Source organism: Anser anser, assembly GCF_964211835.1.
Source record: "Anser anser genome assembly, contig: HAP1_SCAFFOLD_125, whole genome shotgun sequence".
In the NCBI taxonomy this organism is placed as follows: Eukaryota; Metazoa; Chordata; class Aves; order Anseriformes; family Anatidae; genus Anser; species Anser anser.
Window position 1 is genome coordinate 168,397 of NW_028153497.1, and position 51,230 is coordinate 219,626.

At 46.9% G+C, this 51,230-nt stretch overlaps 2 protein-coding genes and 1 long non-coding RNA gene across 5 annotated transcripts; all 3 read right to left on the minus strand.

Moving 5' to 3' along the window:
- Positions 1–1,024: 1,024 nt before the first annotated feature.
- Positions 1,025–4,074, minus strand: LOC310892068 (zinc finger CCCH domain-containing protein 11A-like). The gene is made up of 5 exons (XM_083854239.1): positions 3,563–4,074; positions 3,216–3,335; positions 2,310–2,433; positions 1,662–1,865; positions 1,025–1,144 (listed from the first exon to the last, which is right to left on the minus strand). The coding sequence occupies exons 1-4, from the start codon at positions 3,614–3,616 to the stop codon at positions 1,762–1,764; spliced, it is 402 nt and encodes a 133-aa protein (XP_083710365.1). The 5' UTR covers positions 3,617–4,074; the 3' UTR covers positions 1,025–1,144; positions 1,662–1,761.
- A 12,099-nt stretch (positions 4,075–16,173) lies between these two features.
- On the minus strand, positions 16,174–36,856 carry LOC310892065. 3 transcript variants are annotated; one of them, XR_014577852.1, is made up of 7 exons: positions 36,725–36,839; positions 36,333–36,610; positions 34,154–36,066; positions 28,157–30,182; positions 24,506–24,626; positions 20,328–23,133; positions 16,174–16,188 (listed from the first exon to the last, which is right to left on the minus strand). It is a non-coding gene; the product is annotated as an uncharacterized lncRNA (long non-coding RNA). The 3 variants fall into 3 exon arrangements; XR_014577853.1 differs by lacking the exon at positions 24,506–24,626 and having other exon boundaries at positions 36,725–36,838; XR_014577854.1 differs by lacking the exons at positions 16,174–16,188; positions 24,506–24,626 and having other exon boundaries at positions 21,649–23,133; positions 36,725–36,856.
- A 9,119-nt stretch (positions 36,857–45,975) lies between these two features.
- LOC310892066 (zinc finger CCCH domain-containing protein 11A-like) lies at positions 45,976–48,737 on the minus strand. The gene is made up of 5 exons (XM_083854237.1): positions 48,578–48,737; positions 48,231–48,350; positions 47,325–47,448; positions 46,677–46,880; positions 45,976–46,150 (listed from the first exon to the last, which is right to left on the minus strand). Exons 1-4 carry the CDS (start codon positions 48,629–48,631, stop codon positions 46,777–46,779), a joined length of 402 nt encoding a protein of 133 aa, XP_083710363.1. The 5' UTR covers positions 48,632–48,737; the 3' UTR covers positions 45,976–46,150; positions 46,677–46,776.
- Between the last annotated feature and the right edge of the window lie 2,493 nt (positions 48,738–51,230).

A 51,230-nucleotide genomic window follows, 5' to 3' on the forward strand; every position in this document is an offset into this window, starting at 1 on the left:
GAAGATCTTGAAGGACCTTCTGCTCAGAGCAAGCAAAACATAAGGAAGTTTACCAAACAGAAAAAACTATCACGAAGAACAAAAAACTTTAATTATTCATTACTGTCAAACATACAGTGACCAGAGCATGCAAATAAGAGAGGTGACTAGTTTGCCTCTGGTTGCCCTTGGAATTCCCATCTAGAATACCAGCTGGCTGAGAATCAGGTTGCTCGATGCCCCCAGCTAAACATGGAAGTCTATCCCTCAAGCAGCTCCCAGCCACCATCACCTGCCATTCTGAAGCCAATCAAATTTCACTTCTTTGGCAAAATAGTTGGATTCACCAAAGCATAGCCAGCTACCCGGTATTACTGGAAGAGTTTTTTTTTGAAAGAAAAATCATCACACAGGATGAAGGTGAACAGGGTAAGGAAGCAGGGAATATTAACTCACCACCGTGTCTCTTAGTTTTTTCCTTCATTTTCTGCAATTTGATTTCTTCAAGTGTTTTTATTCCAAAATTCAGACCGTCCTCTGAAAACAGAAAACAGTTAATGAGACTAAGGCTTAGAGGCACTCACTGAGGACCACAGATCCTCAGGCTTCTTAGTGCTCAGGAACTTTCAGAAGTATTTAGAATAAAGCCTGTCAACACTCCTCACAAGTGAAACAACCATAGAATCAATGGCATTTTGCCCCTCCTTTCACCCTTCAGGGTAAAAACTGTAGTTTTAATTTTAATCCATTTACGTGATATTAGATCCCTCTATCGTTAGATATGGCTTTCAACAGTGGTTGCCAGGCTGCACGTGCAGCCATTTAAACTCCATGCTGTGACCCTGTTTTGTTCTCCAAAAGGAAAGAAAAGGAGTTCAACTTTCTGACCCAATGGGCACATGATGGTATCAGGGAGAAATGAGATCATGGAAATAACCGAGTCCATTCAGCACCCCTACATTCTGTTGTGTTTTTACGCCACATTGCTTTTGAGTTAATTGTCAAGTTCTCCTTCCGATTTATCCTACTACAGGTGCTGGAATACCTTGTTTAGCAGTAGTAGCACTGGCTTTCCGAGTGGAAATCATCCGTAATCCATTTTGGCCTTCCTCAGCTGGTTGCTGGACGGGAGTTTTAGTTTCTTCTCCTTCCGCAGAAAGCTGGTCTGAAGGGGAAAAATCTATTCAGTTATGCATAGGCCAGATTGTTCGTGATTATGTAGCTCATGCAATGACACTTCAGTCCATGGTTCCTATAAAAAAGTTGTTTTTTTTTTTTTTTTTTAATACAGCTACACTGACACGATGAACTCGTAAGTAGACTACCCTAGGACAAAACATCTAGGACTCTAGATTCTCTCTGCAGCTTTAACTACTACACAACATATTACTCTTCAGACAAAAAAAAAGGAATTTCCTTCCTAGTTTCACATAGAGCTTTACACAACAGACCAGCTAAAGCCAAGAGTGGTTCTAAGCTTTCCTCCAACATTTCAGGTTCTGTCCACTGACTGCCAGACAAAGCCACCAGTGACCTGAGCGGACTGCCTGCCCTATCGCTAGTCAGACCTCAGGTCATCTGTGATTTATACATTCATTTACAGCACAAATTCCTTCCAAGAACCAAAGACTTACACAATCATTTACAGCACAAATTCCTTCCAAGAACCAAACCATGCTCACCATCATCATCTTCATCATCATCTGCAGCATTGATTACAACTGGAGGGTGTGTAGGGCTTGGGACATTTTCCGAGTTTTCCACTTTCATCACCCGCCTTAGCTATGGAGAGGGATTGGACTGGACAGAAAGTTTGTTTTGCTGCAGTGACATCTGAGCCACTTTCAAATCATCGTCCGCGGACTCAGGCGGACTTGGCAGTGTAGCTAGAGGAAGAGGAGGATCATCAGTAATATGGCAGTTTAAAACTTTGACCACAATGCACGAAGATGGTAGCTAAGGCAGATAACCTGCACAGGCAATGAATGCAGCATCTCCTTTTGCCCATCCCGCCACTGTTTACACCGTGAACAATGACTTGCCTTCAAACAACAACACATCTCCCTACCACCCAGCAGAAGACGAAACAACAGAAAGCAAACTGCAAGGCAAATATCACACAAAGCAGAGAGAAGCTGAGCATGAAAGCAGAAAACAAATACCAGCAGTACAGCAGCAGTACACTCGGTTTAGCTGACCACCTAGGACTGCAGACCTTTTCCTGCACTCACAAATGGACGGTTACCTGATGTCTCCTACACTATTGGCACCCACTAAGTAATATGCAAAATTAATTCTTCAATACTTAAAGAAAAAGGACCTAAACTCACTCTTGCTTGGTGGTAAGAAGACGCCATCGATGTAACGTCCCTTTGCGTGATGAAAAGCACAGTTGGCTTTCTGACAGCCTACTGGCTGCTTCTCCCAGTAGCAGGGAATCTCAGCGCGCTTTTTCTGAAGACAGAAAGAAAGACAAGCTCGTGATAACATGCACCTAAGGTTTGCAAAGAGATGCACAGTTCCAGGTCACGACAGCGATAGGGCTGTCACAATACAGTGCTGAAACATCATTCCAAAGGTCAGTTTATCACGGAAGTATAGTATTTCCGGGCATATTCACAAAGTTTGCAGAAGCTGTAACCACTATGCACGTTTAGCCTTGTCATCATTCAGTTTGAGAAGACAGGCACTCTCAGACATCAGTTTAGGGTGGGTTAAACTAATACACCTAGGATTATACTAGGATTATTCAGAGGGAAAAAGAACATCTTAAATTGCCTACGTTAACTCTATCCAGAACTACTTCTCGGAGACTTCGTTCTTCTGCACCTTTAACTTTCCCCACTGCTTCCTAGCCCAGGCAGCTAGAACAGCATTATCTGAAGGACTCCGGGACACAAGAGACCTGATAGATCATTATCAAGCCTGCTCTCAGGAGGCTAGTACAGCCTGTTTATTACCCCCCTGCTCCAGCAGGTTTTAGCAGTCTAGTTAGCGGTTATTCTGCATCTGTTGAGAAAATACTGTCGGCGTCTAATAAAAGAAAATCTTGCTAAGACATACCTAAGGCATTGATTTTATTTCCCTCTCCTTCCTCCCACCCCCTCCCCTGCTAACAGAAACCAGTGTAATTCCAAAGCAAAGGACTCTATCCTGCAAAAGCACAATCAGCACACCTACAGCACTGAAAAATGCTTTTGTTGATTTATTTTGAGAACACATCTTTAGGCACTCACATCGATTTCCATGTGTCTGAATCGGCAGACATTCCTGAAACAACGACCCTCCTGCCACAGCGTGCAGACTGTCTCGTTCCCCAGAGCAGCTTCACAGTGGCGGAAGGAACAGTTGTCTCCCTGTAACCAAAAGGAAACCAACAAGGAAAATATAGAACAGCCTCAAAAACGTCCATGCTACTGCTTCAGGTTGCTACAATTGAATTCAGAATCTATCTGGTTATCACGTTAACCAAAGACCAGTGTGCCTCCTCCTCCTACTCTACCCCTTCCTGAAAAAAATGAAAAAAAAAAAAAAAAACAACAAAAAAACAAAGCAAAGCAAAGCAAAAGAAACCCAGCCATACCTTGGTACAGGTAGAATAGAAATAGAAGTAGCAATCGTCTCCTTGTTTAGACATGCCGACAAGTTCTGATAACAAGCTCGGGTTCTCTCCACAGGGACTTCCTCTGCTCTTGGAGAGAGCTGTCTTCACCCTTGCTTGGGCTGAAAGTCTTCCACTGGCTTGTGATCAGTGAAATCTTCTTTTTAAAAGTAACCCTAAACAAAGTACCAACAAGTGAAAAATAATGAGTAACAAGCATTTTTCCAGCTTTCTTCTGTTCATCAAATTAGTCTCTCGAGGAGAGCAATGCCTTGAAATCAGCTGTTACGGGAACTAACACAATATTAAACTAAAGTTCTGTAAAGCTGCCAGGAGCTTTGTCAGCAAGTGTTCTCTTCCACGTCCTCAATAATATGCCTTGGAGCACATCCGGAAGCCTGAAAATGGAGTCACTTCTTCAAAAACCACCTGATCATACATGCAAGGCAATGATCAACTATGGCTACGAGTAACTTCTACAGAACGCAGTATGACGCATTAAATAGCACGTTCCAGTCACTGTGGGTCTTCGAGTTCACCTACCTGGACAACCTCAGCAAAGTTATCGATCTTCAAAGACTTCCAGTTAACTTCTCCTGGAGGCCGAACCAACACTGAATCCGTGAATTAATGATAAAGGGGTAGGAAGAATTTGCCTCCTCACTTTGCCAAGGGAGCCTCTCATCCACAATTCAAACATAGGATGTGCTTTTAAACAGCTTATAACTAATGGAGGAAGCAAGTCCATCTGAACACTCTCTCAGACTGGAGACAGCCAGGGTTAGTTAGCTCTTCAAAAAATAAAAACCAAAAAAAAAAAAAAACCACAAAACAAAACAAAAACAAAAAAACCCAGTGCATTTAGAGATGAACTCGTGATTCAAAGTGGCTGCAAAAATGAGGCTCCATCTTCCACAGCCAGAAAATTTGACTTTTTTTTTTTTTTTTAATTCAAAATTCAGTATGTTCCAATCTCTGGTCTTCAAGATTTCTTCACCTATTAAGAAAACACTAAAACCTTTCCCCGTCTTTATTACCTGTACAGCAAAAAACACACCAGTGCACAGAAATACACAAATGTGCATACGCATACACACATATGTGTTTAGACACACACACGAGGAGTGAGTGATAGAAAGTTAGCGAGAGCGACAGTGGAAATCAGAAGTTTTGCCTTTTTGACACAGAGAGCGCGTAAAAACTCTCTCATTTTGAGGGAACTAGAAAAAAAAGGAGGATCTACCAAATATTTTGATGAGTATGCCTTCGAGGCCAATGCTTTATACCATGAGTGATCTGGGGGCCAGCACACAAATATGCATACATATGTATCACACAGTATCACAGATTTCTAGGTTGGAAGAGACCTCAAGATCATCGAGTCCAACCTCCGACCTAACACTAAGTACTCCACTAAACCATATCGCTAAGCTCTACATCTAAACGTCTTTTAAAGACCTCCAGGGATGCTGACTCCACCACCTCCCTGGGCAGCCCGTTCCAATGCTTAATAACCCTTTCGGTAAAGAAGTACTTCCTAACATCCAACCTAAAACTCCCCTGTCGCAACTTTCGCCCATTCCCCCTCGTCCTGTCACCAGGCACGTAGGAGAACAGACCAACCCCCACCTCTTTACAGCCTCCTTTAAGGTAACTGTAGAGAGCGATAAGGTCGCCCCTGAGCCTCCTCTTCTCCAGGCTGAACAAGCCCAGCTCCCTCAGCCGCTCCTCGTAAGACTTGTTCTCCAGACCCCTCACCAGCTTGGTCGCCCTTCTCTGGACTCGCTCGAGCACGTCCATGTCCTTCCTGTAGCGAGGGGCCCAAAACTGAACACAGTACTCAAGGTGCGGCCTCACCAGAGCCGAGTACAGGGGCACAATCACTTCCCTAGACCTGCTGGCCACACTGCTTCTTATACAGGCCAGGATGCTGTTGGCCTTCTTGGCCACCTGGGCACACTGCTGGCTCATATTCAGCCGACTGTCAACCAACACTCCCAGGTCCCTCTCGGCCAGGCAGCTTTCCAGCCACTCATCTCCCAGCCTGTAGCTCTGCTTGGGGTTGTTGCGACCCAGGTGCAGGACCCGGCACTTGGCCTTGTTGAACTTCATACAGTTGACCTCAGCCCATCGCTCCAGCCTATCCAGATCAAATATGTACATGCATACAGGATAAACATATCTATACACACAAGCGTGCACAGTATATGTCGTATGGTATCCATATGGAGAACAACTCGTAGCCCTGATCAGACACGTAGAGTTGCAATCAATTAACAGCAGGAAGGCAGCAGATCAAGGATACAGCAAGCTTTGAGAGGCAGGGCAATGCTCACTTTGCCAGTGGCATGGCTGCATGATACCAAGAATTTTGAATTAGTTTGATTTTTTGGAAGCAATTTGTTTTCTTTCTGCGCTGTAGCAAATACCACAGGTTTGCCATCACGTGCTGTTCCCTAATCCATATATCCATCATCATCCATTGCTGCAAGATCATGAAAGGTTAGAAAAGATGACTTAGGTCCAATTTAACAGCCAATGATTTTTCAATGACCAGAGCTGCAACAGATTTTATTTAGCCACAAGCAGGTTTTTTTTTCTGATGTGAAGTCAGATATTTTGATTTTTTTTTTAAGACACTAAATGTCATAAAACCTGCAACCAGACCAGATAAAGTTCAAATTAGAGTGATTCTGAAGCCTTTCATTAAAATGCTACACATTTCTGTGCAAATTATTTCTGACTCTTCTGGACAAAAGCGGATGAAATAGTTCTTACAAATTAATAATAAAAGGTTGGAACCTTTTACTCACACAAACACTAGTGAATTTTCCAGGAAGTATTATTTTGGCAGGGAATTTTCCCAAATCTAAAGTAAAGAGGGGAAAAGTTGGGTTCCCGTATTAGTTGTTGGTTTTGACTGCTTGACAAAGGGAATAAAAACAGTAGTTAAGTGCAAGGTTTCCTTCTCTTCTTTAGTATTGAGAGGAATCGTCACTTCTGACCTTTAGCACCTTCAGAAACACACTTAGTGCCATGCAGATTCCTCTGCATCTACTTCTAAAAATTACTGGTGCTCCTTAGCATGGAAGTTGGACTTGAAATCTTTTCCAGACTGAGCTCTTTTGAATGCCCAAGGAGCTCATCATTTTGCTTGTTGCCTTCCATTTTCCTGAACAGACCCAGAACGCTGTTCAGGATATGAATGGATCTGGTCTAAGGAATGGGAAGAAAGCAAAAACCAAGGATACCTCACAGCCCTAAATGCCATAAAAAGCAGTCACATTTTAAAAAAGATCTCCAAGGCTTTTTTTTTTTTTTTTAAACTGACATCTGCCAATATGGCGATCCAAGTGCTGAACAGAAACCAACTGAACTAGCCCCTGAAAGCCTGAATAAAAATGAGTAACTCTGGTGCACTCAGCAGGTCTGTAATAGAAGTTGGCAAGATTTTTAGATTTCTTTTTTCTCCAGGGTGCTAGTAAAGTTTTTGCGTTACGAGATTTTGAACTCTTTTTGTACAAAAGAATTACAGATGCACTACAGTCACGGTAGCTGGGGGTCTGGAAATACATGCCAACAAGTGTCATAAACTTTGCCTTTGCTGAAGGAAGATAACTAGTCCAAAGAAAACCTGCCTAGTTTGTTTTACAGGCTTGTCTTTCTCAGTATGGAACAAACTGACCTCCCTGGTCTAACTTTCCAGTTGGCTATTCTGCCTTTGTCCTGGAGAGAAGAGCAAGAAGGGAACAAAATATTTTTGCACTCCAAAAAATGCATTAGGGAAGGATTATCACACCTACCTAAGGGTAATTTCTTGTTTGTTTATAAAGCACAAAGTCTTTCTCTTGGACAGTCTCTGTTGCTGGCCTGTTTTGTGCCTTCCATTTATAATAAAGGTATTAAAGATGCTTACCCCGTTTTGGTGGTTTTTTATTTTAAGAACAGTGTAAGCGGACAGTCGGATGACAAGCAAGAAAGAACAGCATAAATCCTTGTTGTGACCCTGCTTTTTAATCACCCAGCATCAGCCTTGCTGCAAAACAGTCTCCGCTGATTTACCTGCTTGTTAAAGCACCCCACAGGCTGCAAGTGTTGTGTGCTAGGTGTCAAATTATATTTAACGGTGCATAGGTAAACCATTCATCTTCCCATGGTCAAAGCACAGAACAGCCTCCTGCTAACACAGCTCATCCTTGCTGTAACTGCTTTTAAACCTATTTGTTGGTAAGAAAAGAGCTCAGTACACCACCTTCACAGGGCAAAAATTCACATGGAAGAGCAGAAAAACCCAGAAGTGCTTCCTGAACTTCACGTTACCAACAGCACCATCGGATTTAGATCCTTGCCTGGCATCCAGGATGCACGGCCTGCAAGCACTGCTGCAATGTGGAAGTGCCAAGGCAGGTTTTTGGCCTGCCCTAAAACACTTTTTTTTTTTTTCTTTTACAAACAATACAAAGAGTGTGCCAGGTATGCTGTAATGCCCGTGTGCCAGGTCAATAGAGGATATCCAAACAACAGAGGCGCTTCTCCTAATTTCTGGCGTGAAAACACTTTCACAGCATTCTTTTCACGAAGAAACCCCTCTCTATCTTCTCCAATGCTCCAGGACCTGCTGCAGCTGCAGCGGCTGCGCTGGTACCAGCCGCATCTTTGACAAATCTTTTCAACGGTTCTGCTTTACCTCGGCACAGTTGAGGTCACTCCTCTTCCTCTTCCAGCTGAGGAAGCAGCTTGCGGGCTCTGCCACACGGTCGGTGCAGAAGCGAAAGCTGGGAACACAGCAGTCAAACCCTCACTGCTAACGAAGCCACCAGGGCAGAGGGCTGACACAGACCCACCAGAGGCGAACCGTACCCGCTCTCCCTCCCGGCTGCGAGGCTCGCCACAGCAGCCCCGACCCGAAGCGCTCACAATGCTTTGCTTGGTGATGTCACCGATGAGTCAGAGTCCCCAGATGAGCATCTGCCTTGCCACTCTTTAATGTTGGTGTTGTTTTTTGGTTGGTTGTTTGCTTGCTTTTGAAACTTATGTAGGTTATGGTAAACCTTCAGGTAAACCACAGATCAATGGGGAAGAAGTCCCACACGAGGGATGGCGCATTCTTTAACGTGCTGCATTCGACAAAGAAGCTCTCTCCATTTTGCGCAGTGGCAACAGGCACGACTGCAACACACGCACGTGTAGGCAGCACCTGCAGGTCCCAAACCGTTAACCAATTTTTAGATAGCACCAACTGTTTATGTAGTTGCTTTCCCTTCATCCATAACCCCTTTTTTCCTTTCTTTATATCGGGTGGCTCTCCTCCATTGTTCTGTCATTTTACTCCCCAGTGTCTGAGCAGGCACTGGGAATCGTTTCCAGAGGAAGGGTACTGCTGAAGCTACAACATTTACTCTCAGGGAAAAGAGAGTATGTGAAAGAATACATACTTCCTTTCTTTTTCCTTTTTTTTTTTTTTAAATCTCTGAAATCAATGCTGCGGCCTGGCAGCAAATAACTATGGGAGTAAAGATGATTCCTCATCCTCACTGTAACGTTGTAGTTAATGTCATAAAGAAGCAATTTCCCCAGGCAGTGGCCATTTGAGATGGGAAGGGGCAGTAAGAGGAAGTTTTCCTTAGCCTAGCTCTTCCCCCAGAACACCTCGCCATCCAGCAACAAATTCAATTCACCTGCTCCGCCTGATCAGTCAAACGCGCGCCCGACTCCAGCACACGTCACAGCGGTGGTTCTGACGTGGTTTGAGAATCACCTATCCGCAGAATATCTCGGGTTTGTACACTCAAATAACGCAGTCTTTTCCAAATAAGGCCCAGAGCTCACACTCCGAGTGCAGCCTAACAGCACCAGAGGGCCGGTAGGCTAAACATTCCCATCCTGGCAACAGGACTGACCCGGGCAACAGTAAGCATCCCTTCTGCACTTTCGCCGTGAACATCAACATAAGGAAACAGAGACCTCCTCGATCCAAGTTTGAAGAAACAAACACAAAGGTCACCCAAGCGGGTTGTTTTCAGCAAACTAACGGAGAAATTAAGGTGACAACCGCGTGCATCCAGAGTTAGTCAGATCCCGAAGGCAGTTCCTTTGGGAAACGCAGGAGCAGCGCGCCAGATGACGGCTACCTTACAGCGCACCCCTCAGAGGCACTGCTACGAAAGGAAGGCAGAAGGTTGGAACTCAAAATAACTCGCAAGGCGCCCGTTAAGGGGGAAGCTTTAATTTCCTGAGCAGAACCTCCCCCCTGAAGGCAGCCCAGGGACTCTTTGCTTCCCTAGGGAGACGGCAGGGACGGGGCAGGGCGGTGGGACGGGGGGACACAGGGCCAGATGGACGGCCAGACGGCCGGATGGATGGACAGACGGCCAGACGGACGGCCAAACGGCCCAAAAGGCCTGAGCAAGGGCTGAGGAGCGGGAGGGAAGGGCAGGGCGAGGGGAAGGGCGGCCCTGGGCCTGACAGGGCACCTTGGGCCTAACCCCGGGCAGCAGCTCCCCATCTCACAGGGCCCGCGGGGGGCTGCCTGTAACAGGAGATGCGGGCAGGTAAATTTTACAAGCACTGCATCACAAATACCCTGCAACACCTGAACTATTCACTGGGACAGCCTCCTTCCTCACCTCCTGAAAGCTCCAGCTGGCAAACCAAGGACAAAATGAAAGGCAGATGTGGAGGACCTCGTAAGATACTGTTTTGTTCCCTACGTGCCCACTGCTGGTGACACGTAATGCCTCCTGTTCCCAAACGACATCGGCACGTTACATCTTTACTACATGCTGAAAGGAACTCAGCAACTTGAACACAACTTAGAATTACCCATCCCGGCAGCAGGCTGTCCAGCTGAAGCTGCTTTAGCCAATCAAGTGTGTCATGCCGCCCCTCAAAGGTTTCTTCCTGGGAACGTCTGCTGTGACACTCCTGACGTATTACTTCTCGGAATGGCAGAACTGCGCTGGGTAGGCCCCACAGCAAGACTCGTATTTCTGTCCTTCCCTTTCAGGAAAGGATCTCCCACCTTGAATTTATTAATTTTCATGATGATGATACACAAAAAACTGAATGCTGATTAACAGATTTCTAGCACAGCCTGTGCATCAAAATTCATTTCTCTCCATTTAGGTAATCTTAGTTTCTGAGTTACAGTTACAGTCAAAATTTTTCTTCTTCGATTTTTTTCTTTTTCTTTTTTTTTTTTTTTTTTTGTGATCAGAAAAACGAGGGGACTGGCTGTCCCAAGTCAGCCGGGGAACTTCTCTTTGGTCGATGCATCAAGCAACTCAGCTCTCTTGGGGAAACTTAAATAGAAAAGACAGATCTCCAAATGGATAAAAAAAATAAATCAAATGATAAAAACCCAACCGACACATCTGATACCCCAGCTTATTGAACAGCACAAGGGTTTAATCTACAGGCTCTGTCCAAAGCAGCAAGAAGTGACAGATTTAATCCAAACCAGTTGCCCGCTCTCACTCTCTGATCTGGAGACGTTATTGGACAAGCATGCATAGCAGTAACACTTGTAAACACTGGGTTACTGCACCACAGCCCCAAATCCCTCACGGGCCCACTAAGATACTTTTACTGACTGATCCACAATAAACACTCCCAAAAAGATTCTCAACAAGCTAAACCCTGTTTAGAAAGAATCTGAGGAACCTGTCACTGCAGCAACAAAGGGCTGCAATTGTATGCAAAATCTCCAACACCCTCCTTAGCACCCTGCTAGCTCAAGGACTGTGTGGGGCTTCCGTGCCCTGAACGAGTCCACCCTGGCCACATAACGCAGATGTAATGGTCAAGAAAGCACATAGCGTTATCGAAACTTATCAGATCCACAGCAAAAAGAAAAGCCCACGCTTCTATATTTCTCCTCCTTCTCCATTCACAGAAGGAAGAGACTGAAAACAGGCAGATTTGTGGTTTACATTTACAGTTAATGTGAAAAATGGCTATTTGTGAAATACATCACGTATTGTTTCAAGCTACAAACAACTCGCTCCCACAAAGGAAAGACTTTTGACCTCAGCATGCAACCCCAGTTACAAATAACTTCCTATCTACCAGCGGGCCGCGTTCCCCTGGCACTCAGTCACTCCGCAGCACGGCAGCCACCTTTGTTCTAAGGATGGCAAATTCTACTTAGAAACGCTCTGTAGAAGAGTGATGTTGTCCCCTTTTAACACGATCCGGCCTGCAGCACAGAGAAGGGAAAGAGGGGATTAGAGAGAGCCCAGAACCTGAGAATAATCTCGTGTTTTCAGAAAGTGTTTCGTGTGGTTGAGCAGGGTTTTGCCCATCATGCAGAGTGCAGGCCGCCTGGTATTACACGTTTCAAAGACCAGAACTGGTCTCAGGCAGGGACAGATTCTCCTTCATTCAGCAAAATCAGCAGCTCAAAAATCATCAGGGACAGAGATGTAGCCAGGAATTGCTCACTGAACTTCAACAGCAAGGCTCGTCACACGGTTGGTACGTCTCAGTGCTGCTACCTAGAAGGCTCACCCGGGCAGGTTTCAGACCGCGCGTCACTCGGGTTGCACAGACACACGACACACCCAGCTGTTTCCTTGATTTTGTCTTGGAGTGAATCTCCTCTGCGTCGTCCAGCGCCAAATTCACGTACTCGTCAAAGCCCTACAAATCGGCAACAGTGGCAATTAGTTCAGCAACAACACGAACCATCGTCAGCTGTGCTGACCCAGGCTGGACAACGAAGACTAATTGTTAGAGAAGCACGATTTCTTTTTTCCCTTGGGCTAGTTTTTCTTGACAAGAAAAAATAGGATTGTGAATGAGGGAAAACAAACTAACGATGTAACGTGGGGTCGTGCTGACACTCACGATGATGCAGCCTTCTATCCGCACGTTCACTTGCTCAGCCACACCTGGATCCTCGAGCTCTGCAGAACGAAGGAGGAGAGCAAATTGGAACACAAACACCGCGAGCAGTTTTGTTCTCTCTCGTGTGTTCAGAAATACCCGCTAACCATAGCCGCTAGAGCTCCCAAACACTCCAAGGAGCAACTCTCAGGGGCAGTTTCAATTAACAGTCTGACATTTTAGAGTCTTATATGACTGGGTGAATACTACACGTTTGCTGAAGGACACGTTTCCAGTCACAAGGGAACACTCCTGCACGCCCGGCTGCACGATCCCACTCCCGTTAACACGAGGGGGAAACGCCGGGCTGCGCAGCAGCTCCTTGTACCCACCAGCACGCCGCACAGCTCTCCATTCCCCACAAACCTGCCCCGAGCAACGGGTGGGAGCCGAAAACTCAGCGAGGGAGATCCCCGGACCCTCCCCGCTCCCCCCACCCCCCCCAAATCCCCATCCCCATCCCCTCCCCGTCCTCTCCCCGCGCTACTCACGCTCTGCAGGTAGCGGAAGATGAGGTTCTGGGGCACTGCGTGAAGGGCTCAGCACGGGGACAAGAGCTCCAGGCCCGGGACAAGGCCTCAAGACAAGGCCTCAAACCCTGCAACGAGGCCCCAGGGCCCCGGGACAAGGCCTCAAGGCCCGGGCCGAGACCCCTGAGGCCCGGGCCGCCCCCCACCCGCTCCCCCGTCGCTCCCCAGCCGCAGGAAGGCTACGATGGGCTGCACCATCACCGTCTGCACCTTCTGGTCCTGCCCGCGGTACGCCATGGCTGCCGCCGCCTCGCTGCTCCCGCCGCCCCTGCTGGGCCGCCTCCGGAAGCCCCTGAGGCCGGGCGGGAGCGCGCAAGGTACGCTGGGATGCTGGAGGAGCGTGGGGGGCTGCTCTAGCAGGCCAGGAGGACCGCGTCTCTATGGTCGCAGGCAGGAGTCCCTGCGCCAGCTTTATTGGTGAGCAGCGAGGCTGGGGGGGGGAGGGGGGCAAGACAGCCTTAAATAAAATACAAATATAAAAAGTGTTATAAATGGCTGTTATAAATCCAAATAGGATTACAATCAAAGTTTACAATTTATTAAACGAATAGAGGCAAGCAAGCAGCGCTGGGTGCGCCGGGAGTCTCTGCTCCCCCAGGACGCACACCTGTTACTTAAGGCGGCTGGTTTTGATGCTCCCAGGCTAATACATATTCATTACTACTTCGAGAAGAGGCAGGGTTATTAGAATTGGTTTCCGGAATCCGAAACCCCTCCCAGGGGCGCCTGCGTATCAGTCTCTGGTGGTCTCTCGGGGCTTGCTCGGGCTGAATGCTGGTTGTCTTCCTCCCAGGCTTTTGTCCTTCAATTGTCCTTCAGCTCCCCCTTCCTCCTCGTTTGGGAGCCTCTGCGCCGGATTTCAGAAACTCTAGCAACATCCCCTGCAGTAGTCAGCACTTTTCCCTAAAAACCCCTTTGTTCTCTTATCACCTAGACCCGGGCCTCGATGTTAACCCTTCAAATCCCTTAGTGACACGAATTGCTGGACCATTCCTTACAAAAGGAAGGATAAAATATGTAGAGGAGCAATGGCACACGCGAAAGCCCAGCGCCGCGGGCAGAGGCAGCGAAGGTTGACGGCAGAACAGTGCTCGGTTTGAACACGGAGAGGGAAAGCGAGGGGAAGGTGGCCGAAGCCGGCCGCAGTCTCTGAGCTCTCCTCCTCCTGATTGTTTTCTCTCAAAGCCATTTCTGTCTGTGTGCGGGCACCCGGAGCCGGCAGAAGTCCCCGTGAAGTCCTTCGGCAGGACGGAGGGCTGCGTGGGCTCCAGTGAGAGAGGGAGTTAGGAGAATCTTATCAAGTAGAGATAGAGCGCTGACAGCGTTAAACTAGGATGCTACTTAGCGTCTTTGCTAACTATGGTGCATTGTGCCAATTAACTAAAGCAAGAAGCCTTGGGCCCCTTACCAAGGTCAGTCAACTAATAAGAGAGTGAGCCTATCTTAAGAAACTGGGAGAAACTGGTCCTGCAGGTGGACAAGAGCCAAGGAGCAACTGAGTCTGTGCAAAGACAAGAGGTCAACTAGCGGTGACGAGGAAGAGTCATCAATCTTCATGCCCACGACCTCCCGTGCTGCCCAGCGCTGAATAAACATACCTACTTTACAATCTCACTGATTGTGGAGTCCCTTTTCCGCAAGTCACTAGCAGCGGTTTCTTCCGCAGAGGTTTTCCCAGAGCCGCTTCAAAGCTTCCCTCGCGGAGCTGGGGCGTCGCAGGGGGTCGTCAAAGCACGCACGCGCACAGACACACACACACGCACACACACACACACACAGGCGTTGTTGTCCAAACAGAAAGTATTTACAACAAATTCGACAAGCGGTTTTCCTCTGCCAGCAGCAAATGCCTGAGGGCCCCTACAGCTTCACAAATCATAGCACAAAGAGCCTAAAGTTCCTCTAAAATTTAGGGAAATGATTCAAAATAGATCTGCTAGGGGAAAACGATCACTGGCGGCAGGGTACACAATACACGCGAGTCTCAGCTCTCCTCCGCAGGGTCAGTGCCCACGCCCAAGTGCGACGCTGATGGCACCCGAACATTTGCTGTAGCAGGCAGCAGAGCCAGCAGCTCAGGGGAGCAATTTTAAAAACCAGGAGGCACTTAAACCAACCCTTAATTGACCCAGTTACTGCAGGAGAGTCCCGACTACTCGCCCTGGAGTCCTACTGTCACCAGCAAAAAGCACCAACCAAAGCTTGGGGGAACTTTGGTACAGCACAAGAGAAGGGAGTGGGGGTAGCGTAGCCGTATCGCAGAGCTGCTGCTTTTCACACCATTTTATCATCCCTGATAATTGAAAGTAAGGCCGGGTGGGCTGACCCCACCACCACCACTCCTGGCAGCATGTTTGGTCCACAACGCTAGAATAATTATTCTGCTCCCTCCCGCCCCTACAGCTTCATCATCTGAAAAGATTACAGTCAAAACAATGGCATACACAAATAAAAGTCAAGAGTTGACATAGTAACTCCGGGATTTGGGTATCAACTGTCCGAGAAATCAGAACACCCAGGCTTCACAATGTGCCCAACATCGAGCTGTGCCAAGGGGGGGGCGGAAGGAAGAAGCTTTCCGTTTAAGCCTTCAGAGCATCGCTCCGTCACTACGTCAATTCACAGCCACCACAGCGTGCCGATGGACATCTTTCTGTGCCAAAAGAAACAAGTGCTTTGTCCTCTTGATATCAAAGGTAGCCACCTATAGTTACAGAACCATGCACAAGACCTTAACTCTGACCAGCAGGAAAACTTAGGACAACTGAGTGCAGATCCTGCCAATTTCTACCAGTTCCAACTGTGCTTTAAGTCTCATTGCAAAGCCTCAGTTAGAAAAAGGATCACCTCAGGGTATCCAACAAGAAGAAGAGTTGTTTTCTTTTTTTTTTTTTTTTTTTTTTTTTCAATATACCATAGGACTATGCAGTTCAATCATCGATCATCTTGGAAAGCTCAAGGAGGAGGTCATCCTCATCCTTCCCTGGGTCCAAGTCGAGCTCGGCTTCCAGTATGCCGTCTGAGAGTTCCCAAAGTAGCATCTCTAAATCCTCGTCTACAGATACGGGCGCGTTGCCTGTGGAACTCAGCCGGCGTGTCCTTGCTTCTTCTAGCTGGGAAGAAGCTGAAGTCGAGCTTGAGAACTCCATTGGCTCCACGGATTCTGCCTGGCTTCCAAGATGTGCTTCAGGTCTTGGCAGAGCAAGGAAGAGAACAATCAGTATATGCCATTTCTTAACGGGAAATCCCTTTTCTGCAAACCGGCTCTTAAAACCGTAGCCAACCTCTCCTGCACTTCAATCTTACCCAGGGATTGTTATTCAATTAACCCAGGGCTACATTTAGAGCCCAATATATTAGCAGGTACATTTTTCAGTTTGGGGGTTTCTCTGTGAAGCCAGAGCACCCGGAGCCTAGCAAAGATGGGAAACCAACATGGCCTCCCGGAAGCCCAGTGTCCGAGAACTACATCTCCCGGCATGCTCTGGGAAAACAATATGGACTCCCGGAAACCCGGTGGCCAAGAACTACATTTCCCAGCACTCCCCAGAAAATTGAGCCTCGCAGCGTGCCGTAGGACGCCATTTTTTGCTCTGTTACCGGTTTCGTGTTTATGGAGGGTTTTCCCGCCGTTTTGGGGGGTTTCCCCTCAATTTCGGGTTTTCAGCTCTCCATTTCAGAGTTCTTCCCCGCAATTTTGGGTTTCCTTCCCCTAATTTGGTGCTTCGCCCCCCGCCCACTTTTGGGGTTCCCCCTCCATTTTGGGGATTCCCCCCAGTTCCAAGCCCCCCACAATTTTGGAGGCCCCCACCATCCTTTCTTGGCCTGCCACCCTAATATTAAGGTTCTTTCCCCCAATGTTGGGGTTCTCACCACATGTTTGAGGTTCCTTCCCTTAATTTGGGGCTTAGCTCCCCGGGATCTGGGGCTTTAACCCCAATTTTGGGGGTCCCCCCCAAGTTTGGGGATTCCTCCCCAGGTCTGGGGGGGGGTCCACATTCAATTCTGGAATTTCACACTTCCATTTAAGTCTTCTTCCCCCCAATTTGGGGGTTCACCCACCCAATTTTGGGGGTTCCTCCCCTAATTTCGGGGGACCCGACCGATTTTGGGGGTCCCCCCCAATTGTAGAGTCCCCCACCCTCCTTTTTTGGGTTCCCCCCTAATATTAAAGAGTTCTTCCGCCCAATTTTGGGGGACCCCACAATTTGGCCGTTCCTTCCCCTAACTTTGGGCTTCAACCCTTCGATTTTGGGGGGGGGTTCCCCCCCTCTTATTTTGGCCTTCCGCCCTAATATTAGGCCTAACCCCTAAGAACCTTGACCCCTAACGCTATGGCAACCACGGATCTAACCCTAACCCCTACCCCAACAAACCCTAGAAACCCTAACCCTAAAAACCCTTGCAGCCCTAACCCGATAAAATTTACCACACTAAACCCCTGAAGACTGTTCTGGGGGGTCCACATTCAATTCTGGAATTTCACACTTCCATTTAAGTCTTCTTCCCCCCAATTTGGGGGTTCGCCCACCCAATTTTGGGGGTTCCTCCCCTAATTTGGGGGGGACACAACCGATTGTAGAGTCCCCCACCCTCCTTTTTTGGGTTCCCCCCTAATATTAAAAGTTCTTCCGCCCAATTTTGGGGGACCCCACAATTTTGACGTTCCTTCCCCTAACTTGGGGCTTCAACCCTTCAATTTTGGGGGGGGCTCCCACCCTCTTATTTTGGCCTTCCGCCCTAATATTAGGCCTAACCCCTAAGAACCTTGACCCCTAAGCCTATGGCAACCACGGATCTAACCCTAACCCCTACCCCAACAAACCCTAGAAACCCTAACCCTAAAAACCCTTACAGTCCTAACCCGATAAAATTTACCACACTAGACCTACGCCTAAAAGCCCTAACCCTAAAAATTAAGACCCTCTAAACCCTAACCCAAAACGTAAAGATTCTCAAAGCCCTAACGCTGGAGACCCTAACCTTAAAAAAAAAAAAATAAGACCTTAAAACCCTAACCCTAAATACCTGACCATAACTAAAACCCTAAGACCCTAACCCTAAAAACCCTATCAACACTAAAACCACAAAATACTTTAAAACCTTAACACACTAACCCCCAAACCCTAACCCTTATAACTCCAACCCTAACAACCTTAAAATCCTAACCCTAAACCCTGGAAACCCTAACCCTGAAACCCAACCCTAGTGCCTTAGCCCTGAAACCTTAAAACCCTAACACCTTATTAGAAACACTCTGTAACCAATACCATAGGCTCAGGCAAGTATCTCAGTGAGGTAGCATTTTTATTCACGATTGCAATGGCAGGCGTCCCACAAGCCACCTACCAGTTCCATAACACAGTTTATATAATTTTTTTTTTCCTCTCGGTGACCAGGACCCTCCCCAGTTTCCCCATTGACTGGGTAATCCATGTTCACAATCTATCCAGTGCTTCACAGAAAATACACAGCTGCTGGCCTGTTACTAGTCAATTTTATTTTTTTCTTGACTGTTTTCCTCTTTGAGGTGGTAATGTTTCTTACACCGTGATTTCCACCCAATTGCTCTAAGGATTCTGGTTGTCTGCATTTTACAAGGTTGTCTGTTAAGCTTTCTTATCACTGCAAGCATATATCAATACCACCTTCCCTCCCTCTAAACGATGTAACTCTGTGCAAAAACATTTTTATTCCCACAACCTTGATCCCCTTACCCTAAAATCCTTATTCTCTTTAACCCTAACAACTCTAACCACAACCCTAACCCTTCATATCAACCCCCCGACGCTAATGACACTGACTAATGATCCAAACCCCAAACCCCAGGCAACCAACAAAGAAACAGACACAAAGCTGGAAACTACAAAAAAGGCAAAACCCTGGATACAGACCCCAAATCACAAACACGCTACCAAAATGCTACAGAAAAGCCCCAGACGCAGGCCCCAAGCACTACAGCTAGGCCCCAGAAGCTCTAGACACATCCCAAAGCCAAAATGCAATCCCCAAACACTACAGAAAAGCCCCCAAACACCAGACACAGGCTGCAGAAGTCTACAAGCAGGCCCCAGCCACACCCGGATGCAGACCCCAACTGTCCACAAGCAGCTCCCAACCCACCCCCCCCATGAACTGGACCCCCCCCCCCCACCACCCAGATGCATGCCCCAGGCCCCAGGCCTCAGCCCCAGCCCCCACACCCCAGACTCAGGCCCCAAAGGTGTACAACCAGCTCCCAACTGCCCCCCTCAAAGGGAGGCCCCAAAGCCTGCCAGAGGACCCTAGAGCGTACAAGCAGCTCCCAACCCCCCCGGCACAGGCCCCAACCCCCCCCCAGACACAGGCCCCAAAGGTGTACAAGCAACTCCCCATCCTCCCCAGAGGCACGCCCCAAAGGTGTACAAACAGCCCCAACCCCCCAAGACCCAGACCCCTACAGCGTAGAAGCAGCTCCCAACCCCATGCCCCCAAGGCACATGCCCCAACCCCTCCCCCAAGGCAGGCCCTAACAGTGTACAAGCAGCTCCCACCCCCCCCCAGATGCAGGCCCCAAAGGTGTACAAGCAGGCCCCTACAGTATACAAGCAGCTCACAACCACCCCCCGAAAGGCAGGCCCCAACCCCCTCCAGATGCAAGCCCGAAAGGTTAAAACCAGCTCCAACCCCCCAACCCCCCCCGCCCCGCGCAGACGCAGGCCCCAAAGGTGTACAAGCAGTTCCCAACCCCTCCAAGGCAGGCCCCAAAAGTGTACAGGCAGGCCCCTACAGTGTAGAAACGCTCCAACCCCCCCCCCTTCCACCTCGAGGGAGGCCCTCCCCCCCCAGTATACACGAAGCTCCCAACCCCCTCTCAGAGGAATGCCTAAAAAAGTATACAAGCAGCTCCTAACACCCCCACCTCCCCCCCCCCCCCAAAAGAGGCAGTCCCCAAAGGTGTACAAGCAGGCCCTCAAATCCCTTAGGTGTACAAGCAGGCCCTTCAAATCCCTTAGCCCCTGCGCCAGCTTTATTGGCGAGCAGCAAGGCTGGGGGGGGAGGGGGGCAAGACAGCCTTAAATAAAATACAAATATAAAAAGTGTTATAAATGGCTGTTATAAATCCAAATAGGATTACAATCAAAGTTTACAATTTATTAAACGAACAGAGGCAAGCAAGCAGCGCTGGGTGCGCCGGGAGTCTCTGCTCCCCCAGGACGCACACCTGTTACTTAAGGCGGCTGGTTTTGATGCTCCCAGGCTAATACATATTCATTACTACTTCGAGAAGAGGCAGGGTTATTAGAATTGGTTTCCGGAATCCGAAACCCCTCCCAGGGGCGCCTGCGTACCAGTCTCTGGTGGTCTCTCGGGGCTTGCTCGGGCTCAATGCTGGTTGTCTTCCTCTCAGGCTTTTGTCCTTCAATTGTCCTTCAGCTCCCCCTTCCTCCTCGTTTGGGAGCCTCTGCGCCGGATTTCAGAAACTCTAGCAACATCCCCTGCAGTAGTCAGCACTTTTCCCTAAAAACCCCTTTGTTCTCTTATCACCTAGACCCGGGCCTCGATGTTAACCCTTCAAATCCCTTAGTGACACGAATTGCTGGACCATTCCTTACAAAAGGAAGGATAAAATATGTAGAGGAGCAATGGCACACGCGAAAGCCCAGCGCCGCGGGCAGAGGCAGCGAAGGTTGACGGCAGAACAGTGCTCGGTTTGAACACGGAGAGGGAAAGCGAGGGGAAGGTGGCCGAAGCCGGCCGCAGTCTCTGAGCTCTCCTCCTCCTGATTGTTTTCTCTCAAAGCCATTTCTGTCTGTGTGCGGGCACCCGGAGCCGGCAGAAGTCCCCGTGAAGTCCTTCGGCAGGACGGAGGGCTGCGTGGGCTCCAGTGAGAGAGGGAGTTAGGAGAATCTTATCAAGTAGAGATAGAGCGCTGACGGCGTTAAACTAGGATGCTACTTAGCGTCTTTGCTAACTATGGTGCATTGTGCCAATTAACTAAAGCAAGAAGCCTTGGGCCCCTTACCAAGGTCAGTCTCCTAATAAGAGAGTGAGCCTGTCTTAAGAAACTGGGAGAAACTGGTCCTGCAGGTGAACAAGAGCCAAGGAGCAACTGAGTCTGTGCAAAGACAAGAGGTCAACTAGCGGTGACGAGGAAGAGTCATCAATCTTCATGCCCACGACCTCCCGTGCTGCCCAGCGCTGAATAAACATACCTACTTTACAATCTCACTGATTGTGGAGTCCCTTTTCCGCAAGTCACTAGCAGCGGTTTCTTCCGCAGAGGTTTTCCCAGAGCCGCTTCAAAGCTTCCCTCGCGGAGCTGGGGCGTCGCAGGGGGTCGTCAAAGCACGCACGCGCACACACACACACACGCACACACACACACACAGGCGTTGTTGTCCAAACAGAAAGTATTTACAACAAATTCGACATGCGGTTTTCCTCTGCCAGCAGCAAATGCCTGAGGGCCCCTACAGCTTCACAAATCATAGCACAAAGAGCCTAAAGTTCCTCTAAAATTTAGGGAAATGATTCAAAATAGATCTGCTAGGGGAAAACGATCACTGGCGGCAGGGTACACAATACACGCGAGTCTCAGCTCTCCTCCGCAGGGTCAGTGCCCACGCCCAAGTGCGACGCTGATGGCTGATTCAAAGATCATAAATCCAATTTCTTTAAGTGATTTATTCTTTATTGACGGCGCCGGATGCACGGGGGATCTTTCCGCCTATCGTGCATCCCGAAGTGAAAAGCCGTCCCAAATTTATACATCACAGTGATTAATATTTTATTAACGCCTATACATATTCATTATCTAACCCCGCCTACTCTCGCTTCTCATGCTAATCAGTTTTTTGTGTCCTGCGCCTGCGCAGATCCTCTCAGTGGTCTTGGGCAGGGGTCGTCGAGCTGTGGTCGGTGGTCTCAGAGAGGAAGGCCATAAGTCTTCCTCACAGTGTACTTTTCACCCTTGGTCAGGATTCTGCTGAATTAGCTTTCTTCCTAACCGCAAGGACTGTTTTTTCTTCGAATCTTCTGCTCATTATTTTCTTATCTTGGATTCCAATGTCTTGTTCGAGATATATTGCCCGTATGTCCTATTTTGAGATACATTGTCCGTACATCTGTTTCCTGCCCTACACCTAATGTTCTGTTCTCCTTTAATAGTTTCATTCTTAACCCTTTCTTATCTGGAATCGCCTCAGCTTCCCTAATCAATCCCCCCTTTTCTTTTCCCCATGCAAATTCTTTTGCATTGCATGCCCTTATCATTAGCAGTATCGCAGTGACATACATACAAATATTCCTACTACCAATAACATAACCAGATCAGTAAAAACTTGTTCTAACTATTGAAAGTTGGGTAACCATGAAGTTAACTTATTCCATATTTCCTCAAAGCCCCATGAAATGTTATCCTTACTAATCTTATACAGAAAATTTATCATGAGGCTCTTGCCTTCCTTGATCTCGAGCTTTTGACCATTATTAGTCCAAAAACAGTTAACTGCTACAGTCTGTGTTAATATAAAATTATACCAACAATCTAATTTACCTGGGCGGATACAACCTTCTTGTTGGCCACTTTTGGAAGTCGGTTTTACTAAAATCCCCGTTGCTTTCTCGTGGGCTGTTCCATTAATCATTCGGCACCCTATTTCAATTTCGTCCCCTACAGTTCTTTGGTGTATCCACCCTTCCCCTAAATTTTGCCATTCTGATAATGCATGTAAATGATCACCATTTGTTCGCCAAATAACCACAACAGCTAACTTTCCATTAATGTTCTTATCCTCCGTGGTTACGGCTTCAGACCAAGGCCACCCACCATTCTCTATCATCATAGAAGCACCTTCCAATTCTTGAATCACAATTACAACTATAAGCCACAGAAATAAAACAATTCTGTTAACTAAATTTCTGCTAACTACATTACTAAATACTCCTGACCATAGTGTCTTCATTTTGCTTGACTGAACTTTAGTTTCAGTTCACCGTCACCCAGCGTTACTTTCCAGGGGGCTTTTGGAGCTTTCTTCACTCTCGAATAATGGATCCAGGCCGTTTGCTCCTTAATCTTGATGGCGGTATGTGTTGTCAGCAGCACCTGGTATGGTCCCGTCCACTTTTCTTCCAAAGGGCGACCTGCAAATGCTTTTACATACACATAATCCCCAGGTTTAAAGGGGTGGATTGGTTGGCCCAGCCCTCTAGCCCTGGTTCCTGAGACAACTTTAGATATTTGATCCAACTGTTTTTGGAGTCCTATTAAATAATTATACAAGTATCCCGACCCCAGTTGCATCAGGTCCTCCCCGCTGAACAAAAACTGATAGGGTCTTCCGTATAATATTTCAAAAGGGCTTAGATTTTCCTTTGTCCGTGGTTTTACTCTAATTCTAAGTAAAGCCAAAGGGAGAGACTGAGGCCATGATAAATTAGTCTCTTGTCCTATTTTGGCTATTTGTTGTTTGATTAGATGATTCATCTTTTCCACTTGTCCGCTTGCCTGTGGTCTGTAAGGGGTATGGAGTTGCCAGTCTACCCCTAAGACCTTACTTACTTCTTGAACTATTTGCGCACAAAAATGAGAGCCTCTATCCGAGGACATTGCTGCCGGAATTCCGAAACGCGGTATTATCTCATTCAGTAAAACCTTAACCACTTCTCTTGCCTTGTTGGTTCGACAGGGAAAAGCCTCCGGCCACCCGGAAAAAGTATCTGTCAAAACCAACAAGTATCGATACCCCCCTTTTCTTGGCAGTTCTGAAAAATCTATCTGCCATTGTTGTCCTGGATAGTTTCCTTTACTGATTATTCCGAACTTTACCCTATTTTCTGTATTAGGGTTATGATGCAAACAAATACTGCATTGCTGGGTTACTTGTTTTACCGTAGTATACAGATTTCTTCCCACCAAGACTCGACTCAGATTTTTATATAAGGTGTCTGCTCCCCAATGAGTCTTATTATGTTCTGCCATGACCGTAGGCCATATTAAATTAGAGGGTAGTACAACCCTATTATCTTTCAGGTATACCCATCCATCACTCCTTGCTTTTCCTCCCAGGTCCCCAATTAACTTTTGATCTTCCTGTGTGTACCTAGGTTCCTGTCCTTCACCTAAAGTTTGTATTTTACCGTCTGGTATTAAAGTGAGCGCTTCTGCCTCAGCCAATCCGGCCACCCTTTTTGCTTCTTGGTCAGCCAGTCGGTTCCCTACCTCGAAGTCAGCGGTTCCTTTTTGGTGTCCCCGGCAATGTATAACAGCCACCTTCTCTGGGTGCTTTACCGCTTCCAACAACTTCAAAATCTCCTCAGCATATTTTATTTGTTTTCCTTGGGCCGTTAATAATCCTCGTTCCTTCCAGATAGCCCCATGTGCATGCACCACACCAAATGCATACTTAGAGTCTGTCCAGATATTTACTTTCTTTCCTGCTGCTAGTTCCAATGCCCGCGTAAGGGCAATTATTTCTGCTTTCTGAGCAGACGTCCCAAGGGGTAATGGTTTCGACTCAATTACCTGTTGAGTGGTCGTCACCGTATACCCTGCTTTGCGTTGTCCTTGTTTCACAAAGCTGCTTCCATCAGTATACCATGATTCGTCCGCGTCTTCCAAGGGCTCCTCCTTGAGATCTGGTCGGCTAGAATACAGTTTCCATAGTTTCGATACAATCGTGGACCACTGGCTCGTCAGGAGCGTTACTAAGGAAAGAAGCTGGGTTCACAATGTTAGTAACCACAATTTCTACGTCATCTTGCTCCACCAGTATTGCTTGGTATTTTAAAAATCTTTGAGGGGATAACCAGTGTGCCCCTTTCTGCTCCAAGACTGCCGAGACAGTGTGTGATACCAGCACGGTTATCTTCTGTCCCATAGTGAACTTCCGAGCCTCCTGTATATTCATGATGACAGCGGCCACCGCTCGAAGGCAACCCGGCCAACCTTTACTTACTTCATCCAGTTGTTTAGAGAAGTAGGCCACAGCTCTCCTGTAGGGGCCCAGCTTCTGTGCCAGCACCCCCAGAGCCATCCCTTGTCTCTCATAGGAGTACAACCAAAAGGGTTTAGACAAGTCCGGTAGACCCAAAGCTGGTGCTCGCATTAACTCCAATTTAAGCTTCTTAAAGGCAGCCCGTGCTTCCCCCGTCCAGACCAATTTCAATTGGTTATTCTTGATGAGGTCATATAGGGGTTTTACAATTAGTCCATAATTATTAATCCATAGACGGCACCAACCTGTCATCCCTAGAAAAGTTCGTAATTCCTTAATGGTCTGTGGTTCTGGAGTATGGCAGATAGTTTCTTTCCGTTCTGTTCCTAACTCCCTTTGTCCCCCTGAAATCTCAAACCCCAAGTAAGTTACACGTGACTGAATCAGCTGAGCCTTCTGTTGAGAGACTCGATACCCATTCAAACCCAAAAAATTAAGGAGACTTATTGTCCATTGCATGCAGCTGCTCCTATTCTCAGTGGCTATCAAAAGGTCATCAACGTATTGCAGCAGAACTCCTTCGGTGTTTGGGGCCTCCCAAACCTCAAGCTCTTTTGCTAGTTGATTCCCAAAAATCGTGGGGCTGTTTTTGAATCCCTGCGGCAATATGGTCCAGGTCAATTGAGCCTTTCGTCCTGAGTCTGGATTTTCCCATTCAAAAGCAAAAAGCTTCTGACTTTCTAGGGCTAAAGTCAGACAGAAGAAGGCATCTTTTAAATCCAGTACGGTAAACCAAACTAAATTATCTTTTAATTTAGTCAGTAATGTGTACGGGTTGGCTACCACAGGGTGTATATCTTCAGTGATCTTATTTATAGCTCTTAAATCCTGCACTAATCTATAGTTCTTCCCATCTGGCTTCTTAATTGGTAGTATAGGAGTATTATATTCAGATTCACACTCAACCAGCAGTCCATGTTTTAAAAACTTATCCACTATCCCCTTAATTCCTTTCCTGTCTTCTAATCTTAGGGGATATTGCTTAATCTTAACTGGCCTTTCCCCTGGCTTTAATCTCACCACTATCGGGGCTGCATTTTTGGCTCGCCCAGGGATGTCAGTAGCCCAGACTCCTGGGTAAACTTGGTCTAAAATCTCCAAAGGTACTTTACCGATGGGGTCTGCTTGTATCAGCATTAAGCTTAGCGCGGTTATCAGCTTTTCTTCTCTCACTTTTAACCCCACCTTCCCTTTTTCAAAGACAATTTCCGCTTCTAATTGTTCTAGTAAATCTCGCCCCAGCAAAGACTTCGGGGATCCTGGTAAATATAAAAACCTATGTATTCCCATCTGTTTCCCTAACTTATATTTTAAAGGCCTTAGGAAAAAGGCTTTCTCGTGCTGGCCTGTAGCTCCTATCACCGTCACAAAATCCTCATCCTCTGGTATCAATTTCTGGTTTAACACAGAATAAGTCGCTCCTGTGTCAATTAAAAACTCCACTTCCTGTCCTGATTTCCCTAGCTTAATTTTAACCAGCGGATCTGCTAGGGTAGAATCCCCCGGTCCACTTCATTGGTCGGGAGATACACTAGCTACCATCAACCTGTTCTTCTCCCGTTGTTTCGGACATTCCCTTCTCCAATGACCCACTTCCCTACAATATGCACACTGATTCGGTCTCAGGGGAGGCTTTACTGACCTTCCCCTTATCCCATTCCCTCTTCCTTTTCCCCGAAAAGGTTCTTCTTGCCTCTGTAAGGCCGCAACAGTTGCCGCAGCAATAGCCCTACCCAGCCTTTGTTTCTCATTCCCTTCTCGATTCCTAAATACCCTCCATGCCTCTTCCACCAGCCTTTCTAAATCTCTCACATCCGGCTCTTTCATTTTCTGAAGCTTCCGTCTTATATCGTCCGCAGACTGACCCAAGAACAATGATACTAGCTGGACTTTACCTTCCTCAGAAGAGGGGTCTATCGTTGTAAATTTTTGCATTGCTGTCCTTAGTCGATCGAGAAATTCTGACGGGGTCTCAGTTTGCCCCTGTTTTATGGTATATAACCTAGACCAGTTTACAGACTTTGGTATCGCACTTTCCAAGGCGATCCTAATCCATTCCTGATATTTTTTTAATAACCTATAATCACCCTCATCATTATAGTCCCAGTTTGGGTCCACTCTGAGCACATATACCTCCACAGTTCCAGGTAAAACTGACGTTACCTGGGTCTGTACTTGAGTTTGTGCATTCTTAATTACCAGTTGCTTTTCCATTTCCAATAATGCTGCCAGCATTATCTCTATATCTTTCCAATCGGGATATAAATTCTTTACAATCAGCTCAAACCTCCGGGCCACTGATTCTGGATCATCCCGGTATCCTTTCACAGCTTCCTTCCATGAATCTAACTCAGCAGTTGTGAAAGGTACTTTTATCCGAGCTGGTCCGTTAGCCCCCATAGCCTGTCGTAACGGGGCTTGAATAACGGGCCCGACCTTACTTCGGGTTCGAGCCGTGATCGGGGTAAAGTCTCCATTCCCCCAACTCTCATTTTTCTTATCTATTCTGCCGTTTCCTGAGCTCGCCCCCACGCCTCGTTCTATTATCTGGGGCGGGAGGACATAATCCTCCATTCTCTCCTCTGACTCATTCAATTTCAAACATCTCTGCCCGATACTGCACGCCGAACAACATCTTTTCATTTTTCCTGCCCCTTCCTTCTTCATATCCTTTTCTATTGCCAGGATCAAAGGATCCTGTGGGGCTAAGTTAATTCCACACTCCTTCTGCCATTCCGGGTGGTTTCTCAAAGTGAAAAACATATCTGCGTATGACACCTCATCCCACTTTCCTTCTCTCCTTAGAAACAACATTAACTGTAGTAAAGTATTATAATTTAAGGTTCCATTCAGTGGCCATTTCCCTCACAATCCAACTTATAAAGTGGCCACCATTGATTACAATATTTTATCAACGTTTTCTTATTTTCAGTTCCACCGGGGGATCCCCCTATATCTTTCCAATGACTCAAGATACATCCCAACGGGCTTTTCTTTGGAATCCCACTACTCTGCTGCCCCCCCATGTTACAGTTCAGAATGTTTCTTGTTACACAATACAAGCCGGCAGCTTTCCACAATAACACCAAGATCCTAGTAACGTTATAAAGAGTACAATCAAAATCCCAAAGACAATAGCCAAGGTCAAGTTCCACATTTAAACACAACGTAATACCAACCTCGCATGCAAAGGTTATTTGTTTCCCAACAGCAACTGAGTGCTTTCCAAAAAACCAAATGCCGTCTTGCAGAAAACTTTTACTTTCCGACTTACAGACGACCCCAATTGACCGGTCAACCAAATAAACCAAAATAAAGAATATAATCACTTACAATGATGGGGTCCGTGTCTGCCTCCGCAGTGATCCGTTGAGTCGAGGAGTCCCTCCGGGAAATCCCGGGGGTACCCTAGGGAGTCCTGTTCCCAGCGGGTCCTGCGGTCCGACAGAGAAGAAGTCCCATCTGGGGTGCCAGATTGATTCAAAGATCATAAATCCAATTTCTTTAAGTGATTTATTCTTTATTGACGGCGCCGGATGCACGGGGGATCTTTCCGCCTATCGTGCATCCCGAAGTGAAAAGCCGTCCCAAATTTATACATCACAGTGATTAATATTTTATTAACGCCTATACATATTCATTATCTAACCCCGCCTACTCTCGCTTCTCATGCTAATCAGTTTTTTGTGTCCTGCGCCTGCGCAGATCCTCTCAGTGGTCTTGGGCAGGGGTCGTCGAGCTGTGGTCGGTGGTCTCAGAGAGGAAGGCCATAAGTCTTCCTCACAGTGTACTTTTCACCCTTGGTCAGGATTCTGCTGAATTAGCTTTCTTCCTAACCGCAAGGACTGTTTTTTCTTCGAATCTTCTGCTCATTATTTTCTTATCTTGGATTCCAATGTCTTGTTCGAGATATATTGCCCGTATGTCCTATTTTGAGATACATTGTCCGTACATCTGTTTCCTGCCCTACACCTAATGTTCTGTTCTCCTTTAATAGTTTCATTCTTAACCCTTTCTTATCTGGAATCGCCTCAGCTTCCCTAATCATGGCACCCGAACATTTGCTGTAGCAGGCAGCAGAGCCAGCAGCTCAGGGGAGCAATTTTAAAAACCAGGAGGCACTTAAACCGACCCTTAATTGACCCAGTTACTGCAGGAGAGTCCCGACTACTCGCCCTGGAGTCCTACTGTCACCAGCAAAAAGCACCAACCAAAGCTTGGGGGAACTTTGGTACAGCACAAGAGAAGGGAGTGGGGGTAGCGTAGCCGTATCGCAGAGCTGCTGCTTTTCACACCATTTTATCATCCCTGATAATTGAAAGTAAGGCCGGGTGGGCTGACCCCACCACCACCACTCCGGGCAGCATGTTTGGTCCACAACGCTAGAATAATTATTTTGCTCCCTCCCGCCCCTACAGCTTCATCATCTGAAAAGATTACAGTCAAAACAATGGCATACACAAATAAAAGTCAAGAGTTGACATAGTAACTCCGGGATTTGGGTATCAACTGTCCGAGAAATCAGAACACCCAGGCTTCACAATGTGCCCAACATCGAGCTGTGCCAAGGGGGGCGGAAGGAAGAAGCTTTCCGTTTAAGCCTTCAGAGCATCGCTCCGTCACTACGTCAATTCACAGCCACCACAGCGTGCCGATGGACATCTTTCTGTGCCAAAAGAAACAAGTGCTTTGTCCTCTTGATATCAAAGGTAGCCACCTATAGTTACGGAACCATGCACAAGACCTTAACTCTGACCAGCAGGAAAACTTAGGACAACTGAGTGCAGATCCTGCCAATTTCTACCAGTTCCAACTGTGCTTTAAGTCTCATTGCAAAGCCTCAGTTAGAAAAAGGATCACCTCAGGGTATCCAACAAGAAGAAGAGTTGTTTTCTTTTTTTTTTTTTTTTTTTTTTTTTCAATATACCATAGGACTATGCAGTTCAATCATCGATCATCTTGGAAAGCTCAAGGAGGAGGTCATCCTCATCCTTCCCTGGGTCCAAGTCGAGCTCGGCTTCCAGTATGCCGTCTGAGAGTTCCCAAAGTAGCATCTCTAAATCCTCGTCTACAGATACGGGCGCGTTGCCTGTGGAACTCAGCCGGCGTGTCCTTGCTTCTTCTAGCTGGGAAGAAGCTGAAGTCGAGCTTGAGAACTCCATTGGCTCCACGGATTCTGCCTGGCTTCCAAGATGTGCTTCAGGTCTTGGCAGAGCAAGGAAGAGAACAATCAGTATATGCCATTTCTTAACGGGAAATCCCTTTTCTGCAAACCGGCTCTTAAAACCGTAGCCAACCTCTCCTGCACTTCAATCTTACCCAGGGATTGTTATTCAATTAACCCAGGGCTACATTTAGAGCCCAATATATTAGCAGGTACATTTTTCAGTTTGGGGGTTTCTCTGTGAAGCCAGAGCACCCGGAGCCTAGCAAAGATGGGAAACCAACATGGCCTCCCGGAAGCCCAGTGTCCGAGAACTACATCTCCCGGCATGCTCTGGGAAAACAATATGGACTCCCGGAAACCCGGTGGCCAAGAACTACATTTCCCAGCACTCCCCAGAAAATTGAGCCTCGCAGCGTGCCGTAGGACGCCATTTTTTGCTCTGTTACCGGTTTCGTGTTTATGGAGGGTTTTCCCGCCGTTTTGGGGGGTTTCCCCTCAATTTCGGGTTTTCAGCTCTCCATTTCAGAGTTCTTCCCCGCAATTTTGGGGTTCCTTCCCCTAATTTGGTGCTTCGCCCCCCGCCCACTTTTGGGGTTCCCCCTCCATTTTGGGGATTCCCCCCAGTTCCAAGCCCCCCACAATTTTGGAGGCCCCCACCATCCTTTCTTGGCCTGCCACCCTAATATTAAGGTTCTTTCCCCCAATGTTGGGGTTCTCACCACATGTTTGAGGTTCCTTCCCTTAATTTGGGGCTTAGCTCCCCGGGATCTGGGGCTTTAACCCCAATTTTGGGGGTCCCCCCCAATTGTAGAGTCCCCCACCCTCCTCTTTTGGGTTTCCCCCAATATTAAGAGCTCTTCCGCTCAATTTTGGGGGACCCCACAATTTTGACGTTCCTTCCCCTAACTTGGGGCTTCAACCCTTCGATTCTGGGGGGGGGGCTCCCCCCCTCTTATTTTGGCCTTCCGCCCTAATATTAGGCCTAACCCCTAAGAACCTTGACCCCTAAGCCTATGGCAACCACGGATCTAACCCTAACCCCTACCCCAACAAACCCTAGAAACCCTAACCCTAAAAACCCTTGCAGCCCTAACCCGATAAAATTTACCACACTAAACCCCTGAAGACTGTTCTGGGGGGTCCACATTCAATTCTGGAATTTCACACTTCCATTTAAGTCTTCTTCCCCCCAATTTGGGGGTTCGCCCACCCAATTTTGGGGGTTCCTCCCCTAATTTGGGGGGGACACAACCGATTGTAGAGTCCCCCACCCTCCTTTTTTGGGTTCCCCCCTAATATTAAAAGTTCTTCCGCCCAATTTTGGGGGACCCCACAATTTTGACGTTCCTTCCCCTAACTTGGGGCTTCAACCCTTCAATTTTGGGGGGGGCTCCCACCCTCTTATTTTGGCCTTCCGCCCTAATATTAGGCCTAACCCCTAAGAACCTTGACCCCTAAGCCTATGGCAACCACGGATCTAACCCTAACCCCTACCCCAACAAACCCTAGAAACCCTAACCCTAAAAACCCTTACAGTCCTAACCCGATAAAATTTACCACACTAGACCTACGCCTAAAAGCCCTAACCCTAAAAATTAAGACCCTCTAAACCCTAACCCAAAACGTAAAGATTCTCAAAGCCCTAACGCTGGAGACCCTAACCTTAAAAAAAAAAAATAAGACCTTAAAACCCTAACCCTAAATACCTGACCATAACTAAAACCCTAAGACCCTAACCCTAAAAACCCTATCAACACTAAAACCACAAAATACTTTAAAACCTTAACACACTAACCCCCAAACCCTAACCCTTATAACTCCAACCCTAACAACCTTAAAATCCTAACCCTAAACCCTGGAAACCCTAACCCTGAAACCCAACCCTAGTGCCTTAGCCCTGAAACCTTAAAACCCTAACACCTTATTAGAAACACTCTGTAACCAATACCATAGGCTCAGGCAAGTATCTCAGTGAGGTAGCATTTTTATTCACGATTGCAATGGCAGGCGTCCCACAAGCCACCTACCAGTTCCATAACACAGTTTATATAATTTTTTTTTTCCTCTCGGTGACCAGGACCCTCCCCAGTTTCCCCATTGACTGGGTAATCCATGTTCACAATCTATCCAGTGCTTCACAGAAAATACACAGCTGCTGGCCTGTTACTAGTCAATTTTATTTTTTTCTTGACTGTTTTCCTCTTTGAGGTGGTAATGTTTCTTACACCGTGATTTCCACCCAATTGCTCTAAGGATTCTGGTTGTCTGCATTTTACAAGGTTGTCTGTTAAGCTTTCTTATCACTGCAAGCATATATCAATACCACCTTCCCTCCCTCTAAACGATGTAACTCTGTGCAAAAACATTTTTATTCCCACAACCTTGATCCCCTTACCCTAAAATCCTTATTCTCTTTAACCCTAACAACTCTAACCACAACCCTAACCCTTCATATCAACCCCCCGACGCTAATGACACTGACTAATGATCCAAACCCCAAACCCCAGGCAACCAACAAAGAAACAGACACAAAGCTGGAAACTACAAAAAAGGCAAAACCCTGGATACAGACCCCAAATCACAAACACGCTACCAAAATGCTACAGAAAAGCCCCAGACGCAGGCCCCAAGCACTACAGCTAGGCCCCAGAAGCTCTAGACACATCCCAAAGCCAAAATGCAATCCCCAAACACTACAGAAAAGCCCCCAAACACCAGACACAGGCTGCAGAAGTCTACAAGCAGGCCCCAGCCACACCCGGATGCAGACCCCAACTGTCCACAAGCAGCTCCCAACCCACCCCCCCCATGAACTGGACCCCCCACCACCACCACCCAGATGCATGCCCCAGGCCCCAGGCCTCAGCCCCAGCCCCCACACCCCAGACTCAGGCCCCAAAGGTGTACAACCAGCTCCCAACTGCCCCCCTCAAAGGGAGGCCCCAAAGCCTGCCAGAGGACCCTAGAGCGTACAAGCAGCTCCCAACCCCCCCGGCACAGGCCCCAACCCCCCCCCCAGACACAGGCCCCAAAGGTGTACAAGCAACTCCCCATCCTCCCCAGAGGCACGCCCCAAAGGTGTACAAACAGCCCCAACCCCCCAAGACCCAGACCCCTACAGCGTAGAAGCAGCTCCCAACCCCATGCCCCCAAGGCACATGCCCCAACCCCTCCCCCAAGGCAGGCCCTAACAGTGTACAAGCAGCTCCCACCCCCCCCCAGACGCAGGCCCCAAAGGTGTACAAGCAGGCCCCTACAGTATACAAGCAGCTCACAACCACCCCCCGAAAGGCAGGCCCCAACCCCCTCCAGATGCAAGCCCGAAAGGTTAAAACCAGCTCCAACCCCCCAACCCCCCCCGCCCCGCGCAGACGCAGGCCCCAAAGGTGTACAAGCAGTTCCCAACCCCTCCAAGGCAGGCCCCAAAAGTGTACAGGCAGGCCCCTACAGTGTAGAAACGCTCCAACCCCCCCCCCTTCCACCTCGAGGGAGGCCCTCCCCCCCCAGTATACACGAAGCTCCCAACCCCCTCTCAGAGGAATGCCTAAAAAAGTATACAAGCAGCTCCTAACACCCCCACCTCCCCCCCCCCCCAAAAGAGGCAGTCCCCAAAGGTGTACAAGCAGGCCCTCAAATCCCTTAGGTGTACAAGCAGGCCCTTCAAATCCCTTAGCCCCTGCGCCAGCTTTATTGGCGAGCAGCGAGGCTGGGGGGGGAGGGGGGCAAGACAGCCTTACATAAAATACAAATATAAAAAGTGTTATAAATGGCTGTTATAAATCCAAATAGGATTACAATCAAAGTTTACAATTTATTAAACGAATAGAGGCAAGCAAGCAGCGCTGGGTGCGCCGGGAGTCTCTGCTCCCCCAGGACGCACACCTGTTACTTAAGGCGGCTGGTTTTGATGCTCCCAGGCTAATACATATTCATTACTACTTCGAGAAGAGGCAGGGTTATTAGAATTGGTTTCCGGAATCCGAAACCCCTCCCAGGGGCGCCTGCGTACCAGTCTCTGGTGGTCTCTCGGGGCTTGCTCGGGCTCAATGCTGGTTGTCTTCCTCTCAGGCTTTTGTCCTTCAATTGTCCTTCAGCTCCCCCTTCCTCCTCGTTTGGGAGCCTCTGCGCCGGATTTCAGAAACTCTAGCAACATCCCCTGCAGTAGTCAGCACTTTTCCCTAAAAACCCCTTTGTTCTCTTATCACCTAGACCCGGGCCTCGATGTTAACCCTTCAAATCCCTTAGTGACACGAATTGCTGGACCATTCCTTACAAAAGGAAGGATAAAATATGTAGAGGAGCAATGGCACACGCGAAAGCCCAGCGCCGCGGGCAGAGGCAGCGAAGGTTGACGGCAGAACAGTGCTCGGTTTGAACACGGAGAGGGAAAGCGAGGGGAAGGTGGCCGAAGCCGGCCGCAGTCTCTGAGCTCTCCTCCTCCTGATTGTTTTCTCTCAAAGCCATTTCTGTCTGTGTGCGGGCACCCGGAGCCGGCAGAAGTCCCCGTGAAGTCCTTCGGCAGGACGGAGGGCTGCGTGGGCTCCAGTGAGAGAGGGAGTTAGGAGAATCTTATCAAGTAGAGATAGAGCGCTGACGGCGTTAAACTAGGATGCTACTTAGCGTCTTTGCTAACTATGGTGCATTGTGCCAATTAACTAAAGCAAGAAGCCTTGGGCCCCTTACCAAGGTCAGTCTCCTAATAAGAGAGTGAGCCTGTCTTAAGAAACTGGGAGAAACTGGTCCTGCAGGTGGACAAGAGCCAAGGAGCAACTGAGTCTGTGCAAAGACAAGAGGTCAACTAGCGGTGACGAGGAAGAGTCATCAATCTTCATGCCCACGACCTCCCGTGCTGCCCAGCGCTGAATAAACATACCTACTTTACAATCTCACTGATTGTGGAGTCCCTTTTCCGCAAGTCACTAGCAGCGGTTTCTTCCGCAGAGGTTTTCCCAGAGCCGCTTCAAAGCTTCCCTCGCGGAGCTGGGGCGTCGCAGGGGGTCGTCAAAGCACGCACGCGCACACACACACACACGCACACACACACACACAGGCGTTGTTGTCCAAACAGAAAGTATTTACAACAAATTCGACATGCGGTTTTCCTCTGCCAGCAGCAAATGCCTGAGGGCCCCTACAGCTTCACAAATCATAGCACAAAGAGCCTAAAGTTCCTCTAAAATTTAGGGAAATGATTCAAAATAGATCTGCTAGGGGAAAACGATCACTGGCGGCAGGGTACACAATACACGCGAGTCTCAGCTCTCCTCCGCAGGGTCAGTGCCCACGCCCAAGTGCGACGCTGATGGCACCCGAACATTTGCTGTAGCAGGCAGCAGAGCCAGCAGCTCAGGGGAGCAATTTTAAAAACCAGGAGGCACTTAAACCGACCCTTAATTGACCCAGTTACTGCAGGAGAGTCCCGACTACTCGCCCTGGAGTCCTACTGTCACCAGCAAAAAGCACCAACCAAAGCTTGGGGGAACTTTGGTACAGCACAAGAGAAGGAAGTGGGGGTAGCGTAGCCGTATCGCAGAGCTGCTGCTTTTCACACCATTTTATCATCCCTGATAATTGAAAGTAAGGCCGGGTGGGCTGACCCCACCACCACCACTCCTGGCAGCATGTTTGGTCCACAACGCTAGAATAATTATTTTGCTCCCTCCCGCCCCTACAGCTTCATCATCTGAAAAGATTACAGTCAAAACAATGGCATACACAAATAAAAGTCAAGAGTTGACATAGTAACTCCGGGATTTGGGTATCAACTGTCCGAGAAATCAGAACACCCAGGCTTCACAATGTGCCCAACATCGAGCTGTGCCAAGGGGGGCGGAAGGAAGAAGCTTTCCGTTTAAGCCTTCAGAGCATCGCTCCGTCACTACGTCAATTCACAGCCACCACAGCGTGCCGATGGACATCTTTCTGTGCCAAAAGAAACAAGTGCTTTGTCCTCTTGATATCAAAGGTAGCCACCTATAGTTACGGAACCATGCACAAGACCTTAACTCTGACCAGCAGGGAAACTTAGGACAACTGAGTGCAGATCCTGCCAATTTCTACCAGTTCCAACTGTGCTTTAAGTCTCATTGCAAAGCCTCAGTTAGAAAAAGGATCACCTCAGGGTATCCAACAAGAAGAAGAGTTGTTTTCTTTTTTTTTTTTCCTTTTTTTTTTTTTTTTTAATATACCATAGGACTATGCAGTTCAATCATCAATCATCTTGGAAAGCTCAAGGAGGAGGTCATCCTCATCCTTCCCTGGGTCCAAGTCGAGCTCGGCTTCCAGTATGCCGTCTGAGAGTTCCCAAAGTAGCATCTCTAAATCCTCGTCTACAGATACGGGCGCGTTGCCTGTGGAACTCAGCCGGCGTGTCCTTGCTTCTTCTAGCTGGGAAGAAGCTGAAGTCGAGCTTGAGAACTCCATTGGCTCCACGGATTCTGCCTGGCTTCCAAGATGTGCTTCAGGTCTTGGCAGAGCAAGGAAGAGAACAATCAGTATATGCCATTTCTTAACGGGAAATCCCTTTTCTGCAAACCGGCTCTTAAAACCGTAGCCAACCCCTCCTGCACTTCAATCTTACCCAGGGATTGTTATTCAGTTAACCCAGGGCTACATTTAGAGCCCAATATATTAGCAGGTACATTTTTCAGTTTGGGGGTTTCTCTGTGAAGCCAGAGCACCCGGAGCCTAGCAAAGATGGGAAACCAACATGGCCTCCCGGAAGCCCAGTGTCCGAGAACTACATCTCCCGGCATGCTCTGGGAAAACAATATGGACTCCCGGAAACCCGGTGGCCAAGAACTACATTTCCCAGCACTCCCCAGAAAATTGAGCCTCGCAGCGTGCCGTAGGACGCCATTTTTTGCTCTGTTACATTACCGGTTTCGTGTTTATGGAGGGTTTTCCGGCCGTTTTGGGGGGTTTCCCCTCAATTTCGGGTTTTCAGCTCTCCATTTCAGAGTTCTTCCCCGCAATTTTGGGGTTCCTTCCCCTAATTTGGTGCTTCGCCCCCCCCCCACTTTTGGGGTTCCCCCTCCATTTTGGGGATTCCCCCCAATTCCAAGCCCCCCACAATTTTGGAGGCCCCCACCATCCTTTCTTGGCCTGCCACCCTAATATTAAGGTTCTTTCCCCCAGTGTTGGGGTTCTCACCACATGTTTGAGGTTCCTTCCCTTAATTTGGGGCTTAGCTCCCCGGGATCTGGGGCTTTAACCCCAATTTTGGGGGTCCCCCCCAAGCTTGGGGATTCCTCCCCAGGTCTGGGGGGGGTCCACATTCAATTCTGGAATTTCACACTTCCTTTTAAGTCTTCTTCCCCCCAATTTGGGGGTTCACCCACCCAATTTTGGGGGTTCCTCCCCTAATTTGGGGGGACCCGACCAATTTTGGGGGTCCCCCCCAATTGTAGAGTCCCCCACCCTCCTCTTTTGGGTTTCCCCCAATATTAAGAGCTCTTCCGCTCAATTTTGGGGGACCCCACAATTTTGACGTTCCTTCCCCTAACTTGGGGCTTCAACCCTTCGATTCTGGGGGGGGGGCTCCCCCCCTCTTATTTTGGCCTTCCGCCCTAATATTAGGCCTAACCCCTAAGAACCTTGACCCCTAAGCCTATGGCAACCACGGATCTAACCCTAACCCCTACCCCAACAAACCCTAGAAACCCTAACCCTAAAAACCCTTGCAGCCCTAACCCGATAAAATTTACCACACTAAACCCCTGAAGACTGTTCTGGGGGGTCCACATTCAATTCTGGAATTTCACACTTCCATTTAAGTCTTCTTCCCCCCAATTTGGGGGTTCGCCCACCCAATTTTGGGGGTTCCTCCCCTAATTTGGGGGGGACACAACCGATTGTAGAGTCCCCCACCCTCCTTTTTTGGGTTCCCCCCTAATATTAAAAGTTCTTCCGCCCAATTTTGGGGGACCCCACAATTTTGACGTTCCTTCCCCTAACTTGGGGCTTCAACCCTTCAATTTTGGGGGGGGCTCCCACCCTCTTATTTTGGCCTTCCGCCCTAATATTAGGCCTAACCCCTAAGAACCTTGACCCCTAAGCCTATGGCAACCACGGATCTAACCCTAACCCCTACCCCAACAAACCCAAGAAACCCTAACTCTAAAAACCCTTACAGTCCTAACCCGATAAAATTTACCACACTAGACCTACGCCTAAAAGCCCTAACCCTAAAAATTAAGACCCTCTAAACCCTAACCCAAAACGTAAAGATTCTCAAAGCCCTAACGCTGGAGACCCTAACCTTAAAAAAAAAAAAAATAAGACCTTAAAACCCTAACCCTAAATACCTGACCATAACTAAAACCCTAAGACCCTAACCCTAAAAACCCTATCAACACTAAAACCACAAAATACTTTAAAACCTTAACACACTAACCCCCAAACCCTAACCCTTATAACTCCAACCCTAACAACCTTAAAATCCTAACCCTAAACCCTGGAAACCCTAACCCTGAAACCCAACCCTAGTGCCTTAGCCCTGAAACCTTAAAACCCTAACACCTTATTAGAAACACTCTGTAACCAATACCATAGGCTCAGGCAAGTATCTCAGTGAGGTAGCATTTTTATTCACGATTGCAATGGCAGGCGTCCCACAAGCCACCTACCAGTTCCATAACACAGTTTATATAATTTTTTTTTTCCTCTCGGTGACCAGGACCCTCCCCAGTTTCCCCATTGACTGGGTAATCCATGTTCACAATCTATCCAGTGCTTCACAGAAAATACACAGCTGCTGGCCTGTTACTAGTCAATTTTATTTTTTTCTTGACTGTTTTCCTCTTTGAGGTGGTAATGTTTCTTACACCGTGATTTCCACCCAATTGCTCTAAGGATTCTGGTTGTCTGCATTTTACAAGGTTGTCTGTTAAGCTTTCTTATCACTGCAAGCATATATCAATACCACCTTCCCTCCCTCTAAACGATGTAACTCTGTGCAAAAACATTTTTATTCCCACAACCTTGATCCCCTTACCCTAAAATCCTTATTCTCTTTAACCCTAACAACTCTAACCACAACCCTAACCCTTCATATCAACCCCCCGACGCTAATGACACTGACTAATGATCCAAACCCCAAACCCCAGGCAACCAACAAAGAAACAGACACAAAGCTGGAAACTACAAAAAAGGCAAAACCCTGGATACAGACCCCAAATCACAAACACGCTACCAAAATGCTACAGAAAAGCCCCAGACGCAGGCCCCAAGCACTACAGCTAGGCCCCAGAAGCTCTAGACACATCCCAAAGCCAAAATGCAATCCCCAAACACTACAGAAAAGCCCCCAAACACCAGACACAGGCTGCAGAAGTCTACAAGCAGGCCCCAGCCACACCCGGATGCAGACCCCAACTGTCCACAAGCAGCTCCCAACCCACCCCCCCCATGAACTGGACCCCCCCCCACCACCACCCAGATGCATGCCCCAGGCCTCAGCCCCAGCCCCCACACCCCAGACTCAGGCCCCAAAGGTGTACAACCAGCTCCCAACTGCCCCCCTCAAAGGGAGGCCCCAAAGCCTCATTGCAAAGCCTCAGTTAGAAAAAGGATCACCTCGGGGTATCCAACAAGAAGAAGAGTTTTTTTTTTTTTTTTTTAATATACAATAGGACTATGCAGTTCAATCATCAATCATCTTGGAAAGCTCAAGGAGGAGGTCATCCTCATCCTTCCCTGGGTCCAAGTCGAGCTCGGCTTCCAGTATGCCGTCTGAGAGTTCCCAAAGTAGCGTCTCTAAATCCTCGTCTACAGATACGGGCGCGTTGCCTGTGGAACTCAGCCGGCGTGTCCTTGCTTCTTCTAGCTGGGAAGAAGCTGAAGTCGAGCTTGAGAACTCCATTGGCTCCACGGATTCTGCCTGGCTTCCAAGATGTGCTTCAGGTCTTGGCAGAGCAAGGAAGAGAACAATCAGTATATGCCATTTCTTAACGGGAAATCCCTTTTCTGCAAACCGGCTCTTGAAACCGTAGCCAACCCCTCCTGCACTTCAATCTTACCTAGGGATTGTTATTCAATTAACCCAGGGCTACATTTAGAGCCCAATATATTAGCAGGTACATTTTTCAGTTTGGGGGTTTCTCTGTGAAGCCAGAGCACCTGGAGTCTAGCAAAGATGGTTCAATTTTTGTAGCAAGAGGCACTTTGCCACCTTGCTTAATTTTCCTGTTAAAATGTTAAGAAGTCTCCATCTGCAAATATCTGTTTGCTAAGTTAGTCATTTTTCCCACGGCACACTCAGCAGAGTTTGCTCCCCACTACAGGAAGCTGATCTGCAGCCATCACTTCCCTCTGCTCTCCCTGCACTCTTGTCACCTTGTATGTTTGTTCGGGTGGCTTTCTTGAGGACCAAAAGGCAGAGGACACTACTCATCATTTATCACCTCACGAGGAAGTAGGAGAACTTCACCTCATCCTCATTTAGGTATTCAGACAGAGCAAGAAGTCACTGGAAAGCTGTACCGACTTGCAGCATTTAAAGAAAGTAAGTCTAATTAAGCATTCCTGCTAGCTGCTAGAAAGTCATTTCACGTGACTTATTCCTCTGATGGATTTGGGCTTTAATTATCTCAGAACCCTCCTTTTTTCCCCACGTGTGACAGAACTTATGTTTCACTGGGGATATACACCGATTGAGAAAAAGAACAAGTTGTGGTCATCACCTGTTTTGGGGATTTTCTTCAAGTCTGGTGGCTGGGACGTGCTCCAGCGTGGCTGGAACAGCCTAGAAAGCAGCAAAACAGTATTTAGGACTCATGGGTAAAAGATTCCTTACTAGCTTTTTCCTCCATGCTGCTTCTCCTCTGGCATTGCGGAGCCTTAGCCAAAATACAAAACCAAGGTGCTCCTGAAGAAAGTTAATATTCACTTGGAGGTTACTAATGATCTTGTGTCTTTTAAGAACACAGCATTAATGGACAAAATCCTCCACACCAGAGAAATCACAGAATCACAGAGGACTAAGTAAATAGTGCCATTAATCTAATAAATATGGAAGGGTACTACAAGAATTCTGTAGGCAGCTACTGGATTTAAAAGGAAACAGAAAGCCTGTAGAACTTTTGAGTTTTCCATCTTTTCTCCTAGAGGAGGGTGTAAATTTTACAAGGGATCCATTTCTGCATTAGCCCCTGTCCTTACCATAGCTGCTTTTTTGGCTGGAGGTCCCATTGTGTCAGCGTCAGAGGCAGTCCGTGGCTTCACAGCTGCTACAGCAGAGGGAAAACTGCCAGGTGCCTTACGTTTCAGTGCCTTCTTCTTGGGGGAAGCGACTTTCCCATCCCAAGGCTTCGCAAACATGTTAAAGTTGGCTAGAGTAAAAGGAAGAGAGAACTGATACAGTCTTGCTCTGCCTCATGAAAAATCCTCTTCCTCATTTCCACGGCCCGTCTACACAGTTAACTGTATTTGGCCAGCAGAATTACACTGCCATTGCCTGGATTCTCAGCAATATCTTCCACATAGTAAACTCCGTCTACCAACAATCCATACAAAGGAACAAAGGAACTGAATAGCTACAGTAAATCATAATCCAGGACGAGGGAAACTCAGACACAGAGCGATCCCAAGTGCAAGCAATACTCTAAGACGTTGTATGAAGTCTAGTAAGATTCACAAATGTTGACAGCTTTTGTATTTAAAGTCTTGCTCCCTCTAGGAAAGGAAAAGCAGCAGGTATAGTAAGACAAGAGAGTGTATGCAACTGTTGTACCAGCTTCCTCTCCCCTGCAGTGATGTCCCACAAAATCTATTAAGTTGTTCTACAAAATCCAAATTTGTAGAGTCATATTCTAGTCTCCCATTCCTGACCTAACATCTGGCTGGCAGGAGAAGAAACGAAAGAAAGCTGGGTACTTGTTTTCTTTGTGTGTTTATTTCCTCGTGTCCCATGAGACAGAGAGAAAGGCTACAATGTGCAGTGCATGCAGCCTTTAAGCCCTCCTTATCTCCCTCACACAATCTCATTTTACAAAGTTGATATAATCTTAACAACGAGGCCTTTGATCCTCTGTCATTTTTGACAGAAACTGGCCCCCCACATTAAGACGCTGATGCATGCTTTACAAACACATACACGTGTCAAGTTAAGCAACACATGCCAAAGAGGAAGGTGAACTTGAACTCAACGCAGGGAGGACTTCATACCATAAACAGATGGCAGAAAAAAACAGAATACCAAAATTAGACTAAAAAGCCCCTCAATGTGTTAATTTTCTAGTGGGAAATACAGAATACCATCACGTAATTAACGAAAACAGACATGGTTGCACGTTCTGGCCCTTCTTTGCCTTTGAACTTTGTAGCCTTAAACTCTTTTATCCTCCACATTGAAGGAAAAAGCAAAGCAGATCCTGAGCAAACGGAACTTGCTCAATATGGGAAGCACCTCACCGAGGCAGGTATTAAAGCATCTTATTACCTGATAGCTTTGTGTTCCATAACGATTTCTGCCCGGCTGGGGCAGGTCCAGGTTGTGCTGGGGGAGCTGGCACATTTCCTCCACTCTGCTGCATCCGCAGAGCTTTCTCGCGCTTTATTTCTTCCAGGGTTTTAACACGCACTTCTCCTTCTGGCTTGGCTTTACCTGCCGGCTCCTTCGACTGCACTTTGCTGGGCCCGGAAAGAGTGAGCACGCTCTGCTTCTTGGGCTCACCCTGAATTTTTGCCCCTGCGCTGGGATCTTTGGTTTTACCATGCCATTCAGCCTGGGCTTTGGCTTGACATTCTCGTCTCTGAAGAGCTCTCTCACGACGGATTTCCTCCAGTGTTTTCACATGGATCTCTCCCTTTGGCTTAGCAGCCTTCCCTGTCATCATCAAGAAATGAGAAGCACCAACATTTAAAGAGAGTCCAACAATAGTTTAAGTCTCCAAAATTTGTCACAGTACTAAGGAAAACTAAGCCTGAGCGTTCCCAATAACGCATCTTAGGACAATAGCCTAACATTCTCCTCCTCCTCTGAGCCACTTGTTGTATTTTGAAGACCAGCCCTATCCAGAGAGAGCTGCTACACAGAAATGCTAGTTTACTTGATTACTTTTTCAGACTGCATTTCAAATTCCTGCTCCCGGCAGTGGCTCTATTCTAATTGTATATGATGGTTCACAGAAGCAGCTTAAAACCTTGACAAGGCACAAGCGGAAAATAAACACACACCTAGAGCCAGATTTCTGATAGTGGCTGTCAGAAGAGCTTCAGCACTCAAGCAAGAGGAATCAGTTCTTTGTTTTCATTTGAATTCCTTTTTAGGGCTGTATGAAAACGGTCTAAGTTCACGGAAAGGAAGAAGGAGAAAGTATATTTAATAGCCAGTTGTTACCTTTCGCAGTACTAGTCCGTTGAGAAGGTAATCCTAGCCTCTCCTTCACAGACTTGGGAACTTGAACTGCAAAACAGAAAAAGACCAAATTAGGGAGGCTGCATAAACGTCAACTTTGTGTTCACATTCGAAAACAAGGCAGGAAAGGTAACTTTGAATCCCGGCGATTAAGACCTCAGCCAACATGCAAAAAGAAACATCGCAGGAAAAGGACAAACAGAAAGCCTAAATACAAAACCCGTGAATCACATCCAGATGCCTGTTCAGTAGCTGTACCTCCCTTTGGTGCTTTGTCAGCATTTCCCGGAACCTCCACCTTCTTCCCCAGCCTTTCAGCAAGGCTGCGCTTCACCGGAAGGGCGCTTACATCAGCTTCAGACGGAGAAAACAAAGAATATTTTAAGAACATTTCTTTGCAGGAAGATTTGAGAACAGTCAACCACAAGCTTCTATTTTTCAAGCATATTTTCATAAAATTGCCTTTCAGCTGCTAAATGGTTTTTTTGCCATTTCTGCAGTCAACACAGATCTCCACTGCAACGCATTTTCCTCTCATACGTCAAAAATACTCTTCAATGCAGTCATATAGAGAAGGCGGCACCTAAATAACAGCTCATAAAAAGTTCTTACCCACGGAGGCTTTCCGTTTTCCTTGTTTCTCAGCAAGATCTAGTCGAACCACAGGTTCCTCCCCTAAAACAAAAGTAAAATTTTTCTATTTCATAGAAACCAGTAGCCAATAGAAATAGTATACTGTTAGCCCATGTCCAAAAAAAACCCAGCAAGGCACTGTTTTGACAGCTAAACCACACAAACTCATATTTCAACTATAATTAACTTAGAAAAAGTATCCATAGTCTCAGTGTTTGCCTCAAATTCCAGCTGAATGTAGTCGAGAATGAATCTGAGTCTGCTTGACAGCTATACTTTGTGCAGAACAGAGCTGCATAAGCAAGCAGAATATTATTAGGTACAAATGCTGAGAAATATTCCTTTCTAAGGTGAATGTCTATGGGTAGAAGTACTTCTTCACTTCTTTCCCTTTCAAAGGAATTTGCACAACTCTAAACAATATAATTTATACACAGACTCCTATCGCACTACTGTCCACACGTGCCACTGTCAGCCTCTTTAAAGCTTCAGAAATTGCTTCTTACATAGCACTGTCCTCTAGAGCTCTTTCTTCTCGTTACTCTCCTGTTTTTCAGTTATCCCCCTATTTGCATACTGACACATTTTTTTCTTTCTCCTGCTACTGCACTTAACCTGAGCACCAAAGCTTTCCAGTACAACCAGGGACTTTCAGCATAAAAGCATGTTTTGAACAGAAGGCGGCAGCACCAGGAGGCTAACAGGGGTGAATTGCCTTCCTTCTTGCTTAACCTTCCAGTTTAGGAGTAATGAAATCAAAACAAAAGCATGAATTATTACCTTCCTCTGTAGACAGTGTCACAGTTCTCACCACTGTCCGGACATTTTCCTTTTCCGGAGCAGGAAAAATCATAGAATCGACGGGAGGAAGAGAAGATCTTGAAGGACCTTCTGCTCAGAGCAAGCAAAACATAAGGAAGTTTACCAAACAGAAAAAACTATCACGAAGAACAAAAAACTTTAATTATTCATTACTGTCAAACATACAGTGACCAGAGCATGCAAATAAGAGAGGTGACTAGTTTGCCTCTGGTTGCCCTTGGAATTCCCATCTAGAATACCAGCTGGCTGAGAATCAGGTTGCTCGATGCCCCCAGCTAAACATGGAAGTCTATCCCTCAAGCAGCTCCCAGCCACCATCACCTGCCATTCTGAAGCCAATCAAATTTCACTTCTTTGGCAAAATAGTTGGATTCACCAAAGCATAGCCAGCTACCCGGTATTACTGGAAGAGGTTTTTTTTGAAAGAAAAATCATCACACAGGATGAAGGTGAACAGGGTAAGGAAGCAGGGAATATTAACTCACCACCGTGTCTCTTAGTTTTTTCCTTCATTTTCTGCAATTTGATTTCTTCAAGTGTTTTTATTCCAAAATTCAGACCGTCCTCTGAAAACAGAAAACAGTTAATGAGACTAAGGCTTAGAGGCACTCACTGAGGACCACAGATCCTCAGGCTTCTTAGTGCTCAGGAACTTTCAGAAGTATTTAGAATAAAGCCTGTCAACACTCCTCACAAGTGAAACAACCATAGAATCAATGGCATTTTGCCCCTCCTTTCACCCTTCAGGGTAAAAACTGTAGTTTTAATTTTAATCCATTTACGTGATATTAGATCCCTCTATCGTTAGATATGGCTTTCAACAGTGGTTGCCAGGCTGCACGTGCAGCCATTTAAACTCCATGCTGTGACCCTGTTTTGTTCTCCAAAAGGAAAGAAAAGGAGTTCAACTTTCTGACCCAATGGGCACATGATGGTATCAGGGAGAAATGAGATCATGGAAATAACCGAGTCCATTCAGCACCCCTACATTCTGTTGTGTTTTTACGCCACATTGCTTTTGAGTTAATTGTCAAGTTCTCCTTCCGATTTATCCTACTACAGGTGCTGGAATACCTTGTTTAGCAGTAGTAGCACTGGCTTTCCGAGTGGAAATCATCCGTAATCCATTTTGGCCTTCCTCAGCTGGTTGCTGGACGGGAGTTTTAGTTTCTTCTCCTTCCGCAGAAAGCTGGTCTGAAGGGGAAAAATCTATTCAGTTATGCATAGGCCAGATTGTTCGTGATTATGTAGCTCATGCAATGACACTTCAGTCCATGGTTCCTATAAAAAAGTTGGTTTTTTTTTGTTTTTTTGTTTTTTTTTTAATACAGCTACACTGACCTGATGAACTCGTAAGTAGACTACCCTAGGACAAAACATCTAGGACTCTAGATTCTCTCTGCAGCTTTAACTACTACACAACATATTACTCTTCAGACAAAAAAAGGAATTTCCTTCCTAGTTTCACACAGAGCTTTACACAACAGACCAGCTAAAGCCAAGAGTGGTTCTAAGCTTTCCTCCAACATTTCAGGTTCTGTCCACTGACTGCCAGACAAAGCCACCAGTGACCTGAGCGGACTGCCTGCCCTATCGCTAGTCAGACCTCAGGTCATCTGTGATTTAGACATTCATTTACAGCACAAATTCCTTCCAAGAACCAAAGACTTACACAATCATTTACAGCACAAATTCCTTCCAAGAACCAAACCATGCTCACCATCATCATCTTCATCATCATCTGCAGCATTGATTACAACTGGAGGGTGTGTAGGGCTTGGGACATTTTCCGAGTTTTCCACTTTCATCACCCGCCTTAGCTATGGAGAGGGATTGGACTGGACAGAAAGTTTGTTTTGCTGCAGTGACATCTGAGCCACTTTCAAATCATCGTCCGCGGACTCAGGCGGACTTGGCAGTGTAGCTAGAGGAAGAGGAGGATCATCAGTAATATGGCAGTTTAAAACTTTGACCACAATGCACGAAGATGGTAGCTAAGGCAGATAACCTGCACAGGCAATGAATGCAGCATCTCCTTTTGCCCATCCCGCCACTGTTTACACCGTGAACAATGACTTGCCTTCAAACAACAACACATCTCCCTACCACCCAGCAGAAGACGAAACAACAGAAAGCAAACTGCAAGGCAAATATCACACAAAGCAGAGAGAAGCTGAGCATGAAAGCAGAAAACAAATACCAGCAGTACAGCAGCAGTACACTCGGTTTAGCTGACCACCTAGGACTGCAGACCTTTTCCTGCACTCACAAATGGACGGTTACCTGATGTCTCCTACACTATTGGCACCCACTAAGTAATATGCAAAATTAATTCTTCAATACTTAAAGAAAAAGGACCTAAACTCACTCTTGCTTGGTGGTAAGAAGACGCCATCGATGTAACGTCCCTTTGCGTGATGAAAAGCACAGTTGGCTTTCTGACAGCCTACTGGCTGCTTCTCCCAGTAGCAGGGAATCTCAGCGCGCTTTTTCTGAAGACAGAAAGAAAGACAAGCTCGTGATAACATGCACCTAAGGTTTGCAAAGAGATGCACAGTTCCAGGTCACGACAGCGATAGGGCTGTCACAATACAGTGCTGAAACATCATTCCAAAGGTCAGTTTATCACGGAAGTATAGTATTTCCGGGCATATTCACAAAGTTTGCAGAAGCTGTAACCACTATGCACGTTTAGCCTTGTCATCATTCAGTTTGAGAAGACAGGCACTCTCAGACATCAGTTTAGGGTGGGTTAAACTAATACACCCAGGATTATACTAGGATTATTCAGAGGGAAAAAGAACATCTTAAATTGCCTACGTTAACTCTATCCAGAACTACTTCTCGGAGACTTCGTTCTTCTGCACCTTTAACTTTCCCCACTGCTTCCTAGCCCAGGCAGCTAGAACAGCATTATCTGAAGGACTCCGGGACACAAGAGACCTGATAGATCATTATCAAGCCTGCTCTCAGGAGGCTAGTACAGCCTGTTTATTACCCCCCTGCTCCAGCAGGTTTTAGCAGTCTAGTTAGCGGTTATTCTGGATCTGTTGAGAAAATACTGTCGGCGTCTAATAAAAGAAAATCTTGCTAAGACATACCTAAGGCATTGATTTTATTTCCCTCTCCTTCCTCCCACCCCCTCCCCTGCTAACAGAAACCAGTGTAATTCCAAAGCAAAGGACTCTATCCTGCAAAAGCACAATCAGCACACCTACAGCACTGAAAAATGCTTTTGTTGATTTATTTTGAGAACACATCTTTAGGCACTCACATCGATTTCCATGTGTCTGAATCGGCAGACATTCCTGAAACAACGACCCTCCTGCCACAGCGTGCAGACTGTCTCGTTCCCCCGAGCAGCTTCACAGTGGCGGAAGGAACAGTTGTCTCCCTGTAACCAAAAGGAAACCAACAAGGAAAATATAGTACAGCCTCAAAAACGTCCATGCTACTGCTTCAGGTTGCTACAATTGAATTCAGAATCTATCTGGTTATCACGTTAACCAAAGACCAGTGTGCCTCCTCCTCCTACTCTACCCCTTCCTGAAAAAAATGAAAAAAAAAAAAAAAAACAACAAAAAAACAAAGCAAAGCAAAGCAAAAGAAACCCAGCCATACCTTGGTACAGGTAGAATAGAAATAGAAGTAGCAATCGTCTCCTTGTTTAGACATGCCGACAAGTTCTGATAACAAGCTCGGGTTCTCTCCACAGGGACTTCCTCTGCTCTTGGAGAGAGCTGTCTTCACCCTTGCTTGGGCTGAAAGTCTTCCACTGGCTTGTGATCAGTGAAATCTTCTTTTTAAAAGTAACCCTAAAGAAAGTACCAACAAGTGAAAAATAATGAGTAACAAGCATTTTTCCAGCTTTCTTCTGTTCATCAAATTAGTCTCTTGAGGAGAGCAATGCCTTGAAATCAGCTGTTACGGGAACTAACACAATATTAAACTAAAGTTCTGTAAAGCTGCCAGGAGCTTTGTCAGCAAGTGTTCTCTTCCACGTCCTCAATAATATGCCTTGGAGCACATCCGGAAGCCTGAAAATGGAGTCACTTCTTCAAAAACCACCTGATCATACATGCAAGGCAATGATCAACTATGGCTACGAGTAACTTCTACAGAACGCAGTATGACGCATTAAATAGCACGTTCCAGTCACTGTGGGTCTTCGAGTTCACCTACCTGGACAACCTCAGCAAAGTTATCGATCTTCAAAGACTTCCAGTTAACTTCTCCTGGAGGCCGAACCAACACTGAATCCGTGAATTAATGATAAAGGGGTAGGAAGAATTTGCCTCCTCACTTTGCCAAGGGAGCCTCTCATCCACAATTCAAACATAGGATGTGCTTTTAAACAGCTTATAACTAATGGAGGAAGCAAGTCCATCTGAACACTCTCTCAGACTGGAGACAGCCAGGGTTAGTTAGCTCTTCAAAAAATAAAAACCAAAAAAAAAAAAAACCACAAAACAAAACAAAAACAAAAAAACCCAGTGCATTTAGAGATGAACTCGTGATTCAAAGTGGCTGCAAAAATGAGGCTCCATCTTCCACAGCCAGAAAATTTGACTTTTTTTTTTTTTTTTTTAATTCAAAATTCAGTATGTTCCAATCTCTGGTCTTCAAGATTTCTTCACCTATTAAGAAAACACTAAAACCTTTCCCCGTCTTTATTACCTGTACAGCAAAAAACACACCAGTGCACAGAAATACACAAATGTGCATACGCATACACACATATGTGTTTAGACACACACACGAGGAGTGAGTGATAGAAAGTTAGCGAGAGCGACAGTGGAAATCAGAAGTTTTGCCTTTTTGACACAGAGAGCGCGTAAAAACTCTCTCATTTTGAGGGAACTAGAAAAAAATGGAGGATCTACCAAATATTTTGATGAGTATGCCTTCGAGGCCAATGCTTTATACCATGAGTGATCTGGGGGCCAGCACACAAATATGCATACATATGTATCACACAGTATCACGGATTTCTAGGTTGGAAGAGACCTCAAGATCATCGAGTCCAACCTCCGACCTAACACTAAGTACTCCACTAAACCATATCGCTAAGCTCTACATCTAAACGTCTTTTAAAGACCTCCAGGGATGGTGACTCCACCACCTCCCTGGGCAGCCCGTTCCAATGCTTAATAACCCTTTCGGTAAAGAAGTACTTCCTAACATCCAACCTAAAACTCCCCTGTCGCAACTTTCGCCCATTCCCCCTCGTCCTGTCACCAGGCACGTAGGAGAACAGACCAACCCCCACCTCTTTACAGCCTCCTTTAAGGTAACTGTAGAGAGCGATAAGGTCGCCCCTGAGCCTCCTCTTCTCCAGGCTGAACAAGCCCAGCTCCCTCAGCCGCTCCTCGTAAGACTTGTTCTCCAGACCCCTCACCAGCTTGGTCGCCCTTCTCTGGACTCGCTCGAGCACGTCCATGTCCTTCCTGTAGCGAGGGGCCCAAAACTGAACACAGTACTCAAGGTGCGGCCTCACCAGAGCCGAGTACAGGGGGACAATCACTTCCCTAGACCTGCTGGCCATACTGCTTCTTATACAGGCCAGGATGCTGTTGGCCTTCTTGGCCACCTGGGCACACTGCTGGCTCATATTCAGCCGACTGTCAACCAACACTCCCAGGTCCTTCTCGGCCAGGCAGCTTTCCAGCCACTCATCTCCCAGCCTGTAGCTCTGCTTGGGGTTGTTGCGCCCCAGGTGCAGGACCCGGCACTTGGCCTTGTTGATCTTCATACAGTTGACCTCAGCCCATCGCTCCAGCCTATCCAGATCAAATATGTACATGCATACAGGATAAACATATCTATACACACAAGCGTGCACAGTATATGTCGTATGGTATCCATATCGAGAACAACTCGTAGCCCTGATCAGACACGTAGAGTTGCAATCAATTAACAGCAGCAAGACAGCAGATCAAGGATACAGCAAGCTTTGAGAGGCAGGGCAATGCTCACTTTGCCAGTGGCATGGCTGCATGATACCAAGAATTTTGAATTAGTTTGATTTTTTGGAAGCAATTTGTTTTCTTTCTGCGCTGTAGCAAATACCACAGGTTTGCCATCACGTGCTGTTCCCTAATCCATATATCCATCATCATCCATTGCTGCAAGATCATGAAAGGTTAGAAAAGATGACTTAGGTCCAATTTAACAGCCAATGATTTTTCAATGACCAGAGCTGCAACAGATTTTATTTAGTCACAAGCAGGTTTTTTTTTTCTGATGTGAAGTCAGATATTTTGATTTTTTTTTA

Excerpts from the sequence above, each read along its gene's own strand:
- LOC310892068 (XM_083854239.1), bottom strand. The coding sequence starts at position 3,616 with ATGTCTAAACAAGGAGACGATTGCTACTTCTATTTCTATTCTACCTGT. Across the intron at positions 3,336-3,562 it reads TCTATTCTACCTGTACCAAG|GGAGACAACTGTTCCTTCCG; the intron begins GTATGGCTGGGT and ends TTTTGGTTACAG. Across the intron at positions 2,434-3,215 it reads TCAGACACATGGAAATCGAT|AAAAAGCGCGCTGAGATTCC; the intron begins GTGAGTGCCTAA and ends TTCTGTCTTCAG.
- LOC310892066 (XM_083854237.1), bottom strand. The coding sequence starts at position 48,631 with ATGTCTAAACAAGGAGACGATTGCTACTTCTATTTCTATTCTACCTGT. Across the intron at positions 47,449-48,230 it reads TCAGACACATGGAAATCGAT|AAAAAGCGCGCTGAGATTCC; the intron begins GTGAGTGCCTAA and ends TTCTGTCTTCAG. Across the intron at positions 46,881-47,324 it reads CTTCTTACCACCAAGCAAGA|CTACACTGCCAAGTCCGCCT; the intron begins GTGAGTTTAGGT and ends CTCTTCCTCTAG.